The 69,741-nt window shown below is 51.4% G+C and overlaps 4 protein-coding genes across 4 annotated transcripts; 3 read left to right on the top strand and 1 right to left on the bottom strand.

The window, feature by feature from the left end:
* The first annotated feature begins 9,358 nt into the window (after positions 1–9,358).
* coro (protein coronin) lies at positions 9,359–12,419 on the top strand. Its single transcript, XM_018638564.2, has 5 exons — positions 9,359–9,568; positions 9,728–9,980; positions 10,199–10,597; positions 10,713–10,918; positions 11,030–12,419. Exons 1-5 carry the CDS (start codon positions 9,371–9,373, stop codon positions 11,531–11,533), a joined length of 1,560 nt encoding a protein of 519 aa, XP_018494080.1. The 5' UTR covers positions 9,359–9,370; the 3' UTR covers positions 11,534–12,419.
* A 2,090-nt stretch (positions 12,420–14,509) lies between these two features.
* cact (NF-kappa-B inhibitor cactus) lies at positions 14,510–24,610 on the top strand. The gene is made up of 5 exons (XM_003740928.2): positions 14,510–14,816; positions 18,201–18,308; positions 20,811–21,032; positions 22,133–22,337; positions 23,229–24,610. The coding sequence occupies exons 1-5, from the start codon at positions 14,799–14,801 to the stop codon at positions 23,687–23,689; spliced, it is 1,014 nt and encodes a 337-aa protein (XP_003740976.1). The 5' UTR covers positions 14,510–14,798; the 3' UTR covers positions 23,690–24,610.
* Positions 24,611–26,823: 2,213 nt separating this feature from the next.
* Vps13D (vacuolar protein sorting 13D) lies at positions 26,824–41,944 on the bottom strand. Its single transcript, XM_029110778.1, has 22 exons — positions 41,848–41,944; positions 41,349–41,440; positions 41,157–41,255; positions 40,707–41,006; positions 38,880–40,587; positions 38,349–38,662; positions 37,299–38,231; positions 36,796–37,216; positions 36,367–36,673; positions 35,931–36,267; positions 35,544–35,822; positions 34,614–35,411; positions 33,935–34,499; positions 33,467–33,826; positions 32,041–33,377; positions 31,563–31,902; positions 30,863–31,449; positions 28,731–30,701; positions 28,181–28,576; positions 27,711–28,055; positions 27,303–27,598; positions 26,824–27,190 (listed from the first exon to the last, which is right to left on the bottom strand). Exons 1-22 carry the CDS (start codon positions 41,942–41,944, stop codon positions 26,824–26,826), a joined length of 12,249 nt encoding a protein of 4,082 aa, XP_028966611.1.
* Positions 41,945–44,165: 2,221 nt separating this feature from the next.
* Positions 44,166–46,953, top strand: LOC100900442 (BTB/POZ domain-containing protein 9). The gene is made up of 4 exons (XM_003740926.2): positions 44,166–44,291; positions 44,414–44,623; positions 44,773–46,225; positions 46,351–46,953. The coding sequence occupies exons 2-4, from the start codon at positions 44,448–44,450 to the stop codon at positions 46,429–46,431; spliced, it is 1,710 nt and encodes a 569-aa protein (XP_003740974.1). The 5' UTR covers positions 44,166–44,291; positions 44,414–44,447; the 3' UTR covers positions 46,432–46,953.
* The last annotated feature ends 22,788 nt before the right edge of the window (positions 46,954–69,741 follow it).

The following is a 69,741-nucleotide window of genomic DNA, read 5'->3' as shown; positions in this document are numbered from 1 at the left end:
GTTCCTTGCTTGCTGCTCTGTTCGCCACAAGCTTTCGTTGGACTCGTCTGAAGCAAATCAGCGAACCTTCAAGATGGAATGAATCGGAAATCGCAACCACCAGCTGCTCGAGTACCTACGGATTCGGCTGCAGGGGGAGAGAAATAAAGTTATGTGCTCGCGGAAACATTCATCCCTCGGAATCCGGCTTGGCTTGCCGAATCGTTTCTGATCCGGACGGAAATACGATCGGATATGAACTGGAACCTAAAGTCGACGACTTTTTCAAGGCTGCTGATACTATCATCCGAAGCATCATATCCTCATCGGCTTCCAGGAATTGCCAATTGAACTTAGGCGAATCTATCATGAATGTTGGCAAGATTCTCGCGATCCGCCCCCCGAAGTTAGTATCTGAGGCCCAAGCTCCGTATAAGCTCACGATTTGTCAAAACCCTCTTTAGGTGCTAAGGCAATACCGAATTGTATCCAGTCGGAGCTTGGAATCCCTCTCGTAATGTGACGACTGTTAGGATTCGTATGGACGCAGCGTTGCGTTCACAGGTCGCGATGGGGGTCAATAAACTGGCTATATTCCATCATGGATCATCCTTCCGTACGATCATTCTTGCTCTCGCCCCCAGAGACGCTCTCGCGTCCATCAGCTGGAGTACGCCGAACTGTCCGTAGTGGGTCATATACTTATCTCATCGATGAGCTGAGCTCAGTCGCGACACGCGACGAAGCCGAGTCAAGAACGAATCGGGGGGTATGGCACAGTGCTGTGGCGCAATCCTCGAGGATGTACTCACCGAGAAAGAGCGGGATGTCCCGGGGACCGGAAATATTCATATCTCGCGCCGCCCTGGGAGCCCAAGGTTCGAAACTGCTTGAACGTTTGAACGCAGATCTTGCTGGAGCTGTGACGAGGCGCTAAAAGGGTAGATTAGACGATGGACGGGAACTTCAATTACCGTCCCCATTACGGTTTCTCTGACATACAGAGTCAGCGATTCCTCGAATCCCGATACGAGTCAAATCAGAAGATCTGTGTGATACGCTCGTATAATTGAGATAGTTAAGGTTCATGATTCATGAATACAGAATCGGGATGTTCCCTTCACCGGGCGTCCTACAATCATCAGATAGTGATTAAAAAGAGGTCCGGGAGCATCGGAGGAATTCGTGCTTGTCCGACATCGAGGTCCCTAGACTTTTGGAGACTAGACGGAGGAGATGGCGATTCACCATCGGGCTGCGTAGCGGAACCTCTCTCTAGAATTTCATGTCTGCGTAAGGCGACTGGGGATACAGATCATACGTATCGCCTCGAAGAGAGAAAAAGCCGAGCGGTCGGTGGTGAGACCTAATACCGATGTCCGTGAGTCCGCGAGAGAAGAAAGCCGAGGAAAATTAGATGTGCACAGCAAGATCGATGCTATAGGGGACAGATCCTCAGCAATTATTGTGTCCACCCACCATAAGTCCTCTCGGATGCCCGGGAGGAAGTTTTGTGGAGGAAATCATAGCAGCTCCATCATCGCTGTCGACGATTCCTCTATCCATTCCACCGGAAGTTAATTCAAGGGGTTCACTCTCGGTATATGATCCCCAGAGAATGCGCTGACTGCACACACTCGTCGAGGATACACCGGTTGGCTGATCTCTTGGAACAGGCCCTGCCTCGTTGACGGAATTTCCAGCGCGAAGTTTACACTTCAGGTTTGAGATTGCGGAGAGAGAACAGCCCTCTTAACTGAGTAGGTTGTGTACTCTGCGCACGTGAGCACGATTTTTCTCGAGAGGAAAAGCTTCCACAGCCGATGGCATCTGCCAGAATCGCAGCCACCAACGCCATCAGCACTACCGGTGGCCGCTAGGGCCTCGACAGCGAACTCCCTGCAGAGCGAGAGCTAGCCGCGAGTCGTGGAAACGGAAGGTTTTACCCTCCCTTGAGTGGGTGTCCTGAATAGGGTTGAGACTCTGGCCGCCGACTCTAGTCTCCGCGGCCTAAACAGGCTCATAGTTACAACACTCATACACACAGTCACTCAGGGAGGAACCAACCGAGTGACTGACCGCGTGCCTAACTGACACAAAGTCCCATCACCGAGTGCTCTACCCTTTCGCCGTACAGGGCGTTGTTAGTGAGCTACAGAGTTGGTAATTACAACATACATTCTCTTCGTCCGTCCAGCTGTCCTCCTTGGTGAGTGAACAAAATAAGGATGTCGGGATCGAAAATGAGGTGGACCGTATTCATGGACTTCAATCGACGATCTGCGCAAATCGTCGATTCATAGACGCAGTATGCGAGTGGTGCTTGCGGTATCCCTCCGGGAGCCTCTGCGTTCCCCATTCATTTTTGACGCGGTTCGGCCGAATTCGTCTGTCCGGGTTCCAGTGTCGTACGAGCACGCGTGAGGCGCAGAGACTCCTCGCAATGACTCCGCTCGGGAAGGCCCTTGCTGGCAAGGACCCCCGTGTGGTGGATTCGATCCCGGCTGCCGACTCGAATTCGATGATTCGCTCTAGAGTCAAGATGCACTCCAGGTTCCAAGTGTTCACCGTAGAAGTTAGACTGTCAAGCTCATGCCAGGAGCAAGGAGATATGATAGTATGACTCGGAACCTGTGCAAGCCGAGTGGGAGCGGTGGGCCCGTTCAGTTGACGTGGATCTGACCGGAGCGATTCGGGTCTTGAGGATCCGAACAGCTTCTGTGGAGCGCGATGGCAGTGTCATAGTATGAGGGTGAGAGCGTATTTTTCCTTGGATGCTCGAAGGACGGTGAGAAATGCACCTTGCTGAATCGTCTTCTCAAGTTCCGTGTCGCTCCCGGGTCCAGGACTTCCTAGCTTGAGACTTCGGTCGAACTCTCGAAGAGTAGAGGGATTCTTAGGTATCGGGCAATGGTCGACAGCAAACGTATACCGGACGCTGAGAATATCTTAGTCGGCTCGAAGATTCTCCGCGAACGGAACGTGCCTGAAGAGGATGACTCATTCAAGATTCGGACAAGACACACTCCGGGAGAGACCTAGCTGAGAAAGTGCGGTTGCTGGTGCTTACACCCACAGCAGTGACTCTACTCTGGTGGGATCCGTCCGAATCTCTTGAGCAGATAACTCGGACTTCGATATTAATTCAGATATTTCGAATCGGTGAATGCGAGGGAAAACCGCCTAAGCGATCCCCTACTCCTGCTCGGACTTGAAGCGAGAGCGGAGACGTTGGAAAATACGAGAGTGGACTCTGGATAAACGCCCATCTCCTCCAGCGGAGTCTTTTGATTGGAATCGCACTACACAGCTTAACCCGGTAGTGAAGCCAATGCTTACCTGGAAGATGGCAATTTTAAACTTGCGCGGACACATGGAGAGTCTCGGCCATCGCTGGTTCTCGTTATACTTGGTCCTCTCATAACGAATCATGTCCAACACCCAGCGCCGAGAATTTCAGAGGGAGAGACTCACTACCTCAAGATTCATTCAGCTCATCAGGAGAGCGTGACTTTTCGGAGAAAGTTGCCGCACGAACATTGCTGGAAGATCGTCTGGATCAAGCATTGGATCCAATTCGGAATCTGAGGGTGCGGTGAAGGGGTAGCAAGGTCACCCGCAGGGTTCCGACGCGACAGCGGAACCCGATGGTGGAGTCGATGATATCATCGAAACTTCGGTTCGTGAGAGTCGTTCTTCGCACTTTTCTCTCTATTACTGACGCTAGATAAATATATCTATCCCGGATCGCGTGATCTCGAGACTGTCTTCTCGAGACAGGTCCTTGTTGGGTAGAGAAGACGTTGTGTGGTAAGAGCCGCCAGGAAGCTAATGAGCGCGGTAGAGGAATCTGACGACTGCTTTCTTGAGCCTTTCCAGGCCTCCGACATGTTCGTTCAACCCCAAGCTGGTTGATCCAGCGCTAATGTTGCAGAACTCTTCCGGGAAACACGATTCTGACTTGCTGAATTCGAGCCCAACGTGATTCAATCAAGAAAGACACCGTGATTGATCCGTGCGATAATTTATCGTAACGAATCAGTGTCTCGTTGTGGATCACGAGCTCACGCCACGCCGCATCGGTCTCTTTGTTTGTCACTTTTTAGACGTGTTTCGAGATTTTCGCCGCTTTTCCTGCCTTCTGACAGAACTCTATTGACATTTCACGCGCGGTCGGATCTTCCCGTTCCGGGAGTCGAGCGGGAGTAGTCTAACAGCGGGCGTTGCGTGCGCTCGTGTGTCTACGACGACGGTCTTTGACTCCATGTTTGTCGAAAAGTTCCATGCACTGCTGCATCTGAAACCGACAATGAAGATATGGACTGATTTGAGTCTTCGACGCAGGAGGCTCCTCTGGCTAACTCGCTCGATTCAGCCTCTGGCAGACGACACTGCGGAGATCCTCATTCTGACTTGTTTGAACATGTGGGTATACGGGGGGAGCCCGAAGCAAGAGGTTGGGCGCTCGAGCATGTCACCTGCTCTGACTTCCATCCGGGGGACGTATGAGCTAGGGCGAGCCCGAGGATCCTGGCATCGGAGAGGCGTCGGCCATCCGAGAGGGGTGAAGTGTCGCTGTGATCGAGCTGATGGGGACCGTCGTTGGCCCACTCGAGAGCATACTTGGAGGATTTCCAAGCGAAGTCCAGATGACGCTGATGGCAAGTAGGTAGTTCTAAGTGAGAGCAGTCGTTTATTCAGGTGACTCGACACTCTCACTAACACCCAAGGTCGGACCTCGAACTTGATCCTTGATCAAAACCATTCTGACCCCTTCCTAGTTCGATCAAGTCACGCTGCCAGATTGCTTCGAGCGGATTCGGAGACGATGAGCCGATCCTGATCGGTCTTTACTCTCAAAGCTAATAGAATCCGGAGCCCACGGCTTGAACGGATTCTCGAATCTGATCCTTCAAGAGCTCACCCATGTTCACTCAAGGATTCGTTCTCGAAACCGGTGAGAAGTCTCCAGTGGTCTCGGATCTCCGACGACATGGACTGGCGTCGTCGTCGCGGTCATGAACCGCGGTTCATTTGCTAAGGTTCAAGCATCGTCATCTCGGGACCTTCCGAAGCCGACCTCTGTGGAGTACCCTTGGGGTTACATTCCACGAGGAGCAAGGCACCGGTGAGCGCTCGGCGGAGCCGAACTCGATCCACGGGCCTGGTTCACAGGAGAAGCACCACAGGGATGAGTTGACGCAGTGAGGAAAATTCGGTTCGACTGATAAAAAGAGTTTTTCCTCCTCGACCATCGACAGCCGTCGCGAATAATGAAGCCGCCGCTGGTTAGTTTCTCTTCCTTTTCTTGTCCATCCTTGTCGTCATCTTCTTCTTCTTCTCGCTGCCACCACAGCGAGCGACGACGACGACGGCGCCGGCGGCGGCCGAAAGAGCACCATTGCCATTTGATGCTGTAGCAGTTGCGGTAACAGCCGCAGCAGCGGCCGCCGCTGCCGCCGCATCATCGTCGAGAGGAGGATAGAAGACCCTTACAAGGCAGCACTGGCGCTGTACCGGCCGCCGTGGCGGCTGCCGTCGACGACCACGACGACGACCAAAGACAACGACGAGCGAACGAACAGCGAGCTGGCGAACAAACTCACCAAGCAGCAGGCGACGAACAGCGCCCAAAAGTGTCGGCTCGCTGTCTGCCGGCTTGCCTGAGGACTGTCTTTCGCATCTTCTGCATGGTGTGCGCCGTGCATGTCTGGGCCACAGCGAGTGGAGAGACAGAAGGATCTCCACACTCGGTGCACGTCCGGATCGGAAAGGCTCCCGGCCAGCCCTCGAAAGCTCACAGAGTCCAGCTGAGATCATCTTTCTGAGTTGGGTGTACGCGAACGCTCACTGGAAAAGCAAACGCGGTAATCGGTGAATCAGTCTTCAACTCAGTTTGGTCATCTCTGGCCGGGTAGCGGTGACGGATACGTGCCTCGGAGTTTGGCGGCAACAATGTCCGTCATCTCAGCGTGAAGTTTGCTTTTCTCTCCGTCTCCCTCCCCTGGATTGTGATTGAAACAAGGTACAGATTGGACGTCGTCTCCTGAAAGTGTCGTTCACTGTTGATGAGCCAGCGGATGAGCGGCGGCTAATGAGTGACAAAGCGACTGACACTCCAAACAAAATAAGGATCGTCTCGAATTGTAGCCGCACTTGATGTCGATCTGACTGTATTACCCTTTTGTCAACTTGTGATTTGGAATCGAGTGGGTGAGTAGTGATTGTTCCTCAGGATCGATTCCGTTATCAGCATGACAGCGGCCGCTTCTCCGAAGAACCATCAAAGTTTCTATAGGCGAATTTCGACCACTTCTTCCCATGTCGGTCGAGGCTCTCTCGAACATCTTGTGATTTGAGGACCGATCTGGTTCTACCCTACGTGTCCCTGCTAAGGATGGATGTGAAGAGCACTAGCCGTGAACGGGAAGATCCGATTCCACTTGAGACATGGATTTCGCACGAATACTTCTAATGGACGAAAGAAACCGGTCTGAGCCTGTCACGTTGTCCTATGACTCACGTCACGCTCCTGTATTGGCCCGAATCACTCCTCGAACGGAGCTCTCTCCCCGGAGTCTCCTCTGATTTTCGGCGTTCTGCTCAAAGCCCGAGAAATAATCTTTTCGAGTAAATTTACTCGCGACTACGGGTGTAATACGTTAGGTGAATCGTCGATATCAAAGCCTGCGACTAGCTAACAGAGCTAATGCGAATATGCGGATTATTCTGGATCGAAAAGCAATCGAGCTCGAAGCTTATATCCGCGGGTACCGCACTCGATGAGAACATCATTGTGTACATTAGAGCGGATGTTGGTGAGACCGGCCCGTCAGCCCGAATCTCATGGTGGGTCCCGATTGTTTCTGGAGGACCCTTCTCTGTCTTACGGTATCCGGATTTCGAACTATCGTGGGTTCATTGATTGAACGAAACTGCAAAGCCCCAATCGGATGCAATCGTGGGACTTCCGGTTAAGTTGAAGTCATTGAGAGAGTTGTCTCAGATTTTCGGATGGACTTCCCCGCGAAGGTAGAGGAGAGCTCTCATTGGTAGACAAGAGCTCTGGATGCAAATCATTCAAGATAGCCGTGGCCGAGTTCTTACGTGACTGAAATATGTTACGTTGTAAAACAAACGGACTCTTATCGCTTCCTCATGAGTCATTCGGAGACGAAATCCTCACGCTTCATGGGCTGACTAAGCATTGTTTCTGTCCGCGCCATGACGCCGACTGAGTGACCGGGATGCGGTCGGCAATCACGAATTTCCAAATAAGAGTGACAACTTGCACCGCAAGACTCGGAAACTGCTTCCTGATGAAGCGACGCACAGTGGGGCCAAATCGAATTTTAGGTGGACAAAAGTCCATGAAAATCGATCCCGGATTTTGATCGGTCATGGGTTTGGAAATGTCCGTAAGACTTCGGAAGTCGCGGGGGAACTATGATTACAACATTTTCCGCACCCCCCAGCCACCCTGGCACCTGCCAGAAAAACTTGATTTTTTTTATTTTTACGACAATTTTGATGAATTTCTCCCCCCAATCGGTGATTCTCGGAAATGAACATACTTCGTGCCCTCGCATTGGGGGGAAATTATTTTCTGCGCTCAGTTCCCATCCTGATCTCGCTATCCCACATGATTCCGGTCGAGTCAGCCGATTCTGGACTTGCTGGGAAGACTTTTTCGCCGAGACGAAAAAGTTCGGAAATTCGTTAAATTCTCGATGTTAGAAATGCGGTGTCCCCACGTGTCCCCCCTCTGATTTTTCTTCTTTTGGGGAGTTTCGGACCTCTACTGGCCGCAGGAAAAAATTGGGGCGCGAAACCCAGCGGTTCTCGAATACTGTCCAGCCAAAGTTGGGATCTGATCTCGTGGATCGGGACCATTCTCATGTAGTTTTTTGAATCCAAATCAGCACCAAGAGATTGACGTCCATATGTCGGAAGCGATTGACGTTTTTTCCGTTACGAGACGTAGGCGTCGCGTCTTGACGCGGCGTTGACTCGTTCCCAGACTTAAGTGGAGAGCGACAATGTTTTCCAACTGCTGGTGCTGATTTGGTTTCGAAAAGCTACAAGAGAATGGTCCCGATCCACGAGATCAGATCCCAACTTTGGCTGGACAGTATTCGAGAACCGCTGGGTTTCGCGCCCCAATTTTGTTCCTGCGGCCAGTAGAGGTCCGAAACTCCCCAAAAGAAGAAAAATCAGAGGGGGGACACGTGGGGACACCGCATTTCTAACATCGAGAATTTAACGAATTTCCGAACTTTTTCGTCTCGGCGAAAAAGTCTTCCCAGCAAGTCCAGAATCGGCTGACTCGACCGGAATCATGTGGGATAGCGAGATCAGGAAGGGAACTGAGCGCAGAAAATAATTTCCCCCCAATGCGAGGGCACGAAGTATGTTCATTTCCGAGAATCACCGATTGGGGGGAGAAATTCATCAAAATTGTCGTAAAATAAAAAAAAATCAAGTTTTTCTGGCAGGTGCCAGGGTGGCTGGGGGGTGCGGAAAATGTTGTAATCATAGTTCCCCCGCGACTTCCGAAGTCTTACGGACATTTCCAAACCCATGACCGATCAAAATCCGGGATCGATTTTCATGGACTTTTGTCCACCTAAAATTCGATTTGGCCCCACTGTGCGACGTGCCCCGTGTAATTTGTAGAGATAGAGCCCCGATAGCTCAGGACTTCCGGCGATCGAACGATTCCACTTCACTTTCGCTGATGGGTCGAAGTACCTAGTTGAATTCTAACTAGGGGCTACGATTCTTTGAGGATCGCTGATCTCGCTGGCTCCTGCTTCATCCCCCTCATTTTTTATATGCCTCCGATAGGATCCTGATCGAGGTGTGCTTCTCGAGTCATTTGGAGCTCCCGGAACGGACGAGCATATTGTAATGTATATGGATTCTCCTCAACAGAAAGGATGTCGAGCCATATAGGGGCACAATCGACATTTGCTTTCCAATAGCCAAGTAGGAGGCCTTTTGCTTGGGTAACTTTCCGATCAACCTTCACTTGGCATATGACGAACAAGCGGAGGCTGATAGACTAATTCCGAATGGAGGGAAATCGGGGATGTAGATACTGGATGCGGATCGACTCACTCGTTCTCATTGTCTCGGAATCTGATCCAGGCTTCGTCCGGTTCCGGAGATGCTCCGACTGCTCTCTGAAAATCGGTGTGTCTCATCGGGCTTAATTTCCTCAGAGAAGGCTCCGGTCGAGTCGGGAACAAGTCACAATGTGTGACTTGATACCTCGCAGTGATGCCGGAGCATCATCTCACAGCAAAAACTCATGATTTTTTTCCATTTCCAGGATCAATATTCTAGTCCTGAACGTTCAGTCTCTCCGTCGGTAGATCAAAGAGCCACCATGCACAAATCTATCGTGAGAGCTTCGAAGTTCCGCCACACTTACGGCCAAGCGTTGAAGAAGGAGAATTGTTATGATAATGTTCGAATCACAAAGTCATCGTGGGATTCAAATTTCTGCTGTGCCAACCCCAAATTCATAGCCATAATAACCGAACAAGCGGGTGGAGGCGCTTTCCTGGTTCTGCCCATCAAGCAGGTAGGAGGGTTTTTTCAGTGATTCGACATCTTCGAAGAGTATGCGATGACCCCTGTGTCAGATTGTGCGCCTTCCTCGTCTGTCATCCTCGCACCTTTCCGCTCCGGACGTATGCCTGGTATACTGAGGAAATCATTGAGGTATTCTCGCGTTTTTCAGGTCGGACGCGTTGATCCGAATGCTCCTCTGGTAGCAGGACACAAAGGTCCTGTACTCGATATCGCTTGGAGCCCCTTCAACGACAATGTGATCGCGTCCGCCTCAGACGACACCATGGTTCGAGTGTGGAATATTCCGAACATGGGGCTCATCCGTACGATGACCGATCCTGTGGTCGAGTTGGCAGGTCATCAGAGAAAGGTCCAAAGCATACACTGGCATCCAACGGCTCTGAACGTACTCCTTAGTGTTGGCAAGTGAATCCGATAAGACGAGGGTTCCCCGCGAATATCTCATAGGGAATGAAGTCGGAAAATCGCTGCGCAGCGCGAGCCATGTTTTGAGCTCACTCCTGAGACTCCAGCCGCCTGATTATCCAATTATCCGCGCGAGCGGCGCTCTGGTACTCTAAACGTCAACGATGGCGCCGGCGCCACCTTGACAAGCGAAGCTGACTCCAATCCTTTTTAGGTGCTGACTGTAAGCTGATCATCTGGAACGTCGGAACGTCAGACATTCTCTCCGTTATCGATCATCCAGACATTGTGTTCAGCTTGTGTTGGAACTGGGATGGGAGTCGTGTGGTCACAACCTGCAAAGACCGGAAGATCCGGGTCTACAACCCTCGGACCGGGGAGGTAGAGTGCGAGGGCGAAGGTCACGAGGGGGCGAAGCCGCAAAAAGCCATTTATTTGAGAGACGGATTGATTTTCACCACTGGATTCTCGAAAATGTCAGAAAGACAATTCGCTCTCCGTGTTGAAAGTTCCCTTGGCGAACCTGTTATGATGGATGAGCTGGATACGAGCAACGGAGTTTTGTTTCCGTACTACGATCCGGATGTGAATCTCGTCTTCCTCTGCGCCAAAGGTAGGCTTCATTATTTCCCCAGGCCCGTCCATCTTTTTTGAGTAGATTATTAATTCATCGGTTCGATTGCATAGAATGGGAGCATGTTCGACTCGTGGCCTCTCTCCTATTTCAGGCGACAGCAATATCCGATACTTCGAAATCACGGACGAACCTCCATTCGTCCACTATATCAGCACTTATCAATCTTCGGACCCCCAACGAGGCATGTGCGGTATGGTCAAGCGCGGACTAGATTTCTCTCAATGCGAGATCGCGCGCTTCTACAAATTGCACACCAAAGGGCTCTGTGAGATAATCTCCTTCACTGTTCCGAGAAAGGTGATCATCGATCCGCTTACTTAGAATTGCAAGCTACCTCCAGAACGCAGACTGATTGGTCAGTCTCGGATTAATAACTCTCGACTTAATAATAGTTTCTCCCCCTTCCAGTCCGATCTCTTCCAAGAAGATCTGTACCCATTGACTCCCGGGGATGTCCCTGCGTTGACTGCTGACGAATGGATCTCCGGAGAGAATCGAGAGCCTATACTGATCAATCTGAAGGATGGTTACCAAGCCAAACAGAAAGAATTCCAGGTATCGAAACCAAAGTCAAAATCGAACATCCTCGACAGGCAGGAGACCCGTCCGACGACCGCCGCCGGCGACGCTTCGGGTGGACGAATTGAACACCGGGAAGCGACCGTGGTCGAGACCCCATCGGGAATCTCTGAGGACAAGTACAACGAGCTCGTAGACGAGGTGAAGTTGTTGAAGGCGGTTCTCATGAAGCACGAGAGACGAATTCGCGAACTGGAGGATTTTTCTGGTTTGAATGCCAAACGGGTGGAAGTCGCGGCTCAAGAAAAGCTCAAAAGTGAAGCCGAAGCGAACAACAACAACAACGTTACCACGACCGAAAATAGCGGCGAAGTCAAGTCCGAGAAGCAATGAGTCGTCTCCGAACGAGGGCAACTTCACACCAAGCTTCACAAGTACCAAGCGACGTTGCCTCTTCTTACCTCTTTCGAGATGGTACTTGGAACCTCAACGCGCACATGGTCGACCCAGGAAGACCATATTTATGCAATAGTGGAATGCGATGCAATCGAACTCGGGCGATGCCGAAGTGCTGGACACGATAGGTATGGTTCGGAGTGACCGAAAGGAAAATCTAGCAACGTGGCGTAGAATCACTCTTCGATTCCTTCGGAACTGTTTCCATCTGAGGAAGTGCGCTCATTTTCCGCTTCGGGAGGCTTCTCCCCTCATTCTCCCCGCCTCATCCCATCCTGGAAGTACATATTTGAGTCGCCTATTCGGATTCTCCATCCGTCATCGCTTCCCTCCCAAAGCTTTGATGGACAAGCTCCTGGTAACAGGATACTCGAACGAGGAGAGGTGGCGTCCTCACGGAACGGAGGAGAACGAGTCGAGACCACTTAGAACTCGGATCCATCCGAGACTTTAACTTGAGTTTCGAGATCTTATTTAAGAATCACAAATCATCATTGGAATGCCCACATTCATGCCGGAGCGTCACATTTATCGGTTCCCTTTTCTCTCCCTGATATACTATTTTTGATTTATTCTATTCATCATCCATTCATCCAATCAATCGTGCATTCATGTGGAGCTTAGTTGGCGTTCTGCCCCTTCAGCACATATTATCGAAGTGTCGCGCGTCGCGGAGCCGTTGCGCCGAAGAACTCGACCGATCCGTGGCCGTTGGATTCGAGAGCTTCAGTCCAGTCGCTCCGAACCCAAGATAGTATGGTCAGATCGAAGGACTGTTAATGAGACCGAAGGATGACTCGACTAATAAATCGATTTTTGATCATTAAGAACGATCCTTCTCTTAGAAGTAGGTATTCGCTTTCCGCGCCACCGGCGTCGATGGCTTCTGACCCTTTGGGAGCATGCTCTAATTTTTTTTCATAGCATTATATTCCGAGCGAGGCAGAAATTGACCTGACTGAATTGATCACTGTGGATGAAAGTTCCATAGATGCCCCTCTACGGACTCACGCCCCCCAAAGCTCGTCCTCTCGAGACGAAGCCGCGTTCTGGATGATCCAGAAGGATAGACATCGAGACCCGTTTTGGAGTTGTCACAGCTCTGGATCACGGATCGCGTGCTCTTGCGGGGGATTCTTCCATGCGCTCGAAGCATACATGAAGCATTTCCCGGAAAAAACATGGAACTCCATCAGTGTTCTGGGCACATGAATCGTCTCGGAAAGCGTTCTCGTCCGCATGACTTGCTCTATCGTTTACGTCCCCCGCCGGCTGCACGTCCGTCAGGGGATCGAAAACTCGACGCGCTCGCCCCCTTCAGGATCTAACTCCCGTAAAAAGGGAGCACCGGGGTTGTGGGACCACTTTCTTCTAGAAGCGATTTCTCCGCCCATGAGGGTCTATATTATTCCGAACGCGCAATGGGACCACCTCCCCCGGGATCGAGGGTCTCCATCACCTGAGAAATCGGACCGAAAGCTTCCGAACGTCTCGACTTCATCATGAGAATACAAACATCGATTGTCTCGTGGGGACTGCCGGGATGCGTGAATGTACGTTTCGCGTGGCGTACGCATTGCCAGCCGTCTGTTTCCGATGAATTCGAATACACATCTGGGCTCGCTCCGAGCGACAGCCGAATAGCGACAGCGAGGAGTCAAAATTGAGTAGATTTATTTCTCGGTCTCCAGCAACGGAATGAGCTCACTCTAGAGTCTAGACTCTAGACAAAGAGAGCGAGGTTATCCGGCAAGTTGATAGAGGAAGGAGCTAGAGAGAAATCGCCTCGGAGTCCGGTGTGAGAAAGTCCCAAGTACTAAGGGTAGCGAGGGACCAGAAAGCCCTCCAGGAAGAATGGGGGAGTTTTTCGTCCGAGAAGGGCAGGAGAAGACGTCAGAAACCGAGAAACCAAGACTTCGATGACGAGGTTATGCATTGGTTTCGGAGTGCGACGGAAAAACGTATTCCGGTTACTGGGATGATGATTCAGGAGAAAGCCAAGTCCTTGGCACGCGAAACAGAGATCGCAGACTTCTCGGCAGTAACGGATGGCTCGAGCGCAAAACTTAGTCAGATACGGATTTTACGTCTTCAGAGGTTGAAAAATTCCTAACCTGAGCCGCAGGACCGCCTAACTTATCGGACCAAATTTCACCGGCACCGCGGGCGGTCCGATAAGACAGGTTCCACTGTATACAGCGTCACTGACTGAGAGAAAATACCGCTCATCGAATGCGGGACGTTGTTGGAATCTTTCCAATCTCGAGTGATTGTTCATGCTCCAAGCGGACGACGGGTATCGGGGTCGCAGATACATCGGTCGACGGGGAGGATCGATGCTCATCTCTGAATTTCTTTTGCCCTCACTACGGTTGTTTGTTTCCAATATTTTCTGAGACATCCGCGGAAGGAACCGTGCACGACTACATTATAGAATATAGAAGGTCTGACGTAAATTATCTAAAGCTCATCCTGATTACTGATTACACGGAGGCTGACACAAAGGTAGGAGGCCTTGACCGATCCAGAAAACTGAGGCCATTCCATGTTGTTAAGGTTTATGGCAGGTTTCAGCGGGCAGATGAAATCCGCAAAGCTCCGAACACTTAGTCACGGATCTTGCGAGAGGACAATCTCCGATCCTGGACAGACTCGATGACCGATGCGCCCGGAAGCCCAACGGCAAATTCGACGTTCGGGGGAAGTTATCACCTCCCTCGACGGTCTCCAGAAGCGTGACTCGGGCCCCGATCGATTCGCCGCCAATGACGTCATCATGATCATTCTCACAAACTTTCTCTGAGCTCGCATTCCTAAACATTTTGGAGCGGTCCGGGAACTTTTCGAATTACCCGCGCGCAGAAAACGCTTAATACGTTGCAGACGACGATGACGACGACGAAGCGGCCGAATACACAAGGTCGGAATGGGGCTTCCCCAGCTGAATGCTGCAGCGTTTGAAGACTGTGTCGATCAGCTAGCCCACACGCGTTCCGTTCGTACAACAGAGAACATCACCTGGCATCACATCTAGAGGTGTTCCCACCCTAGGATCGGAGAACTTTCGTTTTCTGTGCTTATAAACCGTGTTTTGCTTTTTGTTTGTGTGTGGAAGCCCGAAGGAGTGTGGGTCGCTCTGATAGCGAGTCAGTGACAGCATCGCTTCCAAATCTCCCAAATTAGTCTCGCTCTTGGATTCTTAATGGAGCGCTTCACAAAGGTTAGTTCATCGGTAGTTTCCTGTATAGTGTCGTTGGCAATGGCTTTCCGAAGATCCATTTCCGCGGAAAGTACTCGATATGCCGCGCACAGTTGTGATCGAGCAGCTGTGAACCTTCTGTCCCTTCCGTTCGATTGTCATTCGGAACGTGCGAAGCGAATGAGAAGCGTCGATGGATGCGATGATTCGAAGCAGATATCGAGATGTTGGTGCAGTAATCGACTCTGGGGTTGCTGTTTGGGCGGTCGTCACACACCGTTGGACGTGGAAAATGATGTATTTCGAAAAGCCGTGCCGTCGTCCGGCAACAATCGGTGTTCCCCCTCTTCTCTCCCTGATGCCCGTTACAGACAATCGAGTCAACGGTAATTCCAGTAAATGGCACTCGCTCCTCATTTTTCCCCTCATGCGCCGTCCGTTCCGTTGTATTCGAAGTGGGTCCCTATCGGACTACAATATCTCGGAGAATTCCTCCGTATATAGCTCAAAACCAAAAGAATCACAATCAAACTCTGAAAGCACACTAGTTTCGACTGGAACTCTGGTGCGTATCCTGTTCAGACCCGAGTCGCGATTACCTAAAGATACCCGAAGATTTACGCAATCCGTCGACGAGTTTGGAATATGAACTGCTGAATGCAGATCAGGAGGGCATGGAGACGACCGCCAGTTTCGCAGTTATGCGAAGTCAGTTCAGCGGGGGCTCGACGGACGACCATGATCAGCGAAATAACGTGTCTCGACGGAGGTTCCCAATACTTGTGTCCCGTCGAGCTAGTTGAGAAATCGTGGTCGTAGCGGCCTCGGCGAAGTCGGCGTCGGTGACTAACATTTTGAACCGACTCCAACGCTCGCTCAATAGGATCGCCGGAACGGACGCCGTGGTATAAGAAACCGCACGGATACGTACACTGATCCCTCGCGCGCGAAAAATAAGACTCCTGACGTCTTTCGCTTCGCTTTGCTCGGCGCTCTCGGATTTCTCATGCATCCATGACGTCAAATCCCACTGTGTCATCGGCGATCTGTTTTCGAATTCAGCGGAATCAATAAACTTCAAACCCACCGTAGCTGATTTCAACGCAATAATGCCTCTCATAACGATCCGGCGAGGGAGCCCTCTCGATACCTCGTGAAATATCCACCAGGTCATCATTCTGAGACACACGGGAACAAAATGCGCAAATGAACAAGCTCATTGGCCGACGTCGGAGATCTGGGAAGTCGGGAAACGCTGAAGTCAGTGCCCCGTGCTCCGAATGATTGCGTAGTCATTCTATTCGGAGCGAAGTGTATTCGACAGAGAATGAGAGCGACGCGTAGGCCCTGATCTTCTGTCGTCGAGATGTGCTGATGAGGATCAATGCCCTCGCGATGAAAACGTAGAAGTCTGTGTGATTACTGAAGACAGTCATGTCCGCCGAATCGCCTCATTCCGCATGCAGCATCGCAGAGACTGGAGTTCCAACGACCTCTTTCCTGACCTCCCCAGGAAATCGAAAGGTCAGCTCCGTGACGGTTGCTCTCTCGAAATAGTCGGAAACGATTCATTCTAAACAGAGGCGTACGGAGATCCAGCTCGAGAGGCAAAGGATTCGCTTCGTAATGAGTTGGATGATACCGTACGAATTTTTTCTTCGGAACCTCAATGCTCTTCCTGGAATCATTAAATGAATCGCGTGTACGGTGTTCACTATCTACCACGAGACAGCATTATGTCGCACTCGGGGAACAATTTTCCTTCTGATTGCCGAGTTTTCATTGTGTGGAAAATGCGGAAAATATGCCCCAGGAGGGATGATATCTTTTGGACGATATATCCAGAATGGGATGGAGTTCCCCGTTATATAGCGATGTCATTCCCTACGTGGGTAATCTCAATAATTCGACGGACCGACTTATCAGCTTGGAAAACCCAAGAGTTGACTATTTTATGATTTTTCGAGTCCACAAAGCGCACGTATCTCGGGGAGAGCCCAAGGCTGATCACGCCGGGCTCAAAGGAGGATGATTCCAAACGTTCAAGTGGCCATCCCATCTGAGGACGGCGGGAAGACGTCACGAAACATGCCATCTCTCCGCGATGGCGAGCGTTTGCGAACCACCACGGAAGGCGCATCTAGTCGCTCTAACCATGCAATCCATGGGAGAATTCTCAATTGTATTCCCTCGAAAATTGTTTGAGGGAAGTTCCTATCCAAGTATTCAGAAGAAGACGTTATAGAAAAAGTTCGAGCGTGACCAACATCAGCAGCGCTTGATGACACGTTTCCTCTCCGCGACTTCTGTTGACGGGAACAGTTAAAAGTATTTCCCTCCAGAAATCCCGCAGGATAAACATATCTTCATCACTCGAAAAATTTTCTGAGAGCTTACAAGCGTGTATCCCCCGTGGAGGGAGCTTGCAAGTCATATCGGCTTATCCTTCCGGAGAGAGCTCGTGGGAATTATTGTCATCTACGGTCCAATTGTTGAATCATTGACGGCGATCCCTCCCCTCGATTGAATAATTGTTTATCAGCAAGGATATGAACTGCGGAAAGGGCATCTGCACCTCATATAGCACACACGGAGAATACGATTTATGAATATGATTAGAATTATGAGTAGTTATCTCTTCTGTCCAGCATGTCCACATGATATTCGAAAGCGGTTCCCGACCAGAAACTGGAGCCACCCTCGGGGAGTCCGGAATTCACGGGAGGAGATGAGAGACCTCTGGCCTATAATATGGGGACATCCCTGCGATGGAGCAGTTCATGGAGAACTCTGAGGCGGTATCCGTACCATTTTCCTCGTGTCCCCAAATTCAGGAGGGACAAGAAAATCCCTTCAGCTGGAAAGAACATTCCTGAGTTCTATTTCCATCGAATTCGGGGAGATTTCGGTAGGCGGATCTATCAGAAATCACCGATTTGTGGTGTGTCGCAATCATTCGTACCATAACCTGGAACCACCAAATTTTCTGTCATCGTGAGTCGAGTCCCGTTGCGGGCACGTTCTCGTCTCATGACCTAGATAACCTCTGGTAGAATCCCAATCACGGGAAACTCCGGTGATTTCCCCTGGACTGTCAATCCCATTGACTGGTTCTAGTCGGTCGAAGCTACGATCGAGCGTTGAAGTGGCAAGCGTCGAATGGCTGGCGGAGGCGTCGAAGTTGAACGGAAGATTTTCCTATCAGCGCTCGGGTTGTGTTTACTTGAGCCTCGCTAAGTGTTCATGTCAGATGTTATTCCCAGAAGAGCGGTAAATTGTTAGAGCAGCGTCATCCCGTTAATACCCGAGGAATTCCCTAAGTCACCTATTCTCCTCACGGTGGGAACTAGAAATCGTCTTCCTTTCCTCGATGTTCATCGTCTAATGTTCACCGTCTTGTTTCAGCTGCAGGATCAACAAGAGGCTCCGGACTCAGGGTACTTGTCTGAGTTGCAGAGCAGCTCCGATGTGGCGTCGTCAGCACTTTCGATAGCTGCACCACAAGCTGCCGAGGTAAGAATGAGTCCGACGTCGCCGACAGTACCATAGGCGAACGTTGACGAATCGCGGCTGAAAAACAACGGCTGAGCTGACCGTGTCGCAGCTCTAAGGATTTCCCCGAGCGTTCTTTTTCTATGGTGATTGACCTCTAGGTCAACGCGCTCTCCCCAGGCTCTGCAAGCCAGCATATCGTTCCGCATACGTTAGCGGATAGCGCGTAAATTACGCTGCCGCAGAGGGTAGATCAGTCTCACGCTCGGAAATTCGGTCCCTCGAGTAGAAGGAGCCGCTCCGAGCCGGGGAGTTCTCAGAATCAGATTCATTCAGAGTAGTCTCCTTGGACCGCGGTATCGAATGGAGAGCTTTGAGGTTACGGCGAGGAGGCGCTGACGCTTCTGCTCCTTCTCACATCGGAGCAGCCGATGACGTTTTTTTCCTTGGCGCGGCACTGCTCATCGAAATAAAATCGAAAACTCATAGCGGTCACGTAGCGATCAAGCTTTCAAAGGTCGGACCGGTTTCTGGATTCTCCGAGGGTCACTCGCAGACGGAACGTCGACGTCGCCCGAAAACTGCGAGATATCGGGTGGTGCACTCCGTGTCGCAGTAATTGCCTACCGCATTCGTGAGATTCGTAATCTGGATCGGTAAGCCGCCCTGGATAATTCCGCGTAAGTGTGAGGAACCAGGGGGTGAGCCGAGGGAAACGCGCGCTCCGAAGCGAGAAATTCCTCTGGTGAAAAGTTCGACATCATCATTTCTTGGGTCGAGTACTCGATTCGGAAGGAGTGCTCGTGGTCGATGCTTTAATCCAGCGCGTGGACAAGATAGGCAGGATACGTCGTTGAACATCGACGGGGAATCCCTTGTGCGGAACTAGAAAGCGAGGAGGACATTCGGAGAGGACCCGGGAGAGGGTACGAGCCATCCCTTGCGGGAATTACCCGGCAAGCGGCTTCGATCGCCACGACGCTGCTGCGATGAGCACTTGAGCATAAGGCAGCCGACGCCGACCATCCAAATGTTGCGGTCGATAATCTAAAGTTCCTACTATTCCCCATCTCTGTCCTGATCCCGTTGGCAGCTGAGTGAGCTGCCAAGACTCTAGTCAATCCTCCAAGATAATATCTTGTCCGTGTGTTCCTGTGTTCGTGTCCGCAAGCGGTCTCATATAAAACACACTATGCATCTCTACAACTGCAGTGCTCAGTCAACCTGTTGCGGGAAGTTCGCAGTGATATCGAGTCCCTGGCAGGATAGAACCTACAGTTGGATAGTGCACGAGAAGTTGAAATTGAAGAGAAATGTAAGGATCTTCGGTTGTTTCCACTCAGGCAGTGTCCAGACTTGGGTTTCCCAAAATGAGTCTCCCTGGCGAGACGTCCACTTACGACTTTCAAGAGCTCAGGATTCCGACGGACGACAGTTTCTAATGTTTCGGAAGCACTCCGCCCCCTCGTGGATTCGACCGAGTCTCTCGCGAGCCAGCCGGGAACGACGAGGTCCGTCATTCAAGCTCAGCATGAATGGAGCGCGTTTTCGAGACCAACCGGCTCGCTTGATCAGTACGGGATAGTGATGGGATATTCCCCTCGATCGCTCAACATTCCGCTGCTCCAACCCTGAATATCTCCCCGAACTATCGTGTTTGGTATTTGACTCGTCAGGGGAGCGAACGCAGTCCACTTGACCTCACGTGTCGCCGGTTTTCGGTGCTCCAACGCTTGGCCACCTCAACGGGTCGTAACGGCGCGTAGCGCCCGACCCGAAGAAGAAGTTCCGAGTCGTTAGATGATGAGCCGGGATTCAAGACGAACAAAGCCCCTTCAGAAGGAGAGAGATACAGGCGTTCACATGCACTGACGTAGGGGTCTGCTCGGTCCGCGGTTCGTTCGCTTGAGTCGGAACGAGAAGAGTTCCGAGTCCCGCGATGTTACGGAGGGACTGGAGGCTACGAGCCTTCGCCCAACGGCTCCGCGACATTAAATGTCTCCATCGAGTAGTGTACAATTCCATCCCATTCCATGGAACGAGCTCCCTTCGCAAAAAGCGCTTAGCTTCGCGAACGGGTGGGCGGCGCTGATTCTGCGTCGAGTTCTCACGCGAATGTCGTTCATTTAAGTTGTATTGCACTCACGAGTCGTTCCGCTTCTACAAGAGAGAAAATCCTGAACTCCATGTACGGCGATCACGTGGCACTGAATTCCTCGTATGGACAATACAGCTGAGGTCGCCGTGGCCGTCAAGAGAAGTCAGGGAAATTCCGTGTTTTGCTATCAACGCATCCCACTCATGTCGTCGACGGATTTACCTCCGGGATGACTTCGGCTCCATGCCGCTAACGAAAGAACATTACCACGACCGCTGTTGCTTCAGCACAATGACCTCGTCTGCAAGACTACGGAAGGCCGCTGCCTGCGGGTTTTGCCTAGGACAGGCGGCATCCGATCCGACAGCCGATTGTTCTGAATCAGAGCGTGACAACAACGTGACATCGAAAATTTTTATTTGCAGCCCAGTGGTGACTCCGGAATCAATTTGGACTACAGTCGCTCCCAGAGCTCGGAAGCTTGGAAGGAAATTTACAAGCAGGACGATAATGGAGATACTCAACTCCATATCCGATTGGCGACGGTCGATCACGAAAACCGGAAACAGCTTCCCGGCGTTCTTCTGGAATACCTGAGGGCTACGCCGCATCCAGATCTCCTCGAAATCACCAACGACTGGGGACAGGTGAGATTTTCCCAAAGCCTAGACGAGACGAAAAACTCACCCCATGCGGTACCCCCGAATGGAGCTCAGTCGGTTACGTTTGTTCTCAGCGTCGCGGCTGCCCTAGGGAGTGGTGCTTTCAAAACATGCGTGCGCGCATCGATTACGAAATTAGCAGTAGTTTTTCTGTGATGGCAGCTGCCTAGAAGAGAAATTAATCTCTCTGTGTTCCATCGTGAGTCGTTGGGGATGTTGCGCAAGCACTTCTGCTGTTCTTGTCCTAGACGTCATTCCAGAAAATCTGTTTTGCGCTTCTTAATCCGAAAACGGATGTCTCGGGAGCTGACTGAGAGGAAATCACAATCGTCTTCCCCTCCCAGACCCACAGGGGTCCATCTCTGAACTCAACCCTTGACGCGTGAAACGAGTCCAAGCAAGGAAGAGTTTGAAAAGGCTCTCACCGGAATATCACGTCGCAAAGGGCTGCTGACTTAGTGCCGCGAAATTTTCGGAAATCCCCGAGGAAGCTCGGGCTCTCGGCGGCTCATTGCATACGTCAGGTGGAATACCCGGTTTCTCAAGAAACTCTTGCCGGCGCCGGCTCTTCACACGAATGTAACGGGATCGTTCTTCGTCCGATTTCTTCTGTGATCGAATCCGACGGGTACGATTAAAACGATTACGTCACGTGCTCATGAATTTCCCCTCATCCATCGCGATTCGGAAGCAATAGCCGTTTCAATAGCCGACATGTTGTCAACGACTCCGTGAGCCATTTTCGGGATTCTTCGAAAGGATCGAAATGAATGATCGAGGGCGAAGTATGACGGACTTTTCCGTCGATACGACAATTTTTTCGGGATCGACCGCCATGGATCCGACTTCGGAACGAGAAAATGCCTGCGGGCTAACGATAGGATCCGCTGTAGTGGCCATTCTCTTTCCCGGAAAGCTCACCTCGGTTCTGAGTCGGAATAGAATTCGGCGCGATCGTCGGTGCTCGGGAATTCCACACGACCGCCTGCGTGAGTGGGAGGCATGACGCCACCGGATCCGTGAGCCGACGACGCATAGCTCGCAAGGGTGATTCACTCCTAAGTCCTGAATTTTCTTTGTTCCAGACCGCTCTGCATGTAGCTTGCGAGCACGAGGATGTCACATGTGCGCGAATGCTCGTGTGCGCCGGAGCGATCGCGAATCGGGCGGACTCGATGCTCTACACGCCTCTACACATCGCTTCCGGGAAAGGCAATCTGATGCTCCTCAAAGCTCTCGTAGATCCCATAACTACAGAAGAAGTATCCGACTTAGGATTGACGCTATACGGTGAGTTCCCCACGTTTTCTCCGCTGCCCCGGCAGAATAGATTCCTGGAACTTTTCGCCTGATTCTGGCCTCTTCATTCAGTTTCGGCGATCGAAGTATTTCCCCGCTATGTGCGCTGGAGCGAGCGTTATCTCGAATCGTCCGCGGTCGAATCATTCTTGTAGCACTGTTTTCCCCCTCTGGTCTCATAGCTATCTCTGCAGCCGGAGAAATACACAAAGAAGGAACTGATTCCGGTGGTTCGTAGGTCTCTCGGCTTCCACGGTCATTAGCTGCGCGCGTTCCTCCCGCCGGCAATCTTGGAAAATCCCCTCTCGGTAATGAAGATCAGAAGCATCTACCGGATTTCTCGAATGGGCTGCGAAAATTCCGAATGTATCAATTCCGGCCTCTCTTTCCCTCCGAATTCTTCTCCGGTCGATCGTGAATTCCTCTCTGGGACAGCGCCATCCTTGTTCGAAGGCATTCTCGGAAATTAGCGGAACATAATTTCACACTGACAGCGCCTGACTAGAGGTGAGGAAGTTGCGCCAGCCCTCACGTCATGGGAAACACCTTCAACGTTGTCGTAGCGGTTCGACGCGCGCCTCGACAGAGCATTCGAACCACGCCACCGACAGGGTTCAAGGATCCTTTGATGCAGATCAAACGATTCTGGAAGCGTATCTTCTTATCCAAAGCGATGTACCCGCTCAGAGTGCCCCGACCGATGGAACGTTCAGTTTCAAACGGAGATCGACTGCATGGTACACCGATTCGGCCCGCGCTTCCTTCCCATGCGGATACAAAAGATTCGGCTTTTCCCCGGGATGCTTTGATTGTCCTCTTCGGGAAAACAATCAAGAGGAAGTCCGGATTAGAGGCCTGACTTGACATTTTTCCTCCTTGCAGGTGTAAGCCCGTCGGCGCCACGCACAAAACTCGCTGAGATATCGTCGTTGTGTTCGCGTGGGATGACTCCCATGCATCTGGCGATCACGTCAGGAAATCGCCAAGTGCTCCAGGAGCTTTTGAATCTTGCCATTGATTTCGACACTCGCGAACTTCTCGAGGGTCGCACAGCTCTCCATCTCGCTGCAGATCTCCGCAGACCAGACATGCTGCGCTTGCTGCTCGAATACGGAGCCGCAGTCGATGGGACCGACTACAGCGGGCGGACGGCTCTCGCCCGGGTTCTCCAGCAGCGACCGATCCAAGCTTGCGAAGAACTCGACCTTATGGACTCGATCCTGCGAGCGCATGGGGCGCAGGAGCCTGAAGCTGACGACATGGAGAGCGATCCTGACGATGACGACGAAGACGAGCGTCACCAATGCAGTTTTCAAGAGTGTTCCAAAGTTGCCTGCTGCTAGTGATGAAAAAATCAGCGAGAAGAGTAGCTGAAAAAAATTCGCCATTTTGTGTATCGACAACATTGTCCAAAAAATGCAATATCTACTTCGATTGTTCTGGATACGAGTAACCAGAAGGTACGTTTTGTAGAGCTGATCTTCGAGCCACGAGCTCAGCACAAAAGGAGGGAAGCGAAAACCTACCACTGTTTTCGTATCAGCACTTGTAACAAGATGTCTCCGGTCACGCATCTTGGACAGCGTGTCCAACTCCCGATCCGCTTTCTTTCGAACTGTGTGTACTGCTCTGTACAGAATCCTGTATGGAAACCCACGTGGTAATGGGGATTTCATTGTTGTTGAGAAACTTTTCCTACAGATGTTGAGATTTCACTTCTCTGAGGATCCGACCGGAGCCAGCGTTTCTCATGAATTTCGCATGGGATCCTCGCGAGATATCGCTCGGGAGACCGCTCGGTAATGATCGGTGAGCGCGATGATACAGCTCCTTCATCATCACCAAGGACCGCCCCCTCTCCTGCGTGACGTGAGTTGGATTCACAGAGCCAGCTTGAGGAGGTCCTGATGAGTTCTGCCCATGAGTGTCCCAGGGTGTGGAAATCACACTCTGTCTACATATTTATTTAAGATCATACATTCACCTACATAGCGTGATGCCATTGTCGTGTTCTGCTTTCGGAACAAGGATCGCGGGTTTCAGCGGTGTAAATTTGACAAATACAAAAATAGTGTTGGAAGACTATCCTGGGCGACTTGCTGTGACCCAGCTTGGCCTACCGTACAGGAAGTTTGAACCATCTCACAGATTTACCCTGAGATGCGAACGTCGGTACGATTAGAGAATTTCACAAGTGTGTTGAACGAGAACTCGATATCGGATTGAATAAAAACAGAAAGAGTGTTTTGCCAACGGAAACGAAAGCGTTCTCGATCTCTTATAAATGAGAATTTGATGTGGTCGCTCTCCCGTCCGTAGCCAGTGTCGATGGTTTGCTTCGACCTTTCTACAAGGAGGAAAACTAATCGGTGCCGACAGGGAAGCCTAGGACAGCCGCGAACGATGCTCGAGGGATTTCTCACTCGGAGAAAATGTATCACACTAACGACAAGCGGAAGATTCCGCCTGATTATTCAGTGTTGAATCCGTCGCCGACGGAGTTTCCTGGTCTAACGAAGCGCGATAGATCTTGAGCCGAGCGAAGCTTCCCGGCCGATCGGAAATAGCGTGGATATTCCCCGGCTCGAGTGTCTGGATTTGACCGAGGGCTGGTTCGGCCGGTCAGAGGGAAGCACGCCTTCGGGAACCAATGTCAATGCCAGAAGCACCGAAGCCGGGAGTTTCCAGATGACCTCAATATGACATTTGTCTAACGAACACCGCCTGCGACCTTCGGCGTCATGAACTGAGGCAGACTGCGTGAATCCTGTTCACGATCCATATGTAGTAGTAAATGATGAGCTTCAATATTTATAAGCGCCGCAGCATCCCACAGGGGAATACTCCGCTGAGCGCCCCGGAGGGATATTCCTTCCAACGGTTCTGTGACTCTGAATTATGATGCTCGCGCTTAGCTCGTTCTCAGCATTCTGATCAGCGGAGAAAGGAAATGGAAGGCAAGAACCTAGTCTTCTCAATCGCTCAACCAGACGCTCTCAGCTTCCTCCAATGACGACCGCGAGAATCCAGATCACCTGGAGCCCGCCTCTTCGTCTTGGACTTAACTTTCGACTTTGACCGTATCGGAAATCGTCCTCGGATAATAATAATTATCATTATAAAAATAATTATCAGTATCGCAATAATTATCATCATCACAATAATCATCATCATAATAATTACGTGTCTATACTGGAAGAATGATTATAATTATAATAATATATACCTATCTTTATCGAAGGGATGTTTATAATTATCATAATAATTATCTTTATCAAAAACATGATTATCATCATCATAATAATTTTCGAATAGTAATCGGTAATTTCTCTTGGTAAGTACAGGCTTCGGCCGGACCTGCATGCATGGTTCTTGACGCAGAGCCTCACGACGGTGAGCGGGAACAACCTAATAGAATCAGGCTCCGAAGTCGTTAGAGTTACCTAATCACAAAGATCCCCGTGCGCCCCGAAAATGCATCCAGCGACTCGTCTTCCCTGAATGAGCTTCCTCAGCGCGCTCTCCCAGAGTTCCTCCACCAGCACGCGTGAGAGCCCATGAGAAATGTTTCTCCGTCGTTCGATAATGGAGGGAAATTCGCGGTACAGGTACATGAACTCGTGCCACCAAGGGTGATTGGAGCTTCCAACGACGCGGACTTCCTCTCGGTCAGCGGCTTGTTCCTATTCAAGCAGCCGTATCCATCAGCCGTCCCCGATCCCGATGCAAACCCAGTGGGTGGTGGCACGCAGCTTGACCGGCAACTTATCCTTTATCCGGAAAGGTCAGCGCTCGAGATTATGATGGAAGCGGATCGGGAATCTCCGATGATTTTCTGTTGGTATCTAATACCTTTCGCGAATTCGTCCTGTTTCGTCGACGTCTTTGTCGCGAGCCTGCTGACCCCTGAAGGGAATAGCGTCGTTGCTGGAGCCCACTGGCTTGGACGCACGCTCCACAAGAGATAACAGTGGTATACCGAGGAACGAATTTCAAGCGGAGAAATCGAGATCATGGATCGGACGGAGGTGGTGCACGGACATCAATCCATCATTTATTTTTACAACTCACTCCTCACAGAACGATCCTCATCAATGTTGTTCTATTCATGCGGATTCGACTCCGTGGAGAACTAAAATATATGTTCCGCACAACCGGAATTTCGATCGAATCCGATCCTTGCAGTCTCCTCATCTCATTTCAAACACCTCTCTCAAATTGTGCATAGCTAACACTGTGCGCTTACGCGTAACCCGAATCGGATCGAATCGGCTGACGCACCTATCAGTAAGTACGTCGGCTGGTTGGTTCCGTACGCGCTTCATCAATCCCAGCAACAATTCAACAATGGACTCATCATGGACTAGTATCTCAACAGAATCTAACAGTAAAGCAACACGTTCCCATCTCTTCGGAGGAAGCTTGATCCCATCCGCTCCCGTACAAATTCGGAAGCGAAATCCCCGAATGGCCGAATTCACTCGTGAGCTCTCATTTGGTGCGAATCTCGCACATCTAGTTCGGTCGATTCGTCCTCGTCCCTGGTCGGCAGTCGATAGCGTTCCTCTTCGAAAGTGAAAACAGCGTAGTTTATACACTGAACGACCTCACGTAAAGCCGAAACCGTCGCATCATCCGAATCGCCGCAGTCCATGCGTTTGTGTTGCTGGCCCGTCAGCGTGAGCATCAACGAGGAAGAGCCCAATGTCACCAGAAGATGCGCGCTCTGTAACTCACAGAGATGGATCACGTCCAGCATGATCTTCTTCGACGACACTCTCAGAATCCTTTTGTTGGAAACGATGAGCTGGCCACCGTTCTCGAGCGGGTGCATCGTCAGGAAGCTGTTGAGTAGAACAACACTCATGATGGATCCTGCGTCTTATTCCTACTATCGACCGGCTACTTCCAATTGTTCCTCCATCGACTCAAGATCACCCATTCATTGATGCTTACAATTCGTTGAAAGCTCCTCTATCCGTCGGATTGCTGGCGTTCGCGGCGAGGATTTCCATGAGGTACATCTGACCCGATGCGACCGACGCCGAATAACAAGGCAGAAGACCTCGGGGTCCTCTCGTCAGACGAATGGGTCGATGCCGTGAGGGACGCTCCCGGATATTGGAGCTGTCTCTGACAGTTGCCGCGACGCCCGTAGCGAAATCCAGCACCCCAGCAATGGGTAGGACGCCGGACCCCACTAGACCGCGGCCAACACCTTCCATGAACCCTTGCAGTCCGTTGGTCAGACCCTGGAAGACGTTCGAGGTTCCAGCCAACTTGGTAGGTCCTTGGCGCATTTTCGAACCTGAGGTCCAGATTACCATGATTTCTAGATCGTCTGAGAGTTTTCATAGAACTCACCTCATAGGGGTGTTGATACAGGCCTCCGAAGCCGTCGCGGAGACCCCGGCCGAGACCCCTCAAACCTCCAAGGATTTGATTCTCGCCAGGTCCGAGATTCGGCTGCGCGACGACAAGAGCGTTGCTCGATTCGGTGCTTGCCAGATTTTTCAATGTGTCGGACAGGCTGCCCGTCAGTTTCGCCGCCGAATTGGACGCGCCGTAGGTCAGGCCCTTGACCAAAGTCCAAGGGTTTCTGCCGCTGATGGCTTCCTTGAAACTTCCCTTCACGTCCCGGAGGAATCCGAGCGGACTCCCAAAGAAGTCCACGTTGCCCATGATGTATCGAGCTTGTTTTTGAAGCTCCTTTGAGGGGAGAAATCAAAAACGGTGAGTTTCGATTCGAAGATGCTCAATGAGAATCGAGCAGCAACGTGATGACTTATGAAGTGAATTCTGTAGTGATGGACTTATGCTATTTGCTTAGCTACCTTGCTGTAGAAAGCCGAAGCTGTTCCCATGAGGAATGACAGCGTTTCGAACGGATGATTTTTCTCGAAAGCGTTCAGGTGAACACCCGCATCCTCGAATCTTATCAGACTCCAGCCGACCTGTTTCTTGATCTGCCGGAGTCCTTCATCCAGGGATCCTGATCTCGCTGGTAGAACGCTGAGTTTGCAGTTATGGGGATTAATTCTCAAGTTCTTGAAGTAAAACTTCCGACCGCTCTCCCTGAGAGCGTCTACGGCCATGCTGCGCTGCTCGATGAGATGGAGATCCTCCGGCTCATTGAGGAATGGGATGTAATCTCGGAACATTTGGAACATTTTGAGCATGAGTTTCTCTTCCAAGGCCAGGGTGGTGTCCTTGATGCTCATCATGAAATACTGGAAAAATCGAACCACCATGGTCCTCAATAGTTCGAGGTAATTCGCCGACTAGACGCGTTCGCGGAACGGTCGACTTCTACACTGCTGTATCGTCCAATCGCAATCATTCAAAGGCATTTTCACAAATTCCGTAGATATTCGGTAAACTCACGTCGAATACGAAGACGTCGGTGTTATAATTGAGGAGCCGGGACGCTTTTATGCTCGCTGCCGGAAGATGTGAATACTCATCCCTGCTGCTTTCCGGCGTGACGTACAATGCGCAAGGTCTTTCGGCGTCGGGCAGCATGTTGTCAACCTGAAGATGTCGTACGGACATGTCGAACTTCTGCAAGCTCTCGTCCTGGAAAAAGGACAGCAGGACGTTCTGCAGCGACACGAGGAGTATTTCTTCCGATTCGTTGATGAAAGATATTCCGACGCCCTGCTTGAAGTTTACATTGACTTCGATATCGGGCGAGCTCGAAGTCCTCGACCCATGATCGGTTTCGTTCCTGAAGGCGAGGGCGTTCGCGCGGCTCTTGTAAACAGGCAGCACTTGGTCGTTGGCGAAATCGGTGATCCGGAGAACGATCGTTGGACCGTCGATGCAGACGGCGACTTTCAAAATTCCACATCCTCCTCTCATCTTTTTCGTCTCCACCGCACAATGGAGCGGAATGGGGCAGGGAGTCCGGATCGTGTGGGGGAGGTACTCTGTGCATTCGTAATAGTTCAATGGTCCTAGAACAGCTTCGCCTCCCTTCCTCAGCCCTTTCAAACCGTTCTTGGCTTGGACGAAGAGATTTCCGATATCACACTTCAGAAAACCCTCGGTGGTGAACGTCCACGTCTGCAGACTCCGTCTGCGCGGATCTGGTTTACGCAGAATCAACGACACACATCGGTGGGGGTCTGCTGCCGGGGCGTCGATGTCGAGGACGAATACACGTCCCCCGCTTTGGTTGTGCGACGAGGATGGTTGACCCGGAGCGAGGGGGGTACTGCTGCCCTCGTGTTGGAGCATTTGCTCGGCCGTCATACGCCAGAGCTGATTTCGCGAACCGACATCTTTCCGGTTTATGACGATCCGGTTTTCCGGCAAGACGTCGAGGACCAATTCTTCCGATTTCACATTCCGTGCGGATTTCTGCGGCACCGCCGGCTTCGGCTCCAGGAAGGTTCCAGAGAACGCGATGTAGAAGAAATTCTCGTAGCACAATGGCTCGCCCTCTTTGAAAGTTCGCATGTCGTATGTCTCGCAGACTCCGTCGGGAGCCGCTACAGATATTCGTGGCGTTTCCGTCGGTTCGTCCCAAGCATACGGCATTGACGATCCGGCTTTGACCGTGTAACGTCGCTTCTCGTCTTCAACTCCGATCTGATTGAACCTGATCGGCACCTCGGAGAAATTGTCGATCCGCATCGGGGGCGGCACGGACTCGGGTTGAGTGAACGTGACAATGAACGTGCCATAGTGTTGTCTGACCTCGACCAGAATGAACAGGCTCTCCGTGCTCTGCATGGTTTCAGTCCGGATGTGGATGTGGGTTGAGCTCGTCGGCTTGTCGATGTGGAAACCGCCTGACCAGATAGAGTTGTCAGTACGTATGCACAGCAGGGGATCGAGGTCGACCCTCGGCCAATGGAAAGCAACCGAGCTCCTCGGCATGGCGGAAGTTATATGCCGGTCCTGCTTTCTGACGGCGGCGAATTTCTGAGCGAATTCGAGAATTTTCGACGTGTTGTTCACTAATTGGAAAAGTGGACTGAAAACTATGAAGTGAGTGTCCTTGAAGACCCCTTTCCCCTGTTTGCCGTAGATTCCGATGTTGTAGACGCGGTCGGGGCTGTTGTTGGTCGATGACAGGAACAGCTTACAGATACCGACACCGCTGTCCAGCGGGAAGGGATAACTCCATTTGGGTTGGAATGACTGTCCTAGTTGAAATCGGTTCCCGAGTCTCATGCAGCACGATTGGGGAGCTTCGCTGTCGCAGAAGGAGAACAAGAGAGGGACGACCGAGCGTGCCGCCTCGTGCTCCGGAGGTTGACCGGCCGCCTCATAGTTAACGCCATCTTGTTTGAAGATCAATGGAAGACCCGTGTGATTGATCAGCCAGTATTGAGCACAGACGTAGATCTGCCGAGGGAAATGACTTGGTTAGGATCGTGGATCATCCGAGAGCTTCGGCGATCATTCATATCGTTCCCATGCGTTAATTCGATTCCATTCCCGGCGACGATGTGACCTCATCATCATTATTATTATTATTATTATTTGACCTAGTATTTCGAACTCGCCTTGTAAGCACCAGCAAGACTGACTTCGACATTCGCCCTCAGCATGAGGGATCTGTGCTCAGCGTCCTTGAGCACTATGCTGTACGGTCCTGAAGTCGCTCCGGGGTCCAGAATCAATTTGTTCCCGCAGGTGTATCCGTCGAGTTGGAAGCCGATGACGACTCGGAGCTCGGTCGAGATTTGATGGAAGGTTGTCGAATGCCTGTTCTTCACAACTCCGCTGATTTTCACCGGCTCTTCGATTTCGTAGTGGAGCTCCATCGGTAACAGATTGTAGAGCTTCACGGGAGCGTTGAGCAAGATTGTATGGGACGGAGCATGTTTCTCGCTCGGCGTGAATAAAACGTTCGGGAACGGCTCGCGGCGGACGGTGACTGCAAAGTTGTAGGGCTGGACCCCTGCTTTGAGCGGTCGACATTCACCGCGGAGAACGAACGTCGGGTTATAGGATGTTGCACCTTTCCAACCGAGCTCTGCCGCGAGCAGCTTCTCCAAATTTTCGGGACGAACTTTTATCGAGGTGTAATCGAAGGCGAACGGCAACGACTGATTCGAGGAGCTCTCTATCACGAGCTTCGAGTTTTGGGCTGGAAGGAGTTTTTTCTTCTTGAAACCTCCAGGCGGCAACGATTCAAATAAAAACATTCCTGGGTACCGAATCGGAAATCAGTAATCGGAATCAGGTTGAATGTGAATTTACCGGATTGTGGGGCGCCGACAAGGGTGGCGGTGGTGATGTTGACGTTGACTTTATCCGAAGTGAAATTCTTCACCACGAAAGCGCTTCTCACATTGATCATTTTCAGTGCAGGTCCTTCCAGCTCGATGTGGAAAACTATCCTTCCGATCGCGGAAACCGTCGAGTTGACCGGGCGGACAAGCCGAAAGTATTCACCGACCCTATCCACTGAAACGGGCTCCATTTCCTCGCAACCCTCAACTCGCACCACAATCTGACGAACTAGCCATTGATGCGATTCCTGATGTCGCAGTTTGGCTTGAGAGGCAAAGGAGAAAGGCACCGTTTCTCCCGCTTCGACCTGGAACGCAAGAGTGAGACTCGTGACGCTTCCCGCCCACATCTGTCCAATTTTGACAACATTCGGATGCTTGCACTTTTTGCCCCTCGAGGATCCCATGGTTCTGAGCCCTCATTGCGACGAAACTCCGATACTCACTCTATGGAATAATTTATTCTGGGCCCTCGGTTCACGGTTGCCAGCCATCGTAGTCACCGTAGCAAACTCTATCGCGCAACCCAGCGAGTTCTTTAACGCGAAGGGGACGAAAGGAGCACGTTTTACCGCGCTCAGAGCTTTCAATGGCTTGTCGGGCTTATCGAGCGTCTCACGGTCGTCTTGCCAGGAGTCCCGTACGCGCTGAGCTATGTCGATCAGTGAAGAGGTGATGTTGATATTCAGGTTGCCATCCATCTCCAGCTCGAGGACGTATCTCGACGTTAGACGCCACTTGGCCTCAATCCGAACCGGTTCGACGAGTGGCTCCCAGCCCGAAAGGATCCGGTTATAGTAATCGATGCGCAAGGCCGAATTTATCTGCCAATTTTTCTCGTCGAGCCTCAATTGTGCATCCGTGTCCTGCAGCCGGAGTTCAAACAGCGGAACGTCCGCATTGCCGCAGTCATCGATAAAGCAAACTCTGAACTCTTGCAACCGGATCTTGCCCATGCCGACCGGTAGGTTCCAGATGGTCCATCGGTTCGATTTTGTTGCCTTGATAGGCTCTGCGTTCTGCAGCAACCAGAGCGCCGCCTCATCGATTTGACTCCTGCAGTTCCTCAACGCGAGTACGCAGTCGTTGTGAGAGAAACCGAGTTCTTTCAATTTCGAGACGTTCCTCTCGAATTCCGTCGTGTCCCCCACAGCTTGACTCGGGAGACATTCGAGAATTTTTCTGAACATCGTCATGTCGTTGTACGAGAGACGTATACACAGTAGATGGGAACTGGCTTCGAGCTCGTACGCGTCGCCATGCTTTGAATTCATTTCGAACGAAATCGAAGCTGGATCGATGATCGACAGAGCTGTTTTGTCTTCAGTGCCCAGAACACAAGAGAAAACTTCCAGGTTCTGTAAGTCGCATATCAGCGGTCTTTTCAGGTCCGAGGAGCCGTGCCACGTGAGTACAGCGGTTGACTTCAAGATAACGGCGTTAGTGTCGTACGTCGACGCGTCTTCGACGACGACCACCTCGGTGTCGGTCATGCTGAGCTTCAACTGTAATTGCATCGGTTCGTTTGGCTGAAGGTGGGTATCGTCCCGGTAACCCGGCACCTTGACGTCGGATCTGTGATTTTCCGCGGGCTGCGGCAAGGTCAGGAACTGGGCTGTCTGTTTGAACCAATCGAAGATGGCCATCAACCTCATGTTGTTCAGAAGAAGCGTCAACCTATTCGGGAATGTTCGGTAGTGAAGTTCCATTTGAAGTCCGCGTCCTTCTCTGCCGCGCGTCGGCAGCAGCATGTCACTGAATACGTTCGTGCGTCCATCCGGATCTGTAATAACGTCATAATTAGCTTGTGAATTTCCGGCAGGATCGTTCCCGTTCTTGTCGACCATTGGCACGGGACTGTCAGGAACTTACTCGAGAAACGGGTGTCGCGGACCCGAATTTCTTGGGAGACCAAATCGACATCTTTGCGGCCGTTGGTGTACGTCGACACCGAGAGTTTCGAATCGATGAATTCCACTTTGGCGAGGTCGGATTGGGTGTTGCGACTGGCGACCAGGTTCAGGGTGACGTTGTGCAGGTCGATCGCCAGGAGAAGATTTACCCATGCGTCGTCGTCGGGTGCTGGGGCTACAACGGGAGCCGGGGTCGAGGTTTGGAGATGAACGCCTTCACTCAGGTTTTCGAAGAGTATTCCCGATATGAGCTCGTATTGGCTTTTGTCGAGCGTTATGTTAGCCCGAGACACATCTCCTCGCGCCGTCCAGTCCGGTTCTGTGAAATCCGAGAATTTAGTCGGAGGTGAGGTGAAAACCCGGGACACGGTCCCGAAATTCCGTCGTCGGAATTGAATCGTCTCCGGTGACGCCACAGTCTACTCACCGATGTGACTGATCTCAGAATCGAGGTTCCTGAAGACTCTGAGCCGCATTTCAAACTTCTCGTCGAGGAGTGGGAAACCCTTCTTTTGAATGTTGAAGGGGCAATTGGCATCGAGCGAGGATTTCCTCCGAGTGACGTCTCTCTCGTAAATCCCGCAATACAAATCCATCTCCGACAAACTCAATTCCATGACCTGGTTCAAACACTCGGTCTGCACGAATTGCGTGGAGATATCCACGCTCCCGAGATTCAGCACCAGCGCATCTTGATGATGCGAGTTCCGGGGAACAACTATTAGCGGAGACCCCGCTTTTATACGGAGATCGACCTTCGCCTTCTGGCGGGGCTGAGGTACGAACTGGTTTTGCATCCTCGCGAGTAGTTCCTGAACTTGGGAGAACTCCGATATGAAGTTCACGATCTCCGACATGAATAGATGAGTATACACGACGAGTACCGAGGTCATGGTACTCTCGAGTTGATAACGATCGCTCTCATCCTTGCTCCTGGTGAATTTGAAATGGAGGGCCTCGTTGCCCGAAGTCACGAATCGCTCTTGATAGACCTGAAGGAAAGAAGAAAGGAAGCTATCAAACACTTAACCATTTCGTATCGGGAACTTGAACGATTCTGAGGCCGGAGAGAATTTCGAGTCTTCGATTCGTCCGAAGTAACGTACCTGGCTGCCGAACGGTGTCAGATCGTGCACCAGGACCTTTCCCAGGCGTCCGGATACGTCGGTACTGGTCGGTGACATACTAGATCGGAACCAGAGCTGCCTAACTTGTGCTTCGCAGATCTCATAATTCTGGGAGTTCAGTTGCAAGGTGAAGTTCTGCACGGAATACTCAAGAGTTGTCGACAGCAAGTCGTGAGGTGTCGGTTCTGCGTCCAGGCTCACCGAATTCCTGTTCGCAGTGTACGCCGGCTTCGACAACAAATCCAACACCATGACCCACGGTCTGACGTTGACGCTGACCATCAACGAGTTGAGATCGATCGTTATCCGGCGTTGGCGACCGTTTCCACAGTCCTCCGTGGTGGCCATGGATATCTCAACAAGAGTTCCTTCGGGACAAGAGTCCGAAGGAATGGACGGAGTTGGGGAAGGAGGAGGGGTTTTCGGACAGAAGCACTCGGATTCCGCCGAGTTGGTGTTAATGAAGGCAAGGTGCTTCCGATCGTGGAGTATTGATCTCTTGTCGAGCTTTTTGAAAATATTCTTCGTACACAGAATGTCCGGCAACGATCGACACCGGAATCTCCCATGGGGGAGGAAATCGCATTCGGCTTCTGAGACGAGATTGGGATTCGACGCGCTGAGGTAGTCGTACCGGAGGGGGACTCCACTGACCGACGATAAATTCTCTGTGGAAAGCGGCCGCGCTTCTTCTTTGGTGTGCGAGGAGATCAATATCCGGTGATTCGAAGTTTCTTCTTCGTACAAGTCTTCCATCACTAACCCACGTAGCGACATCTATCGACCGAGCGGAGAGAAAATTATTGAAAGTGTATCACTCAGTAGGACTTGAGATTAATCAGAAAATGACCGCCTGCCCTTGATCATGATCGAAATCGCTGAGGCATGGAAACTGATGAGATGACTTACATTTACATCACTCTGCTTCGCGTGGCGAATCATTTCGACGTCGAATTCTTGGAACGCGACCCTAGCGAATGCCCGTCCGGGTTCCTCGGTGAACTCGACAATGAATTCTTGTATGGCGAAATGAACGCCGTATTTCAATTTCCCTTCGGAATCTTCGATCGAATTGTGGTTTTGCTCTCCGATCAGGTGAGCTCGATCGACTGTAACATCGCTGGAGGCAGCTCCTATTTCATTTAACGTATCCAATAATTGGGCGAACTGACTTTTGCTCACAGCGACCTGGAATCACAGCAATAGCATCCATTCAATGCTCAAACGTATCCCGACTCTATGAGGATTCTTATGATTTCGGTGAGTCCGAGGAATTTCCAGGGACAAATCACTCACCTTGAGTGGGCCAACAACGCAGCCCTCGAGCTGCCAGACATCGTCGATTGGATCAGGCCGCTCGGTTGGGGACGTCCGCTGCGAAGGCTTCACTACCTGCTCGATCATAAGGTCGATCTGGGTGTTGTGAAGCATCGCGCGACCATGGACAGAACAATCGAAATTCGGACTCAGATTGCTATCGAGTGAGTACAATGACGTATTTTTGAGTTCCACGCGGTAGCTCGACGTTGAGGTCGAGCTCACAGTCATCCGCCCCAAGTGAGCCACCAGAACGTTCGGTCGACTCAATTCACAGGGGAGTACTATCACAGGTGTTTCCAATATCACAGAAAGGCTGGAAAAATTCATCAGTTCATCAGCGAGGAAGCTTGAGAAATCAAAAGGGATCCATTGAATTTCGTTCTACGATGGGACGAGAGCAGGAGATCCTAACCTGACATCTAGAGCATCCTCAATCGACAACTCAGAGCCCACGATTCCCTTTGCTACTTCTGCGGCCGCAGTCTTCAGCGAAGACGCGAGTTTCGTCATGTACGCTCGGAATTCGATTGCGCAGCTTGCCAACTCCAGCAAGAGCCGCGGTGAATGAGTATAAACCACGGATGCCATGTGCAAGTCCATTTTGAGAGAGTTGTTCAGCTGTGAAATGGATAAGGGCTTAGAAATCGAAAATTTCAGCTGGGAATCTTGAATTTCAACTGTAGGTCTTCGCGAGAACCTCCGCCCCTTATTTATCTTCGCTGATTGAGTCATGTGAAGCGTTTTCTCATATCGTGAATGGAATTTTTCAGTGAATGAATAAACTGAAGAAAAAACGATGGCGGGGTTCCATCGGATCCACGAACCTTTCTTCTGTTATGACTCCCCCTCTTGATCGTCGAAGTCCAATCGACCGTTCCAGGATATTCTCTAACAATATGAAGCACTAACGCCGCGGATTCTTCTTCGTTTCCCCCGCTGGTATGATACAAATGCTTCCCTATGCTTGGTACTTGGTCCTCGCAATCGGGATTCAGACCCACGTTCACAACGTAATGATTCGTATTGTTGTTTACGCGATTTTGCAGAGCGTGACCAGAAAGTAGGTCGCAGACTTGGAGGCCGCCGAGAACCACGCTCAGTTTGAGGCTGTCCTCTAAGACTGCACTGATTTTCGCTCCGGAAAGCGTAGCGGTAGCGAGTTTGAGGTTTGCCGATGAAAGACAGGATGACTTGTCTCCCGTCGACCGCAACAGGAGCACGTTCAGCCGGTGGAAGTCGAACGTCACGTGGATGGAAGACGCCTGCGGAAGGATCCGGATCCTATCATGGATATTCAGACTAAGTAATTGAAAGGTTCCTCCTCGATTCTAGGCTGCAACTGACCTTGAAGCCTCTGTCATTGGAGTCCGCGGCGCTCGTTTGCTGAGTTATCAGCTCTGGAGGTTGGGATGCCTTGTGAATACACTGAGCGAAGGAAACCAACTCCACAATCGTTTCTTGGTTGGCAATGACGTCGAGATTGTTAAAACCGACTTGGAGTATCACGTTCTGTTCCCTGTTGTCATCTTCGTCTTTCTCCGGCATTCCCCACATGAGCTCGATGCTGATGAGAGCGTCGTTATTATTTTCACCGTCGACGGTCGGGAAAACCGGGATCGGGGACACAGCGCTCGAGCCCCGGGGCACGAATTGCATCTGATCGAGACTAGCGGATCCGAAAGCAGCGGGAGAAATAGTTCTGTGAAGACTCGATAGGAGGGACGTCAACATGCTCGGCTTCACGGCCCCGCTTTCTGGGGCGAGACTCTGATTCACCGGCGGCGTTATGCAGTGGTAGCCTTTCGGGGACGCCGGCGAAATCGGAGAATTGGGCTCCGAGTCTCGTATCGAACCTGAACGGCTGTCCATAGTGATGTGTTTATGCGAAGCGAGCAGCAGGTCGAAATCCGATCCATGCGTTTGGACCGCGTCGACGAGAAGCAGCCCCTGAACTTGCAAGTTCAACGACTGCATATGTGGGTAGCGCGTCGACGTGACCTGTACACCGTTCACTTGGAGCTCGGCGAGACATTTCCCCTGACTCTGCATTTCACAGGACATTTGTTCGATGACGAACTGCCCGAAAAACAGGACACTTGATTGACTTGGTTTGTGTAAGGGTTCCCGCTTCTGGACCGGGGCGGAGAGAGCTGAAGTTTGAGGCATCCCGTCCGCGCGGCCCAGGAGTCGAAGACAGGAGGTGAGAGCACTGACTTTCTGCTCGCTGATGTGGAGCACCAATCGCGGGAGCTGGGCCTGGACGATGACGGACGGGAACTGCAAAGACATCGGAGTTTCCGTACACGGATCAGGATGCTCCCATCGGCTAAGATGATGGAAAGCGGAATATGTTTCGGGAGTGCGGAATGCGACATCGATCTATTGAGCTTTTACCTGTGGATCGTCCGTGGACAGAAGTCGCCGCTCGAAACGCATCGATATGTTGAAACGATCGACAACATGAAGGTGCGACGAGCCGCGAAGCTGAGCGAACTTCCAGGATTCCCGGGACGAGGTCGTCACCATAACTTGCATATCCTGAAGATTTAGCGTATAACGATCGTACATCCGCTCCCTGAAGTCCGCCTCGGACACTGCGCAGGACTCGAAACCAGGACTAGTGATCTGTCGATTCTGGGACTTGGGCTCGGAGACTACAGTCGAATCAAGATCGCCGGGTGGTGTTGAGCACGGTGTTCGGAAATCGTCTGCAAGGATCGTACGACTCGTTATCGGCCCTACGCCGGAAAACGTGAACATCGGGAAGGAGAACCGCATTTGAGGGAACATAATAGCGTACTACATAGGCATTGTATGGCATTCATTCGAAATTAAGAGATCAGAGGGGACATTCCATCCGAAGATGACGAAGAAACTCGGAGGAGGCGAGGATTATCGAGAGTGAACTCATCATACAAAACGTACCTTCGTCGACGTCGTCTTCGATCTGCTGCTTCGATTTGTCAATTTTCACTTTGTCGAAAGAGGCCTGATTCCGGAATTGCAGTCGACCTAAATCGAACATAACTGCGACCGAACTTCGATCGGTGAACGTTTCAGGAACTATGATCTGAGGGGCGCAGATGTCGAGGTTCAAATCCCAACGCTGTATGACCTGTCCTCCTCGGAGCATCGCGTCGACTTTGGAACGTAGATTTGTTTTGGTCTCCTGCTTCAAATGCTCTAAATGTTGCTGCACCGCATCGTCGATCATGTCGTGATAAGATCCGACCGGCGTCAGGAATTCTCGGATACTCTTGAAAGAACTCGGGCTATAAACGATGTCCAGAGATTGCGTGTTCACAACAAGTCGATGGTCGGCCGTCGAAGCCCACGGATTCTTCTCGTAGATCACCTCGAACAAGGGAGCCGTACTGGGCGGAGGTGTCGGTGCGGATCGCGGCCTGAAGAGATCAGAAGCGGAGATCTTCTGTCCTGATCTCAGGTACACCTGCGAGTCCTGATTCGTCGTATGGGGCGAGACGAGGTGTTGATAAATCACAGTAGGGAGGGTCTTGTCGGTGAACTGGAGCGAGCCCACTTTTGTGTGCACGGAATAACTTCGGGCTCTCGGGTGCGACTTCAACTGCGCCCAGACGTCTTCGACCTTCAGACAGCATAAGTCTCGCCCTGCTGGCTGCAGGGTAACAGTGCAGGTTTTCAGGTGGAAAGTTACGTGTGCCAAGGTCGCATCTCGCAAGAAATAGTGCTCGTCGTCCAACCGATTCAGAGCCGCGATCAGCTCCTCTTCAAACTGACTGGCCGGCATGCTGGCTTCAGTCGACACGGACATGTCGCTGCGATTGTCGTGGCCCTGAAGCTGGCTACTCGGAGCCCCCTCCGAACCCTCATCAGATTTGGTGTATCCCCCCGTCCATCCCGGAAACCAATACTGAAGAAAACCACCCGACTGCGCCGAATCTCCGTTTTTCTCCGAGTCGTTCTGTTTGCTATTCTGAAGATTGCACTCATCCTCTATTCGTTTCATGATGATTTCTCGCAGGGCTAACAGCGTCTCGAAATCATATCCTCGCTCTATGGAGCTCTTCTCCTCGATGTCCTCTTTGGTTATGTTGTCATCAGTCAAAAACCGCTTGTAAATGGATACGTAGCGCCGGACCTCACGAGCTTTGCCCAGAGCATATTCGTACGTGGCACAGGATTTCCTCTTCATCAGTTGCTCTGTGGTGGCTTTCGTTGCAAAGACCCACCAAGCCTTTGCATTTCCTCTGACCGGGACATCTGGCCGCCATTTTTGGTACTTCCATTTCTTGTGATTGATGTCAATGCTTTGGTAACAGCGAACCATTTGGCCGTACTGAGCATCCGTGATCAGGATCGGTAGCGTAGAGACCTGGAGCGTGCATTTGATTCGAGGCTCGTTCCGCGAACGCAAGGGTCTTTCGGATTGGTTCCTCGACAGTAGGACCTGAGCACCGTCCGGTGTAGAAAGGAGCAGCTTGTGCTCGCAGGACGTCTCGTTTGAGCGTACGCAGAAATTTCGCAGATTGTCCATGCAGTTGGCCATGCGACCCATCTCCAGGTCGCCGATGTGCATCGCATCATTGTCCCAGTACAGCGATACGCCTTTCAGCTGGAGCTGCTGGCTGACATAGCCTTTGCTTTGAGAGTTCTGGAACAGAGAGCGGAATTAGAGATTCGAGGGGTTTCCCACTGGAACTGTACGAACGGAGCTCAACCCGGAGCTCATTCATGGAAAAGAACAATAGAAGTCGGTAGAGAGATTCCTACTTGATCCTTGCTGTTGTCATCTGGAGCGTACTCGCTTGACGCGCTTTTCACCATGAGGCCCCAAGCGAAGTCCAGACCGTCCACCGTATCCTCGTAGCGGATATGGACGTCTTGAACCTTGAGTTGAAGATTGCTGACGATTGAGGTGAACAAGGAGGATCCGTACGTGAGCCAAGAAGTGTACGAATCCCCGTAGGTGTTCTGGCTGCTGAGCCGCGAAGATTTCCATTCCGCTTCGAAAGCGTCCAACTTCGACAGTTTGGCGCTCTGAGCGATCTCTTCGTAAAGATCGCCATTGTACTGCGCAAGGAGAAATCCATAGGTGAGTATCGGATGTTCGAGGGATCGTGGACTTCATTTCCTGACCCTCGTCAGTCTCAGATTTTTCACTAGGCGCGGAAAGAATACCGGAATTTCGCATGCATGAGTTCCGATCAGAAGGCTCCTTACTTGGTCGAGAGGAACCGGCCCTAAAACGACGTAGAGGCGCTCTATGGTTATGACCCATGGGTCTGAGCGTAAACGAGTAACGGGAATGTTGATGAGCACCTGAAAAAAGTGTCGGTGTTAAGCCCAAGTGGATAGGAATGGAATGCTATGAAAGCTCTGGAATCGACTTCCGGTGGGCAATGAGCACAATACCTTTCCGATGTAGCCATTCTTGATCTCCAAGGGGAACAAGACTTGTCTGAAGGCTTCTTTTTTCAGAGGAAGATCTTCGAGTTCCACTTGACCTGTAAAGTAACCCTTCTATCAGCGTTCATCTAGTACGTCTCTAATCATACACATTGAAAATTCCGATCGACCGCATCGAGGAAATTTCTTCTTCTGGGTTAGACGGAAGGCTGCGAGATCGAGCGACGATCACGCATTACAGAATAAAAACGAGCAGGACAGGATAAGAGATTCGCCCGAATCAATGTTTCGGGAGGAAGATGCGGCAAATATTATTCTCATCGAGCCGCTCGCTTCCGGCCAAAAAAAATTATCGATTGAGTCGAGACGATGGAGTCGGCAGGAAAAACATTCTCAGAACTGTCTAGCGAGGAGATATGAAGAAATTTTCAACGAGGGTCGGCGAAAGGAACGCCGAGTGCTCGATCACATTCTCCTGAGATTCCGGAGTGCTCTTTGAACTAACCTTTTAGTAGACCAACAGAAAGCTGACTGGTATTGAGATTCTCGACATATTTTCCCACAGAATTATTCAGTACCCAGGCTACCAAGCCTTCTAGCATCCTGGAGACCGTGAGTTACTCAGGATCCTCACTTTATAGTTGTCCTCCTGGAGAGCAGAAATAAACACCTCGTTCAAAAGCCTCATCCATCGTGACACTGATTCGGGGGACTGATTGAATCAACGAAAACACTACGAAACCATCATTTTGCGATCGGATTTCTGTCGCGTTGCAACCCGAGACGGGTCTATTGATCTTTATCGGAGTCGCTCTACCATATCGGATGAGTTAGAGAGCAGATGGGAATCGGGAAGCGAGATGTATGGTGTACTAAATAAGCCCGATTCAAATTTGAGAATCAATACATTGAGTCGTCGAACTTTCTCTTTTCCGCCCCTGAGGAAAATGCAGGCGTCAACCGGATTGATCTTCGATGTTGAGCTCTCTGAGATTTTCCTGAGACCGGGAGAGTGAGCGGAGAGATGGGAAGGGTGCTGACAAGTCTGACACACGTTTGAAAACACTCGAACATCCGGTCGGCGTAGACTCGTCGCGCACTCTGACTCACTCAACGTGCAGACGTGTTTTGCAAATACCCCTCCAATTATGAAGTTTGACCCCGGTCCCCTGCATTTATTCCTGAGACGCTCCGGAGAAATTCGAGAAACCGCCACAAATCCCCATGGATCTCGAGACCTGAAATTCTTCTCGTTCCATTCCGGACGACATCCTGATTCGACTGCACTATCACCATTCATTACCGGTTTCCTTTTTTCAGAAATATGACCCTCGCAGAAGCGAGCTAGGAGAGGAATGGTTCGCGGGAACGCGTAAAAACGTCCAAGGAACAGAAATAACATTGAGCGGATGCCCTTTACCGCCCCAATAACTTCTCAGCGCTGCAAAGCGCCTCGCTCTTGCGCATACGTCCCGATCGCAGCTGGAACTCTAACGCAAATTCCAAGCGAGTTGACCGAGTCTCCTGGCATATATATATTACGGCTGTCATAAGGATTCGTCTGTTCCCGAGAATCAGATGGATAGAATCGAACAGAATCGACCATGATCACTCACCGACGGAGTGCGCATTCGAATGTTGGCGATAAGAAAGCCTCCGATTTCACTGTGGCTCACTCTTGTGCTCTGGAATGGCTTGTCATGGAAAAAGACACAACCTTCGGCTCAGAAGTTCCCACCTTTAATCCAAGCACACACCGTCACACTTCAGAGCGAAGTCCGACTTATCGTCGAACACAACATTCGGGAAACTGTCGCACTTAGGCCGCCGAAGTTGCAGCACAGCTGTCGCTCAGAACGCCTCCGGACGTCTCTTATACGACTTCACGCCGGCCTTCGATACTGGAGCTCTGCCCAAAATTTCAGTCAGCGAAGGGGGGAGGTACAGAGCCCAGTTTCCCCTTTAGAAGAGATTCTTTTGGGCGCACGAGAATGACTCGCGAGGCGGGAAATTCGAATACAAGTCACGCTCACCTGCATACCGCAACCAAAACTGACTAAAGCATCACTTATTCGGGTTCGAGCCAAAATTGGCTGATAGTCTTCCACGGAAAGCTTTCGTTGTGACGGAACAAAACCATTATCCACAGGAATCTTTTGCATCGCTGAATTTCATCCCCGGCCATTCGCTGCCTGGAATCCTTGGGTAGAGGAGAAGGATCAAATCGGCCCGAGACTCGAGTCAGGGTCCTTGATCCGATAGATCCAATTGGTTGCATACCCGAGAGTATGATCCGCATGCTCGCCGACTCCGACGGGGGCAATCCTGTTGCCTCATTCCTAATACTAGGAATCCCGGACCGAAGGGTCTGCTCCTCCGAGACAGAGCTCGATTTTGAATCGACCGCCAAAGCAAGGCCGCCGCTGTCGGTGAGGTCGCTGTATCTATTTGTTATGAAAGTACCAGTTGTGCTGTGCAGCTGTTCTTCTCCATCGTTTTTGCGCGGAGTTTCCGTGTAGGAGTAATCTCCGTCTGAATGTGAGCCAACTGGTAAGCGTGCTCTCGAGAATGGTTCTCGTGGAGATCCTCCGCTTGAGCCGTCATTCCTTCTCAAAGTCTCGCTATACCACTGCGACGTCTTTGTTGCGTTACCGTGGGCACCGAAATTGTCACTGTCACCAGCACGGCTCAATGGGGTTAGGGAATCGCGGAATCCTTATTCATACGTCACTTTAATCCCTGTGCGATTCGATGACTAACGGCGTTGAGTGGGAGCGGATAAACGTGTGAAGAGCAACCAATCGCTCGGCTCCGCGGACAATTCCAAAACCTGGACGCCTTGACAGGAGTTCCTAATTTGACCCTGAGCTCGGTCCTTGCGACCATCTTGTCAAGTCGGACCAGGTCCCTCTCGTCGGAGCCGTGAGGCGTCTATCCATCATCTAAATAGCAGTAGTATCTACTTTTGATCACCCATCTTGAGCGGTGTCCCCCTCCGTCGAATGAGCTCGAAACTTCTGCGAGTGACTTTCAGCGAATGACTGAATTTCGGAATTTCCCCGACATTTCAGAAAGTTCACAGTTCGGAGAGGACGCGGTTGCGTCATGAGCGACCAGAGCGATTCACTCCGTCACTCGGAGGTGGAACACACTAATTTCCTCTCGGAATGCATAGGCAGTCTCCTACTCGACACCGAATACTCCGACGTGACTTTCATCGTCGAAGACGAACGTCTATCCGCGCACAAACTCATCCTGGCTTCCTCATGCGACTACTTCAGGTATTTTCCCAAAACAAACTCTCCGGGTCCATGCGTTCTTTTTTCGCACATGTGCGTGTCATTCCGGCGCTGGTGCCATGTGAGCACGCTTTCTCGCCATCAGATACATCTTCATGTAAGCTTCCGAATAATTCCTTCTTTTTCGTAAGGGCCCTCCTCCGCGGAGGTATGCGAGAATCCACCCAGAAGGAGATCGTGTTGCCTGGCCCGCCCCTCGGAGCGTTCAAATTGCTGCTCTCCTACGTCTACACCGGACACCTGTCGCTTGGCGCGCTGAAAGAAGACGTCATCTTGGAAGTCCTGGAGCTTGCGCATCAGTATGGATTCGAGAAACTTCAAGAGGCACTGTGCCGGTATTTGCAAGAAATTCTCTCGGTCCGAAATGTGTGCATGGTCTACGACAAGGCGCAATTATTTCACCTCGATCAACTCAGTGAGACCTGCTGCCGCTTCATGGATCGGCATGCGGAGGCAGTTCTGCAGAGCAAGCCGTTCTTGCAATTGTCGACGGCTGCACTCGCAGCTATGCTATCACGCGATTCTTTCTTCGTCAAAGAAATCGAGATTTTCGAGGCCGTGAGACGGTGGCGCGCCGAGCGGCCAGACGATGAAGACGTCTCGTCGATCCTCAAAGCGGTTCGGCTACCGCTAATCGAGACAGCCGATCTCTTGAATGTCGTCAGAGGCTCGGGTTTAATTCCTGCGGATCAGCTCCTCGATGCGATACACAGAAAGACCGAGTGCCGTGATGTCGACTTGAACTATCGAGGCTCGAAACTTCCCGAGGAGAACGTAGCGACCGCAAGTCATTTCGCTCAAGTCCTCACGGGAGAACCTCGCTCAGATCTCCTCGAGCCGAAGACGAATCGAAAGTACGATATCGATCGGGGCTTCACGAAACATAGCATCGATGACGGGGAAGGCATAACTATTGCGCTGGGTGAACCATCGATTATAAACCACGTCGTGCTCCGACTCTGGGACAAGGATCCACGGTCTTACTCGTACTACGTCGAGGTATCGATGAATCTCAAGGACTGGTATCGGGTCATCGATCACTCGAACTATCTGTGTCGCTCTTTGCAAAAACTCTATTTCGAGCCTCGTGTCGTCAACTATATCCGAGTAGTGGGAACGCATAACGCAGCGAATAACCTGTTCCACCTGGTTTCGTTCGAAGCAATGTACACAGAGAGACAATTCAAACTCAGTCAAGGAATCTACGTTCCCGAAGAGAATGTGGCGTCTGTGGGGAAGGAAGCCTGCGTCATCGAGGGCGTCAGCCGCAACCGCCATACATTGATCGACGGGAATTTTACGAGTTACGACTGGGATTCCGGATACACCTGTCATCAAGTGGGAGCCGGCTCCATTATAGTGCAATTGCCGCAACCGTACATGGTCGACTCGATGCGAATGCTTTTGTGGGATTGGGACTCTCGGGCCTATTCCTACTACATCGAAACTTCTACGGATATGAAGGAGTGGACGCGCGTCGCGGATCGCACGTCACAGCGCTGCCGGTCGTGGCAGATCCTCACCTTCAAGCCATTGCCGGTTGTCTTCATAAAGATCGTCGGCACCGCGAACACGGCGAACGAGGTAGGTCGAGCTCTGAACGAGGCTCTTGCCTGGAAACTTTTTTCACTTCCTGCTTCTGCCGAAAACTCCGCCATTCCAGCCGAGATTAGTCCATTCCCAATCTCAAAATCGTTCTCCCGTTGCAGGTATTCCACTGCGTGCATTTCGAGTGTCCCGCACAAGTGCGGAGTCTCGAAGAGTGCCCAGCCAGTGGACACGATGTATAGCTGTACATATACATACATAGCTCCACCATCGAACAGGTTATTCATCTGCGCATAATTTGTGGAACTGCTCGGGTACATCGTAGGGAAAACGCGTTCCAAGAACTCTCGTTTGCAAATGCGATACGGTCGGACCCTGGTGGCAGATGGCGAGTGACGAGCCAGGCCACAACTACGCAAGATAGTCAATTTCGTTAGTCGAATCGAGTAGACCTATCCGTAAGCTCTTCGCCCGCACCGAATCAGAAGAACTCTAGAAAAGCGTAGTAGAGAGCTTTAAATACGGACATGTACTTGTGGGATCGAGTCATTCAGACCTTGGATTCAGGTTTTCGCTATGGATTTTGGCGTAAGCTAGATGCCGATACCTATGATAATCCTCAAGCCTCAAGCTGCAGGAATGAGCTTCGACTTACCTAAATGATTCCGAATAGCGGTCAACGGTCGTCTCCCGAGCGTTTCGTAAATTTCACTTCATTGAGATTTCGGGAAGCTCGTTCCTCAGAGCGATGAGAGCTTGAATCCTTTTAACATTACCCTGTGATGATGTTCAGAAATTTAACGAAGCCTTGATGCTTACGTGAATGTGATATATATGATGTAATACAACACACTACAATACGACGGAGCGTACACACAAATATTTATTCTATGAAAATCCCTACGTTCTCCATATCTTGTGTGTCGATCGAGAGCCTCGAGTCGAGCCTGATCATGATCGTATGGCGAACTTCCGACGGAGCTCGGAGTGAATCGCTGTGAGATAATAAAAAAGTGATTCTTCCGAACTCGGAGTGACTGTCTTTGACCCATCGATCCATATTCATTCATCCAATCACGACGGGGTGGGATGAGATGAACCCACGGTGTACGGGGCTCATGAGAAGGATGGGGAAGGGACCAGAGTCTACTGTCATCAAATTATTCATTGATCATGCCTTATCACAGCCGGCCTAATCGGTCCCCGGGATCGGCCCACTCCTCGTTTCCCAGACTGCGAGATGGCAAGGACATCGGAGAGGGCTCGTTCTCGAGAGGAAACGATAAATTCCGATACACTAATACGCTTCATCGGTCGGGGAGCCAGAAGAGAACCGAATCGAGCGGTTTCCGCCATAAAAGGATGGGTATCGAGCCTACGTCGGGAAGGGGTCAAAACCGAGGGATTCCAATGTCGAGTCTTCGATTACCCCGCGGAATCTGACGACATGGAGCGGATCGCCGTAGGTCGACTTTCCGAAGTGATTCGATTCATACAAAGACTTTCCGACTAGAGCTCCGGGCGAACGGCTCACAATATATCATGGCCTACTGAACGAACCCCTCCCACCCAGGCGAATCTTGGAGAACCAATGAAAAGTACTCGTCGGAACCTATTCTGTCGGAGTTCAGGACAGCGATGACAGATGTTCGAATAAGTCTGGCTCGTGGGAGAAGACGCCTCTCAGCTTCCTCCTTGGCGAAACCGAGAATAGTGCTAATTTGATTGAAAAGAATAACTAACTGTCGGCATTCCCCAACAATTGTTGTTCCATCACTACTGACACGCCGAGAGAGTCTGTGAAAGCAGCCAGAAGGACTCTCTTACGCCCGACGATGTCAGAGCTCGATCGAGCTAGACTGGGTTTTCCATCTTGGAGGAGCCAAACGGGACAAAGGAGATTTTGAGTGCTTTCCCCTTCTAGAAGACGATCGATCTGCTCGCAGAGCTTCCAGGGTATCAACCACAAGGAGGGACGGCAGGCCCATAACTCAGTGAATTCCGTTACCGGATTCGGCTGGAATCCGCTTCCCGCAGCCCAAAGGGATGTCGAAGAATAATATCCCCTTGATGAAAGGATGATCGCGGAGAGGTCTTGGGATCATTTTCCGTCTCATCAACCGGGAGGGCCTTGCGTGGCCAGAATTTCGCTGGGACATCGCCCCTATGGAGGATTGCGAAAGATGTGCATCAGCAAGTCTCGGTATCGAACAGAATATTGTGAATGCACTCCGCGATTCGTTTCCCGAGCCTGTGAATCCGCAGACCACTCCAAGCTCGATGGAGGGAGCAGAAACACAGGCGTGATATCTCCCAGCTCCTGCCTGAAGGCAAGTCTCTTGTGACTTTCATTGATTAAAAGATATCTGGCATATGCCGAAGGGAGAGTGAGCTGTGTTCAATATTCAACCCATGAGCGATCGAGTCTCTTGGATTTAAACTCTACTGAAGTATGTATTCTTGCGGGGCGGGTCAAGGAGACGGTAGAGTGAAAGTGGATCCGTGAAAGTGAGCAGTAGGGTGTCATGAAACATGACGGTCTGCCGGCTTCCAGAGTCCATTTTTGAGAGACCGACTGCTCCGGTGGGTTTGAAGTGAGGATAGTTCTAGCAGGCCTGTCGATAATAGGCTCCTTCCGCATGCTCGGGACCTGAGGCCAAAACCATCGAATTGTCCGGAAGCGATGTCTCCAGCAAGAATGCTTCCGCTAATCCATAGATACCTGAATCCATAGATACCGTCTGGACGCGAGAACATTGTACGGCCGGGGACATGGAACGTCCGCAGGAGTTGTGAAAAAACATAAAGTATCGTTGAATAGCGGGACGATCGAGAAATATACGTACTCTGGTTCATACGAGACTTTCATCCGTTCCGAAAATTGATCATTATGTACACAAAGAGTACAGCTGCTCGATGGTCACCAGTTCTAGAGAGGGCTTGACACCTGACACCTTCTGAGAACAGGGGAAACGACACATTTTTGTCACAGAAATTCAGCTGGATTCGTTTAATCCGAGCGGTCCGTTAAGAGTAGCATTAGCACAAGGCAGGAAAGGAGCCGGTCAAGGTGCAATATTTAGGCAAATTTAGGCTCGCATCCGACTAAAAACCGGTTGCAATCTCTGTGCTCTCGGGGTATGAAAAGACATTCTTCATAGAGCAGAATTTTTGTATCGATATTCGGAGCAGAGGACTCCGGCCGCTCACTCGCGGATGAGATTCAACTCTGTCGATGTTTCGTTACAGGGGGAGATATGCCGCCGCGCGGGTTGCTTGTCTGGCTCTCTATTCAGGGTCGGTCGAACCGAACACTTCGCAACACCCATACGGATCGTCAACATCTACGGTGCTTGCGATCATTGCAAGTTACCCAAACAGACCCGAAGGCATCCCGAATCAAGGAGTTCATACCTAGTTCTCGGAAGCCCACTTTTTTATAACAGTCCGCTGAATCGCCACAAGCCTCGGGAAATGCTCCCTCTAAACAAACGCAACCCACACCCGAGACCTCGTTCGTCGGCTAGTTTCGGCCGGATCCATTTCTCGAAAATGATTGTCGAGAGGCTCAGATCGGATCCCAACCCCGCGTAAATACTGAGAATTCCAGATAAATTCCGAGAATCCATCGCGAATTCCATTCTATTCCCAGGGAGCGATGCGGCAAAGAAATGGACGTGGAAGCTCGGAAAACTTCGAGTTCCCAAGATTCGGAGCATCCTCCTTAAAATTAGCTCTCTCGTCGAACGGTCCGCTCACAACCGGTGGAGTGACTTCGGAGTCTAGTGATTGTATAACTCGTTTTTGGAACTCGCTGGCAGACTTCAGAAGACACTTCAGTGAGCTTGATGTCGAAGAGGAGAGAGAGCCGAGTGTTTCGGGGCCAATAAAGCGTATCGAATTCTCCCAATCAGGCCAATAACCGACTGCAAAGTGAGCTCAAAACACGAAAAAAATTCCCGAATTTCTCACCGTTGTCGATATCGGATCATTCGGGGAATTTGGGCGAGTTTTAAGCCGGAATTCTTCTGCCGCAAAAATCGCTCGGCTTCGAGCCTGAAATCGACAGGCGAATCGAGTTCTTTCTCACTCCGCTCTCATGCATTTACACACGCAAATACACAAAAGGCTATCGAGTTCCGCACACCTGACTTCTTGAAGGTTTTAGAGAATTTTTTCCTATATCGAGAATTCGCTACAAACAAGCGAAACGATCCGGTTTGATCGCCCATTTTCGAGCGATGAGGGGACGGCATGGCTCTCCCACCCCAACCCATTCCCCGAGGAACTCCGATCCCGGAGCCTGATCCGATCCCGGAAAATGATCGGATAGAAATGAAGGAGAGAGTCAGGAATGAATTCCTTATTACGGGAAGTCTTCCCTGAGGGAGTCGAAGTTAGGAAAATACTCCCAACTCACACAGAGCTGCATGGAGCATTTCGCGGAGCAATCGCGATCCCATCGAATGCACTTTCGCCGCCTGTTTTTTCGGTCGGTCTGTAAAGTCTGTTTATTCGTGCATGTCGCTCTTTTGTTTGTGTGTGATAGGCTTCCCTCGTTTTACAGCTGCTGTAATCTGAGAGACCGAACGAGACAGCATGCGGGACACTTAGTGGGCGAAATGAAGAGGAAGATATCTTAATCGCTTCCTTGGCGATGTTCGAAATGCTGACTAGTGTCGTTCGGCCGAGGGACGCTCGACAATCGAGTTGTTGTTTTGTTGGAGAGGAAAGGACCCAACAAGAAGGCAACGAGTTTCCTGGCGCGCATCCGGCATCTCTCGGGGCTCGTGCTACGTGGATGTTCCTTTCGGAGGAGGCCCTCGCAAGATTGCGACGACCATTGACAGCCGCTATAAGGGAGCGCGGCAGAAATCGAAGTGTGCTACCGGTTACCGTAGCTGTCCTGATTGTCATCATCCGGTTCCACAACAGCGAATTCGATTTTTGACAACACTTGGCCCAGCACGAGTGACATGAAAAGCGAACTGTGGCTGAAACACTGGTACCAACCATCGGCGAACCTCGAATCGGTATCGGGCCATGGGTGAATTATTACTGCGCGAAGAAAATCGAAAAAATATACCCGCGTGACATCTCCCCGGGGAGATCTTAACGATTCCGACTAGCAATCTCAGGGCGAGAATCTCTTCCAGCCCAGTCCATCGTCTGGCTCACGGAAATTTTTCCAAGGCAGGAAACAATAGGCACTGAGAAGGGGAGCACCTCCGGAGACGAACGGCCTAATCAGAGACCGATTCTGAATCCAGAAAAAAGTCAGGAAAAGTCCTCGAGTCATCAAAAAATAGTTAGGCCGACACTGGCGATAACATTGATGATCCAGACGGACTGGCCAGAATTACGAGGATAGACGATCAGCTCTGATGCTAAATCACCCGAGCTCAAAAGCAAGCAATGTTCACTTGATGAGGCATTGCGTAAGCGACTAGACTCGTTTGGGGAGAGCAGACCATGTCGTCGTCATCGTCATCCACCAGTCGGTTATGCGCTTCAGAGCATTCAGTGGCTTAACCCACTCACTAACAAAACCAGTTCGCGACCACTTGAAGGCAAGAATGCATGGAATCATTCGAGAAACTTCAGAATGAAATTCGAGGCTGCTGGGGATGATCTTGCTCAACATGACTAAAAACTTCAATTCTCTCAGATAGCACGGGAAGATACGAGACGATCCTGGAGCATTTATGAGGATCCCGGCTATGCTGATTGTGGACCCAGAATCGTCGCATTCTTGTCGTGCGCCACGATTGGGTCTGAAATTACGACCAGAAGAAAATAGATTCCAAGGCGGAGCATGACAATCTCTGATCGATATTCCCCATTGGAGTCATTGTTCTGCTTGAAATCTCGCGGGAATCTGATACTGCATTGGCTACCGGAGACAATGTCGAATATGATTGATCGGTCCATGAGTCAATCATAATGTCGGTGTAGTCTTGTTGACAGCGCTTCCGAGGTGATTTTAAAGAGAAGTATCTCCCTGTTTTTGTTCTCGATGATGATGTTACCGATACTCGTGGGCCCTATTTCCGCGCTCGAGATGACTGGACTTGACCGGAGAATCAGAGCTGGGGCTCCATCCACCTGAACAGGCGAGTCTGGCGGAGGGGAAGAGCGAACGAAAGAGTCAGGCTTCTTCCTACAAAACCAAATAGTGGCGCCTCTTTGTTGACAGATCAGCTGAGTCTACCGACTCGCGGGGAGAATACTCTGTAGAATACTCTCACTTTCGCCCGATGTAACGGTTCACTTGGTGCCGATCCCTCTCGATGCTCTCGGAATACCGATCTATACCACGGTACATTCATTTGTAACGTCTCTTGGCATGAAAATTTCTTCGGTCTCCGTTTCTCAGCTAATGCCGGTCCGGTCTGCGACGCTCCCGCGGAGACTGAGAGCTCCCCACTCGAGTCCTCCGGGGCTGAGAGCTTCGCGGGTCGGGTCAGGGGGTCGATTGAACGCTCTCAAGACTCCATATTTTTTTTTCGAGACCTCGTACAATGTCAAGGCCACCCAACGGGACTTCGTCCCTGTCTTCGAGTCTCCCTCTCGACAGACGCTTTTGATGCAGTCGCTTTCACTCTCTCAGAACACGATCCGCAACCGCTAGAAAGGGTTGCACAGGTGTTCTAAAAGCCACAAATTAATGAGTTGTATACGCAGATCAAAGGAGAAAAAATGGTTAGCTAACATTAGGGTCTCGGCGGAGAGTGCTCATGACGCATTCGCTCCAATGCTCGAACCAAGCAGATAGAAGCATGTATGTATGCGCGTGGGCGCACTGTTCTTGGTAGAGCACCAGTCTATCGGATTGACATTCACCCGACGAGATTGAGTCGTACAGTGAGATCTCACGAGAGATTTGTGAGTGAACGCCTTATTCAGGTCATTTCCTCCGACTTGAGCTCCTTAGAATGCCGGTCGCTTACGGGGGTCGGCGCCCTTGATTAACTTGACAGTGACCTTCATCCAAGGCCGTGGGGTTACTGGCCTCGGAGGTTTCAGATAACGTGCGGTCTGAGTGGCTGCAGTCGGGAGCTCCGGCAGATCGCGGTGAATATGAGGAGAGGGAGCTGTTCGGATATTCGCAAGTCGGATTTCCGGTCGCGAGAGGAGATTCAACAACTACGTATAGGTGGTACGGTCAAGACAACGTGCACGCGGGCCGTATCGGACCCCGAGGCCTTCGACAAGGACGCGCAGATCCGCCATCGATTCTGTGATCCCTCTGGGGCTTCTCGACAGCGACTGGGAAATCACTTACACCGAAAACACAACGTCTCGAGCTTCTCTCATTTAAGGAAGAGCCAACAGTGAGGTTTACGAAGCCGCTGCCAGTTCTTTAAAGTGGTTATCTACAACTTTTAGTCGTAAACTGTCCCGAGGAGCACTCGACGAAAGTTGGGAGTGTTGAATTCGTTAGACTTTGCAACAAAGTAGCAAAATCCAGCCGGCTATTTCCTGTCAGCTCCGCAGAGCTCTTTATTTTAATGCCGCCAAGGCCTCCAACTGAGGCTTAGGGAGACGATTTCGTTTTCCTCTCTGCTCGGCCAACGTTCCCGCTCCCCGAAGTCGAGTCCCCGCGTCTCCTCAACTGCTGCCCGTCCCTGACCGATGCTGCGCTCCCCCTCTTTCTGGTCATCTCCATGATCCCTGGTTCCCTGAAAAGACTCAAGTCGACAGTTCGAAAGCACGCGAAAAATGAAGAAACATTTCGAACCGCGGGCGCGAGTTCCGTGCGATCTCGGGAGCATTCGCATCATCGGGATTTGCGAGTTTCCCGCATATCCGGTCTGGATATCGAGTATGAGTCTCACAGAATTTTTTTCTCTCCCAGGCTAATGCCAGAGCGTTACAATTGGAAGTCGTAGCTCACGAGAGTTCTCGAAACAATTTGTCGACAATTGTCTTTCGGATGAGGCTGGAGAGAGTTCAGAGGAAGTTTTTTTTCGTCCAACATTCGATCTCATGCAAGTGTGTCCGTCCGGGACCCATACATGTAAATGTTCTCAAGAAGAGGAAGCGCCCAGGTGCATGTTGAAAGTGGTATGCGGAATCTGTGACATTTTTGTGTTCATTCTACCGGCCGCTCGCCGGGAGCACACACTGCGCTGTTGCAAGCCTGCGAGGAGGAGAGACAGGAATGGTTTCACTGGAGACTGACTGACTGACTGGTCGGTCGGTCGGTCGATTGGTTAGTTCGTCGTCTCCGCCATCATCCTCATCATGCTTCTCGGCATAACGGGTTTAGTCTGGCGAAATGCAAATGTATGAGAATCTCTGTCGTGGAGATTTTTAACTGAATTCACCGCTATAACTCCCGAGCCAATTAGACACAAAATGGAAATTTCATACGGCCTGATTTAGGTACTAACCCTTGATGACAAGGCAACAATTTTTGGAACGGTCCGCGAGCATAATCCACATACCACTCCCTCTGCTAGGATGCAGAACAGTTCTCTCTGGCATTCCGATAAATTCTCGTGAATATTTGTCTGACGATCAGAGAGGGACCCGTAGCATCTTCGAAAACGGGATTTATTTGGTGACAGTGTGTTCTCTGAGAATGAGGGGGGGACTAAGCCTGCGTTCGACTGCGATCTCTTCCCCACGTTCGTTCGACTAAATTTTGAACCAGGTCTTCCGGATCGATTCTGATTGAGAGAAATGCCGAGCCGTAGCCTCTCTAGGAGCAGTTTTCGACTTGCGGAACATATCGTACGAAATGAAAACCTAATATAAATTTTTCGTCACCGAAAATTGAGAGGGGGGTCCCGCATACGGGAAGCAATTTCGGAGCGAGGATCGGCGGAATTTCACCGGCTCGAGCGGAGCAGCTGCTTCTTGGCCACCTTAGTACTTCCCTTCGAAGCGAGTCCAGAGCAGCTGACAATCGAACCCCTCGGATTGAATAATTGCAGAGCGGATCCAGAATAGCTACTGAAAATAGGGCGATTGACGAAATAAGACGATACGTGCTGACCTCCTCCTCACAACTACGTCACCGAGCTCGCACCGAGCCTAACTGATCATGTCCTCCTATTGGCGATTCCACGATGTATCCAGCGGAATCCGTCCAGAGCCTCTTCGATTTTTAGGGCTTAGTCATGAGACTCAACCGGCTCCCTCGTACGTGTGCGAGGAACTCAATGGTCGGTCTCAGGATGTTTTCATTCCATGGAGCGGGAACCAAGAATGGGGCGGAAAGTAGGGTGGATGGAAACTTCGACGCTGAAGGGTGGACGACCCCGGTCATCTGAGAGTGAACTTGCGATTCAGTAGAGAGAATCATCCCTGGCGATCGTCCTCTCCAGGTAGCACAGATAATCTCGTAAGGTGCTAGCTCGAATCATCGGGAGTCCCATTCGGACTCGCACGGAGCAGGAGGAGGAAGCAGAGTTCCACCAAGACATCGTCAGAAGTCAAGATGCTCGGGGAACCATCACGATGTGTGACATGTCTGAGTGAGAGTTCGCCCTGAATGCTTGAGTTCGATGGACTGAGTCCATGTCGACAGCGATTGTTAAAAACAATGGCAATCTGTATGTGAGGGAATCATACTTGAATGAATGCAAGGAGTAAACGAGAGGAAAAAGTTTGAGGGTGGATCTCCGGATGACTGTCAAAAGAGGAGTAAGTGTGATAATCCATACGGAGAGACATCACAATGATATCAGACAACCGACAGCTCGGTCGAATGGTGAGAGGGTTGCATTTGGGCTGCGCATACCGTTTCATCATAGTACACGGACACGGCTTCCGGGAGATCGCTGGTGCGGGTCCGAAACGATTGGCAAGCTTCCTTACAGCTCCGTGAAAGGACGAATGCTTGTAGGAGACCGCCGCGCCGTACAAGGGCCGATGACCGACGTCCCAGGCCACCATGCATGAATCACACAAGGGACTGCTGGCTCCCGCCCCGTGAAGTCCGTACATGATGGGAACAACTTGATTCCTTCGAGTAATTGCCGGATCACCTCTACACTAGGCGAGTTAACTAAAATTCACGAGCAAAAAAATGTTCGTGCTCATTCGAGTGCCCCCGCCCATCTTTCGGGTCGAGTTTCGAATCCCTTCCAATCTTCATCTGGGCCGAAAACCTGACACAAGCGAGGTATAGATCCTTGAAAGGGGTCTCGCCCACGAATCATTCACACAACTTGTGATCTACCCGGATGGCGTGAATGGTTTTCGAGTTGAAGTGAGCGGGGAGCTGCGCCAAGGTTTAGCGTGCCGCGCTGTCAGAATTCACTTACCTTGCGACAGTGTATCACGTACGCAACTCAAGCATCGATAGAATGAACGGAATATAACTTCATTCCTGCTCGAGAGCGTTCGAGACGATGGCCGTATATGGAATCGCTCCCCGTCGACCATGAGCCACAGGATCGAACCCGAATGGTTCCTCGGGGTTTGCTGTGACGAGATAACGGCATGCATTATGTTATTATCGAATCAATCAATGGAGCGGAGAAATTACTGACCGATTTTATTGATGAACAGACACCTCTCGATGACTTCCCTCCTGACGATGCCGACCCCATTGAGAAAGGAAAAAGGCCGAGGGATCTCATTTCATCTACTGAGAAATCCTCTCGCAACCCAGAATGCAAGTCTGAATCTCTTCTTCGACAGAGATGCCTTACAGGTCTGCCAACGAATTCGGCGTCGCATGCCTTTCAGAACAGCTCGGTCGATTGTCGCGATGAAATCCTCTTTCGAGTCCCGAGTGATAGAATTGTACACAAAATATTTTATTTTTTGGTTTTCGTTGTCAGGAGGGAGGAAGAAAGCAAGCCCGAGCTAATCACAGTTCGCCGATGCGATGCATCTTTCCATTCTATGGGAGCAGTCATGCACTTCGAAGGGTCCACCCAGTGAGAATTACGCTCACGGAGCAGAGATTCGAAGCGAAAACCGTTCAGGTAATAAGCTAGCTTCCCTGAGCTCCGCGAGTCATGGCTTCGACAGGCAGAAAAGGCGAAGTTAACCGTTCGGAACTTCGGAACAAAAGCGAATCTCCCTACTTTTCAGAAAAACATGCGCTCTCCATTGACTTACACTCATTTGGTAAGACCGTAGCTTCGTGAAATTATCCACACCCGAATTCATTCATGCTTTTTTGCCGCTTTTGGCGCTGGTAAGGATGGTTCATTCTTCATGGGGAGACCTCTCTCGATTTTCCCGTCCGAGAGCGTGATCGCAACTTCTCGTCCCGTGCGAGTAGCTTCATCCTAGAATAACTACGATTACGAACCGGGTAGGGTTTCTTTGAGTAATACCCCGCTCGACCGAATCGACGATGAAGAAAATAGAATTTTCGGTCCCTCGGGGAGGTGTATTGAGAGAACTGGTCTTTTCCTCTGTTTAATGGTTTCCCTTCATCCAGAGGTGCGTATTCGAATGGATGCTCTATTAGTTCAGCCAGACCCTGGGAGGTCCAAACTCTAAAAAATCGAAGAGTCGCAGCGGAAAAGCATCATTAAGTAGATCGGATAGCTTACTAGCACAGGCATTAGTAGTTCATGCATAGTCGATCGAACAAACAGTCATTCAAGCGCGTTTGTATCTACATGATTCCGGACAGCGAAGTAGTTTTATATCTAAATGGGTCACCGAATTTATCTGAAAGATCTTCGAGCCACCTCCCCCTCGGAAGTCATCACGAAGAACCTGGGCAGGAAATCGCTACAAATTTATCTTTCCATCTTCATCGGAGATCTCGCGTTCCTGAGAGTTGTCGAATGACGAACCGTGGAAGGAACAGGAATGGGAGGAATCGCTTGAACTGCGGCGCTGTCATGACTTTCTACTGCGTCGTATCTCTCGGTAATCAGATGTCGAGCGTAAACAGTCGGAGCGATGTTTTGTGCCGATCGTCCGCCCTTAGGAGACGGCTTTGACGCACTCGAGACGGCAACTCCATCGGGAGTCTATTACTTTCGACGTCCCTGAAGAATTCGCTCCCGCATATTTCCCCAAGAATCGTCGTCGGAGAGAACGCTGCTCCAATCCGTTCCTAAACAACTCGAGCGACGGAGCGAGTTCTGAAGACAGCCATTTGCATATGAATCATCGAATGTAACCATCCGTTTTGTCAACGCCATTATTTTCGCCCCGTGCTCTTCAACAAAGAGATCTCGGGTCGGTCTTTTCAGCCGAAGCCACTAACAGACGCCTCCAAGATTGGCTTCAATTGAAGAAGAAACATTGTCGGGCGGACCAAATGAATCGGTAGCCTCGAGAAACCGCTGCAGAGAATCTCGGAGCAAGTGATGCGTCGCTTCGTCCAACTTCTGGATTTATTCAACAAATTGCGTCCGTTTCGACGTTAATCAATTCCCTGCTCGAGAGCTCGGAACTAAATCGCTCTAGCTTGCCGTCGGGGAGCGTACAGAAGATTGTCCCCGGATATTCGCCGAGGGGAACAAGGGAGAAGGGCCGGTGCTGAGCATCGGGACCCATCGGAGGTGGCGGATACTTGTTGAATGTGCGAGAATTCCCGAGCTTGCGGGACGTGGATGCCCCCCCGATAGAGATCCTCCTCTGCCAGTCGCGGAGAATGAAGCCATCGAATAGTCGCTCGCTGTCAATCCGGGAGGCGTGGTTCAAGCTCCTAGAAGCCCGCTTGAAAGTTCCCACGATAAATAGCATATCTATGCACATGACTGCCGAAACTAACTTCTTGCCGACGGCTGTGCCAACAGCTTATCTTCGCCTCGCTTGCCTCTACGGCTCGCGGATAGTCGTCTGGGCTTTTTCAGCAGTTTCCATGTCGAGGAGCTCATCATCCCTCGGACGAGCTCTCCCCCCTTTCCCTTCGAGAGGCTCGAAGATTCAGATCCGAAGCTGGGTTCCGGCCTGATTGAATAGGGCATTCGGGTTCTATTATATGGGTAAGAAAAACTTTATTTCTCTTCGGGCATCTCTGCTCGTGTATATCTATACATAGAATATCGATGAGATACATGTTTAATGCACAAAAAGCTGTCTTCGTCCGATGAAATGCGACGTAGTTCTCTTCCGCTCAGATAGCACCCATTTGAGCATTTTCATGGGGACGCGAAGCAGGGTTCCTCGCCGAAAGTTCTCATCTACCGCAGATTTTCCGACAGATCGAGACATCCTCGACGGAAGAACCGTCTGCTGCTATCGATCGGGACCCTTTCACTCCTTGTGCTTTTTCGGTCCTGGATTTGTGCGGTCACATCCTGGGATGAGTTTCCTGAGATCGAGTTGTGGCGCTGATCGGTAATGTACAGTTGAACGAAGACTGTTCCAGCTCAATCAACAGCATGCCCTCTTGGAGATCATGATTTCCGCAGGGCTGGGGCGGATTTTTTTTCTCTCTTCTCAGAGGCTTCGGTCGTTTCCGCCATTTCATTCGAGCATCGATTTGGTGTTTCAAGGTACGATTCATTTTTGGTTGAGTACAGGTGAACGGAGTCGGTATCTACAAATATACACACGCCTACCGAACGAGGAAGTATACAAGGGTACAAATGACAGAACTCGTCAGGAAGACGAAGGTTTCTTGTCGCGCTCGCGACGCTTCGAGCTCCTTGAATCTCCGTGCGTTTTCGAAACCAGCTGCGAGGTTCGAGAGGTCTCTTCCTGTGCGATAGCACAGGGTGAGATAGGGAACATTGTCTTCGTCGGAGTCGACGTCCGAGCAATCCGTCTCATCGTACTCGCTCGAGCTGGAATTAGAGAAATTGAGAATTTAGTCGGAGGATTCTCGATTGAGGTCGAAAACTACCGTCGAATTCCGAGTTTTTCTCCTGACAGAGCCCTGCGAGCAGGATCGTTCGGGAGACATCTCCTGTGGCGAACAAGGAGACCGATATTGTTCTTGAGGAACGAGTTCAACGTGGCCGGCGACACTGATGTCAAACCGAGTCGTGTCGTTGTCTTCTCGAGAACTTGTCTGGACAGAGCTCGACCGGCCGGGGACCGATCGGCCGATCGAAACCACTCTCGTACTAGGTGGATCCTAATGACGGTTCACGGTATTCTTCAATACTAACCTCGTTCGTACGTCCAGATCGTCGTCGGTGTTGGGGTAGTTTCTCTGATTCATTTTCGGAAGTAGGCACATAATATTCAGGGAAGTCTCTTCAAAACAAACGATCAGGTGTCGGATGGCGCGGAGCACTTGACACGTGTTAAACTTGAAGGCTGCAGTCTATCCTCCTGTCACTTCTCGATCCGAGCTCACTTTCGACTGTGATTCGTGTGGAGAGATCCCCCGTTATATAGGTATAAGTTCCGCTCGGAGTGTTGCAGCTCCTCCCTTCCCTCACCGGCTGCCCTTTCAAAGGAGGCGGGACTCATGGCGCACGAAGCCACGAGACTCTGAGGCCGTGCAGGCATGGGTGGGAGGGCCGCCGCGCTGGCGGGCTGACCGACCGACTCGAGCCGATGGATACTCCAGGGGTCAGCGCGTTTCGCAGATCTTGCACGGATTCCCAGTGACCACATTGGCGCGGTCTCGAGCGTCGGCTTGCTTACCCGTACGTGGTCGCAGATCGCTTCGCACTGACACCGGCTTGAACTCTCAGGCCGTGGCGGTCCACGCTGAAGTGAATCTGCGCGCCACGAGCCCGACCGGCATCTTGCAGTACGGTCGAATAAGCTTGAGAATAGAATATATCCGGTCGATGAGCCTCCTGGCAAGCCTCGTGTCAATAAGATGGGTCCCTCGTTTTTCCAGACGACAGGACAAGACTCTCGAGTACCGGTCATCTCTCCGGAAGCGCCCAATGTCTTTGCCGGAAAAGGTCGCAATTCGTTTAGAAGTCCCTAAGGCGAATGGTCCAATCGGGAATCACTCGATCGTCTGATGTGTCTCCTCGGGGAGCGCGGGCATTCAATCCAAGATCATAAACCTGAGAGAACGAGGTTCGAGCTCCTCCTGAATCTGAACCGAGACTACGCCTCGGAGAATCGAAAGCCAAAATCGGATCGAGGTTGCTCACCAGTTCGCCTGCGCAGAATGCAAGGTCTCCCCTTGCCTCCCGTTGAAAACTTCTTAGATTCGGAGTTCCCCGAAAGCAAGCGAGAGACTGTTACGCGCCCTAGAAGTTGTTTTTTCCTGACGACGCGTCACCTAAATTTCCTTTCCAAACATGGAGAAACATAGTATCGGTTCAAGAAGGTGTGTCCGGCGCAACTTCTCCGGACCCAAACACGGGACCTGATATGAACTCTTGATTTTATGTGGGTCGGTCCATCCCTCTTTGTTGCTCTACGTTTCGCGCCCAATAGGTTCTCCCCGAGCATATGAGGTCTTACATCCGATATCATGTGGCTGCGAAGGTTCTCCCGGTAGACGGCATTGGCGTATCCTTTTTTCAATTGGTCATTATTCATTACAATGATTGCCGCGACTTAGCTATCGACAGGATAGGCGTCGAGCTGTCGCTGTCAGTGCCATATCGGAGGCAATTAAGCGGTCGTATACACGGGAGGAGAAGAACGAGAGAAATCGATGAGATTAGAGCTCGCTTTGTATTATTTCGCGGACGATAAAATCAATCGCCGGAAGGCAACGGCGAGGAAGACTGTCGCTCAGAAAGCGATAGCAAGTATTGCTGTCGGATCAGGTTCTGTCATGTTTCTCTGAGAGGGTCGACTGGCTCTTCAACGCCGACGGTACTCTGATTCTATTACGTTTCTTCGTCGTCGATTAAACGCTTCGACACGTTTCGGGCCATCCGATCTGGCATTAGGCTCTACCTCACGGACAAGGGCTCCTGGAGTGCGACTGATTCTTTCACCTAAGAGACATCGTTCATTTCGCCGTGAAAACTCGATGGCAACCCGGGTTGGGGGTTGCCTCCGCTACATTGTGAAAATTCGACGATTCAAAAAGTCTCCAACGAATTTTCTGTGCGATCGCAACAGAAGTAGAATGAGAAGACAATAGGATGAGACACCAGATCATTATGAAGCTTTCGAATACAATCGCCCCGGGACTCTCGGTGCGTTCTGAGCCCGCTGTAACGGGTTGCGGGCGAGAGATCGACCAATGGCTTGCCGACCGAAAGTTTGTGTACACTCATTTTTACACGTGAGAGTTTCGTGAGTGAGAAAATCTCTCAGTTTTCTGGCAGCAACCTGTAATTTCAATAATTGCCTAACGATCAACTTCGGCCGGTCGGTCCGTCGACGACACAGATGTTAGCGCGGCCTCCACTCCCTGGGCTGAAGTCACAGAGACGAATCGGTCGAATCATAATCCCAGAAATGAGTGAGCCGAAACTTATCGCTCACATCTCTCGGGCTAACTGCGCAAGATCAAACCGTATTGAGATTCGCTTCCTCGCTTATCTGCATCAAACAATCCCGGCGAGCCCAACTCGTTCCCTCGACAGGGGTCGCAGCCTGTCGGTCGAACCCAATGATAAATGCAAACCGCGGCAAGACTCTGGCGGCTCTGAAAGCTCATCATTTCACTGAGTTGGATTTTCCGGGAGATATACATCGACATGACCTCCTTCCGGTTCGCTTTCGGAAACTTTAATTAATTTCACGATAACTTCGGATGCGGGTCGCGTCATCAGCACTTCAACTCTGCATTCTAATGGTTACGAAAAGCGCGCGGTTCTGAGACATCTCCATCTGGCAAGTCCGGGCCGGCAGCACCGGATCGAAAGCAGAGCCGAAAATTTCTCCCAAACTTATTTCTCCTTCGGTTTCTCGTTAAGATGCGCCGCGTGTGAACGATTCGTATTTGCATTCGGCACAGAAGTTTGTCCCGCGTTATCTAAAGCTGATTATTCAGGTGAACGTTTGATGCGAATCAGAAGCTCAGACCAACGGAGATGGGCGTCGAGCTTCGGCTCTAAAAAGCGCGCGTTGCTCGGCGAAGGGTTCGCCATGTGCGCAGTAGCTTCGAACCCTCGGCCAGAAAAGCTGACTCAGCTCTAACAAGCATGAAGATGGCTGAAAGGTCCCCTTACTTGCCTCGACGGGCTACCGTTTTTCGATTCCGTACAGTTTCGAGCTTTAAGAGCGCACCTGTTTCGGGAGTCTACCTTCGTTTCGATTGGTTGTCATCGACTGACTCTTTTGCCGGGTGAGACTCCCGATGCCGGTTCCTAAAAAGGATCGACGGATCGCCGGAAAAGAGTTTTCGACAAGATGCGGTGACTCACAATCAGGCCAATCTATTTATTTGTAATCCGAGCGATAGAATATTCGACGAGATCATCTCTCCGCGCTCCTCTTCACCACGAAACTGGAAAGTCTCCGGAGCCAAGGTTTCCTCCAGCCGAGCATTGGGGTGCATGGACACGTCCGGATCTGCGATCTTCTGAAGACTTCCTCTCCTTGGCCGATTCCCGTCGATACCGAGGGGCTCAAGCCATTGCCCAACCCGAAGAGAAGGCCGCCGCGGCTCCAGTGACGCCTACATTATTAAAGCCTTGCTGAAACTTCCTGGCGGGGGTTCTTTTACCCCGGACTCAGCCGATTCGTGATTGGGCATGTCTTGTCTTGTATTCTCGGATCTCAGCCCCCGAAACCCCTTCTGGCCGCGGACCCACCTGTGATGCGCCTTATTTGCTCGATATTAAAGGTCCGCCAAACTCGTCCTCACAGGTTATGATGATGTGGACTTGTGGTCGCCTTCTAACGGACGACAGGTTCCGTACCGTCGAGAAGCTCATCTGGGTCGGATCTGGTCTGGGTCGGATCGTCGCAAGAAAGCGGCCCAGACTCTCGGGTTCTCGATTAGGCGTCTAAATGGCCGATGCGGAAGCCATTATAGCAGAGGGCAGGCTTTGGCCGGTTCCCAAGATTTTCCCCGATTCCCTCGATCCATGGAGGAGTCACGGACCAGGGAGTTCAGACATTCAATCGATGCCTTGCGTTGTACATTGGATCAGCAGAAAAAATTCTGTCCGTATGAATCGTACGCCACGAAGTCAAGCGGGAACGGGTTTTCCGATCCTCGCGACCGCATGCGTCATGGATAGCCCACGGAGTTGTTTGTTCGAAACATAACGAGTTACATCCTCGTGTGAAAAAGGGAAGAAGTCGAAAAGTCGAAGTGTTATTATTTCGACAGCTCCTCGGCGGACAGTTGCATCAGAAAAAAAAGCGCGGGAGAACCAGGTCTCAAAATCTGCCCAGTCACTCAGTCGGTCAGCTTTTCGGCCGGCAGACGGCGCGACGCTAAGCACAGGTGTGCCGCCAACATCGGGTACCGTTAACCTGCACCCCTCTTGATAGACACACTGACGGAGGGAGGGAGAGGAAGAGAAGATGTACCGGTAGATAAATACAGATGGATTGGAGAAAGGCGGGAGAGAGAGCGAGGAAGAGCGGCCCTTCTGAGAGCGCAGACAGGGTCAGGGAAGCTGAGTCGATTACCTAATTAGCGTCGACGAAGACAAGAACACAATCGTTTGAAAGTGAAAATTGAAAAACGCTTCCGTTTCATTGGTTTATTCGTGCCCAACAGTTCCTCTGAGCGGCGCTGAGCCCTGCCTGACGTTTTGTATACATATTATGTACATGGTTTGTGCGTTTTCTCTCGAAGTCCGAAAAAAGAGCTTCTACTTTATAATGCAGACGATAGCTGAGCAAGTTATCGCACTGACTGCGCCAACGAAGAGAAGCGATTTCCCGGCTTTAGGTTTTCGGCTGGGTTTCGGGCGTTTTTCCGCAAATTCGTCGGCGAGGTCTCGGAGCTGACGTCCGATTTCGCAGAAGAGGTTTTTGTCGATGGTCGCTCCATCACTGGAAAGAGAAAAAGAGAAGCTTAGTTGAGATGTCACGGCTGGGTATTCCCCCGATTGCCCGCAAATCTCCCCCTGACGTCGGCTTAGGATTTAGGCTCCATTGTCTTCTGCCGATTCTGGCGGTGGGGAGAACAGGGTCGCTCATCTTCCCGGTCAGGGTTGTGGAGTGCAGCTTGACGCCGGGCGATACCTTCTATTCACGAGCTCAACTTACCAAGTTGTCTGATTGTCGTTTTGAGACGACATGGCGTTTCGAGGAGTTTCGAGCAAATTGGGGCAATGACGGCGGAGCAGCGAATCGCACGACCTTGGTGCTATCGATGATTCGGGTTAGGGCGGTTTTCAGCAGCGAACCTAGTTCGGTAGGCATCCGATGACCTTCTGACGAGAAGTTGGTCGGGTGATAACTAGTCACTCTCTGAACGCCCTCGCCTACCGAGTGGAGAGGAGGCTCCGCGCGCTGTCAGTGGACGATGATGATGGTGCTCGTTGGTCGACGGCGACCGATGTTCGTCCACCGTCGGGATCTATACGAGGGCTACGTCTGGCCAGATGTTCTGGTCCCGCGTCGCACTAGACGGGTATCCATCCGTCTGCAGATCTCGCTCGGCGCTGGTCAGCCATCGAGACGTTGCTCCGGGGGGCTGACGGGGGAAGCGGGGGCTGGCAGGTTGGGGTTGCTCGGCCGGGTGAGGGGTCGAGTCGGGGGCATATCGCCTATTGTGTGCATTGACAGCAAGAAAGAGAGAGAAATAGAACGCGCATATACACATATGGTAGGTCTGTCCGTTCGTGCTGACGCTGTTCTTCTCTGTCTAGCAGAGGGGGCTTTCGACTCGGAGACTGAAGTGCACCTGTTGATGCGCTTTATCGTCGTCTTCATCATCATCGCCCTCGCTAGAGTCATCATCATGGTCATCAGCAGGCTCACCGGTAGAACCCTGGGAACGAACGCTCTCTTCTTCGACTCGCTAAGGTTCCCTACCGAAGGTTTGCACCTTTGTGATCGAAGAGAGAGTCTGCACTTGCTCTGTTATAGGGTTATGGGTCGGAGCGGGCGAGCTTCTTTTTTGTTAGGCGGAGCTGTTGTTGTCCAGTCATGCCGCTCCGGATCGGGATCGGAGCAGAACGTGTCTTGCAGGGAGCTAGGGCTAATCTTCGGTCGGATGAGATTATGAGGAGAGTCGAATATGTTCTTCGAGAATATCGATCAAGGAGAGCCGGGCATTCAGACTCGGTGAATCCCAAGTGTTACTTCAGTGACGGTCAAGGACAGTCGATCGATCTCCGGAGTCATGCAGTAACGGTTTCGAAATATCGTTGACGGGTTACGCTCACTACCGGGTCAACCGGAATGAGCTTAGCTGCCTGATTCGAGATGTTGGAACTCGGGGTAATGAGCTGGAGCTTCGAAAGAGAAATCGATTCGGGAAATCACACACTCGGGCTGGAAATCCGAACCGGGCCTGACTAAATCAACCGCAGAGGTTCCGATCCCTTCACCGAACACGATACGCTGGCTGGGAGTGCTCCCGAAAAGCCTCCCCTCACTTCGTCGCGAACTCCTAAATTTTCTGTGGGCCTCGGTGGAGCTCCTCGGGATCGCCTCCCCCCTTCCTCCGCGGAGAATACCGTTCATCCTCGCCGGACGCGGCGTAACGTAGAATTGAAACCCCCAAGGCAGAAATCGGTTCCCAACATGCGGTTCCGGGAGCTCCCGAGGCTTCCGGACCTCCTCGTAGGAGCTGGTGGGCCAGGGGCGAAGTTGGACCGATAGATCTGAGATGCCGCCACGAGTAGTCCCACATCTCGGATATCGCATCTCGTCGATCACATGATCGTGATGCCGAGACCCATTTTGAGTTCCCGGCGGAGCATACAAACGATTCTCGATAAGCTCGCGGTCGCAGTGAGTCGCGTGTGCTCGACGAGACGGTCGAGCGTCAGCCGACGACCACTGTTTTCCGTCTTTGGTGAGAGATAGTTCGATTGTTCCCTCATGCCAACTCCTACTAGACGTTACTCGAGCTGGGGTGGCACGGACATTTTCTGGAGGACCCCCCGGAAAGTTTGGCGCACTTCAGGGAGGGTTCCCGGCGGAATGTAAACGCCGCGGCTTCGAACCTTGGCGCTTAGGCTCCGGGCCCATTCCCTGAAGCTAAACCTCTTCGGTGGTGTGAGGGCTTGCGGCGCAGTTTCCGGAGAGAACTCGGGATCAGGGCACAGCGTCCAGGCGGTGCTCCCTTAATATCTATAATAGATTCAGTCGAACAGCATTTAGGCACCCACTCACGGCAAAAAACCAAGTCGCGAGTCGTGAGCCCCGAAGGAGGCGACGAAACGCGGAGGAACGCTCCGCGCAACTCAGCAGTAGCAGTGATTTCTCCAGGATTTCTTCCGAGCCGCGAATACGACTGCAAGCCTGCTCAGAAGGACACTGCAAGCCCAGAAAGGGTAAGTTGGACTGCCTTTCCTCGGGCGCCGCGGAACACGTTACATATTCTCCGGGACTCTTCCTCCCCGATCCCATCCCCAGCCCGTTTCGTGAACGGACGGTATGAGAGGAGATTAGAAATGGAAAAAGCCCAGCTCTGTGTTAGGTTTCTGACGCGAATCGAACGCTGGACGCTGCCCAAATGTTGATTGATGCAAGCGACCGATGAGTTGAGCATTTTAACGAACAATACGACACGACGGGGGCAGTACGGAGTGAGAGAGAGAAAGAGAGATAAAGTGACTTAGCTGACGGACGATGTTGGACGCTCGAAAGAAAGATTCGAGAAGGGAGTTATAATTTGACACAGGTGCGACTCCCAATCTCTTCTGGTTCTCCGCAGCACCAAGCGAGCGAGGTGTACCGTTAACCAGAGCGACGAGTTCTGCGCGGCGAATTGACAGCGGGTCCGGAGCCGAGCGCGATATCATTTACAATTTTTCAAATGAATCCAGTTTTCGAAATAGGTATACAAGGATGCGGCACGGATTCGAATCTAGTCGCCGTTGCGGGACTCTCTTCCGGATTGTTCATCGACCTCCGGTGTGTGTACGGAAACGGGATCAGAAGCGCGCGCAGAACCGACTCTGGCGATCATCGAGCACTAGCGAGCAAAGGAGCGAGGGTCCGACCAAGCTTTGAGCTGACTCGCCTGCCCGCCTCGCGACGAGCTAAACTACGGAGCACGAGGAACCAAAGAGAAGAGAGTCTTGACGACGAAGACTGTGACGACGTCAACGACAACGACGACAGAGAAAAAATAGAAGGAGAAGTTGGAAGCGCATTGAACAGCCAACACCAACTCGACGGCGGCGGCGGCAGCAGCAGCAGCGACATTAGAACAGAAGAAGGGACGAGTCAGCGGGGTGGATGTATAGTAATTACTTTATGGTCGAAACGAAAAACCTATCTCGACTGGCTTGACATCCTCGTGGTGACATAAGCTGATCGACTGACTCGCTCGCGCGCTCCCACTTTCTCTTGCTCTTTTCGGGACGTCCGCGCGCTCACAGCTCCACTCACCGGTCCGCCCGCTTACCCCGGGGCGGCATTGTCGGCTTGTACTCGCCGACGACAACGTCGCTTCGCAGGTCCACGACTCGTCGCGCCGCACCGATCGCGCATCGCTGTCGGCGGGTGATGAACTCTGGGCTTCGAGAATCGGACAATCATCTGAGCTGCTCGGGGAGCCTTTCCGTGATCCAGATTGGGTAGTCCTCTAGCAAGCTCGACAGCATTGTCTTTCGCTCCGGTCGGACGGAAGAGTCATGCGATCGAAATCATGATGGCGCAAACATACCGTAGTTACTCTGCCACAAGATCATCCGACGGGATCAAGGGAGTGATCTCCCGTAATTTCATGGATAAGCTTACGGTTGAAAAAAACTCCATCTAATGACTCGATCGGTGTCCGCGAACGGTCTGTGCACTCCCTGAGATTATGACCCGCAGAATATGAGATCGATCGAAATCTCATGTCCTGAAACTCTGAATAATATAGCGAGCTCTGATTACGACCGACTCGATGGATGTGGTCGTTTCGGCATTTACCCCTTCCGCAGCAGGATCAACCGAATAGCGAAAAGGGATGAGCGGCGACCGGGGTCCAGGTAGGTGACTGTGACGGACGTTCCCGTCGCTTATTGAGAAGTCGGGGACTTCACTTCAACACTGGACGAGTCCGCGCCGCGCACAGAGCTAGTTCTCGCTCGTCGAGAGGAGATTGCGTCTCGAAGTCCGACCGACTTCGAAAGCCTCGGATCCAATGTCGGCCGCTCGGTGCCTACGTGAGCTGAGCTCAAAGACAAGATCGGTCATGTCCGTCGGCCAGAGCGCTCCGCTCGACAGGTGAAGCCTAAAACTTGATGCTGCAACAAGACGCAGCTTCAAAACGCGGCCTGTTCTCCGAGAACAGACTTCCCGCGAATGATGGCGCTCTGGCGCGACGAGTACATATGATAATTACGAAAAACCGTCTGATCTCGCTGTTCTCGAGTCGAGAGCGGAATTTTCGTAGAATAGAAGAGTTCTGACTCGCCTACCACAGCAGCCGAGTTCTCCTCCCAATGTAGGGGGCGGGAACGGCGGCATTGTCTCAGCTCTAAGAAGCGGAGCTGGAGCTTCGACCGCAGAGCAACGCATTAAGTCTGATGAGCTCTGCACTTAAGAGCGATCCGCAACGAAGCGCGAAGCTGTTGACCACTCCAACCGAATGGGGTTAACCATAAGCTGCACCTTATTAAGACCTCGAGCTCGGTGCGTCTGCGCGGAAAAGTTGTTTTCGAAAC

Source organism: Galendromus occidentalis, unplaced genomic scaffold (genome assembly GCF_000255335.2).
Source record: "Galendromus occidentalis unplaced genomic scaffold, Mocc_1.1 scf7180000077089, whole genome shotgun sequence".
In the NCBI taxonomy this organism is placed as follows: Eukaryota; Metazoa; Arthropoda; class Arachnida; order Mesostigmata; family Phytoseiidae; genus Galendromus; species Galendromus occidentalis.
Note: the sequence above shows the minus strand (reverse complement) of the source record. Positions and strands in the feature narration are given on the sequence as shown.

Coding starts and splice junctions, on each gene's coding strand:
- coro (XM_018638564.2), top strand. CDS start 9,371: ATGCACAAATCTATCGTGAGAGCTTCGAAGTTCCGCCACACTTACGGC. Junction 9,569..9,727: donor TGGTTCTGCCCATCAAGCAG/GTAGGAGGGTTT, acceptor CGCGTTTTTCAG/GTCGGACGCGTTGATCCGAA. Junction 10,919..11,029: donor CCTTCACTGTTCCGAGAAAG/GTGATCATCGAT, acceptor TCCCCCTTCCAG/TCCGATCTCTTCCAAGAAGA.
- cact (XM_003740928.2), top strand. Junction 18,309..20,810: donor CTGCACCACAAGCTGCCGAG/GTAAGAATGAGT, acceptor TTTTATTTGCAG/CCCAGTGGTGACTCCGGAAT. Junction 21,033..22,132: donor TCACCAACGACTGGGGACAG/GTGAGATTTTCC, acceptor TCTTTGTTCCAG/ACCGCTCTGCATGTAGCTTG.
- Vps13D (XM_029110778.1), bottom strand. CDS start 41,944: ATGCTAGAAGGCTTGGTAGCCTGGGTACTGAATAATTCTGTGGGAAAA. Junction 40,588..40,706: donor ATGACAACAGCAAGGATCAA/GTAGGAATCTCT, acceptor TCTCTGTTCCAG/AACTCTCAAAGCAAAGGCTA. Junction 27,599..27,710: donor TGTATCAACACCCCTATGAG/GTGAGTTCTATG, acceptor AACGTCTTCCAG/GGTCTGACCAACGGACTGCA.
- LOC100900442 (XM_003740926.2), top strand. CDS start 44,448: ATGAGCGACCAGAGCGATTCACTCCGTCACTCGGAGGTGGAACACACT. Junction 44,624..44,772: donor TCCTCATGCGACTACTTCAG/GTATTTTCCCAA, acceptor CTTTTTCGTAAG/GGCCCTCCTCCGCGGAGGTA. Junction 46,226..46,350: donor CCGCGAACACGGCGAACGAG/GTAGGTCGAGCT, acceptor CTCCCGTTGCAG/GTATTCCACTGCGTGCATTT.